This window comes from Tursiops truncatus, chromosome 2, assembly GCF_011762595.2.
Source record: "Tursiops truncatus isolate mTurTru1 chromosome 2, mTurTru1.mat.Y, whole genome shotgun sequence".
Lineage (NCBI taxonomy): Eukaryota > Metazoa > Chordata > Mammalia > Artiodactyla > Delphinidae > Tursiops > Tursiops truncatus.
Window position 1 is genome coordinate 55423389 of NC_047035.1, and position 72089 is coordinate 55495477.

At 35.7% G+C, this 72089-nt stretch overlaps 2 pseudogenes; one reads left to right on the top strand and one right to left on the bottom strand.

Moving 5' to 3' along the window:
- Nucleotides 1-18130: 18130 nt before the first annotated feature.
- LOC101317790 (14-3-3 protein zeta/delta-like) lies at nt 18131-19513 on the top strand (annotated as a pseudogene).
- Nucleotides 19514-21678: 2165 nt separating this feature from the next.
- LOC101318073 (transcription elongation factor 1 homolog) lies at nt 21679-35724 on the bottom strand (annotated as a pseudogene).
- Between the last annotated feature and the right edge of the window lie 36365 nt (nt 35725-72089).

Genomic DNA, 72089 nt, shown 5'->3' on the forward strand with positions numbered 1-72089 from the left:
CACACATTCAAGTTTAATTATTAAGAATCCCAGAAGCAAGATATACAACTGTATTCTTTGTCTAATGTGCTTAAGAGTGACTTTACAATCTATTAGCTCAACTACGAGAGCTGTCAAGTTGCTGGAATGAAACAGGTAGCCTTGTTTCTTCCTGAATTATAGAGACAGCAAGTGGGAGTGGAAGACCACAGGGGACAGATCTTTGAAACTGTCTCTGATGTCACATTAACAACCACTTTCCTTTTCCTTCTGAAGTGAAAATAAAGCTAAAGGGTAAAAAAGGGGGAAATAATAGAAACATTTTTATAGTTGCTCTATATAGCACAAGTCAATAATTTCAGGAAGATATTTGAAGAATTTCTTTGTCTTGTGGTTATTTATCTTTTCCAAGTCAAAAGAGTTTAGCAACATGACAACATAATGAACAGTTCAAAAACACTCATAGGTGACCATTTTGCAATCAAAACATACTTTATAAATCCCTATTATTATTCCCCCTTGCTCTTTTTTTTTTTTTTAATTTTCTGTCTTATTCCGTTTAAAGGATTTCCTTACTCAACAACACGTCCTTTCAGTAGCTCATGTCTATAAAATCAACTGCCAATGCTAATTGCAGAGGCATTGTACATAGACATTGAGGGGAGACCTCAGGGATAACATCTCTATCTTAAGTTTTGTAGAACCTAAGACTGCTTTTATCTTTTAATTCTCTCTGCAGCAGCTGCATTTATCTTTCAGGAACAGATTTGAAATGTGAGGAAAATGCTAACAAATTTGCCAGTATGTAACCTTTCCTTTCCAATATCATTAAGGATTAGGATGAGTGACTCATTTCTTTATATTATCCATGTGCAATTGTGGTCATTACTGACCCCTTAATTATAGCTATTAGATGCCATAAAATTTCAAAACACTTTGCAACCTTCCTATTATTTGCAAACCAAGTCTTTTATTTCAGGGGTGCCAATATTACTGCTCCAATGTTCAAGCATATTTCCTTAATAGTTAAATTTTGTATCCTTCTACTCATGGAGGAAGATAATATTAATGAGGAATATCTCAAATGATCTCCCCACTGCCATGATCCCCACAAAATATTCATTTTTAATGAATAATAAATGTAAAGAAATGGACATTTTAAAAATAAATGCCTAGAAGTCAAAGTCTGCTTTAGTTACAGACAAAATCATTGATATGCCTGATTGAAAATTACCATTTTTTAATTCATTTGGATAAGGGTTATGTTGTCAAACTCAAATTCATGTGCCCAATGCACAGTGAGGCCAAACAAACTGAAACATTGGAGTGTGGAGCAGACAAAGGTTTATTGCAAGGGTCAAGCAAGTAGTATGGGTGGCTCATGCTCAAAAGACCCTGATAAATTTCAGGGAAGGGTTTTTAAAGGCTAGGTGAGGGAGAGAGTCACAGGGTGTGTGATCATCTGGTGCACAATGCTCTGGTTGGTTGATGGCGAGGTAACAGGGTGGTGTCACAAGGGTTAACATCAATGCTTAGGCTCCAGCCAGTCTGAAGGCTATGTGTTCATGGTCATCATGCGGTTAATTGCTACCATTTGGTGGGAGTTTTAGTATCTGCAAAACAACTCAGGAATGTGTATCAGACACTGTTATATATGTCCTTCAGGGAGGAACTAAAGATTCTGTGATTCTGCTATATGGCTGATCTATTGTTTAAATTGTTACCAGTTCTCCTGGCTCAACTGCTATTTTTTGTTACTACATTTCTTCTGTCATTAATTCTTGAGCCAGCTTTTTTGACTCAGGTGAGGCCTCGGAGACTAAAGTCTTTCTACAGTCATGAGGCAGGCAGAGGACATGGGGAGGTAGGGTCTGTCATGGGAAGACCCCATAGGGTCCTGCTCAGTTACAGTAATAATAATAATAATAATGGCAGCTAACATTCAATTTGTACTTACTATGTGACAGCCATTGTGCTGCCTTACTTGGAATATTTCATTCATTCACACAATAATTGTAATATCTACATTTTATAGATGAGGTTAAACACAGGTGGAAACTGACATAACTAGGATTCGAACCATTGTCTTCTAGAACCTGCTGCTCCCTCCTCCATACTCACATTAATCACTATAATATAATTTGTTCTTTGTTTACCTTTCTATCCAGTGCCTCTGAAGAAGAATGTAAACTAATTTATTTGGGATGCTTAGAGCTATATTTTGCATGATAATGATTTTCTTTCTATCCTTCAAATTGCCACTTTATTTTCTATCCATAAGGTCTATGCATTTTTATGTAATTGTTTTTTTTTTCTGAGAACATGGTTGCTTATCTCTGTATTCCCTGTTCATAGCACAGTTAGCTCCTGGCAAACAGAAGACACTTAGTAAATATTTACTGAATGAGTAGATCTGCATATAATTTTTATTTAAAAAATTGATCAATCTATGCATGTAATTTTGCTAAAACTTATTATCCAATAACGGTTTCAGAACACCAATAAGGAACATCATCCTAAGTCAATAAGTCTACTTTTGATGCACTAAGTAACTCTGACTAATTTTTTAAGAAATAGCACTACTAGGTCAAAGGGTTTAAACATTTTCAAGTTTTGGTAGATATTGGCAAAATTCCAAAAAGCTACACCAATTTACATTCTCATCAAAGAAGTAGAGGTAGAAAAAAAGCATGATTAGATAAAACATGACTTGATTTACTGCTACAATAGATTACTACAATATTCTGAGCAAGCCACCTGAACTATGTGTAAGAGTTTCTTGATAAGATCCTGGATGGAGATTTCATTGCCTCTTGTAATTACAATTCAAAAGTAGTCACAAGATGTATAAAAAGCACTCAAAATTCAAAAATAAGAAAAGAAACCACCCAATTCAAAAGTAGACAAAATATTTGAATAGACTTTTTACCACAGAAGATATGAGGATGGTAAACAAGCACATGAAAAGATGCTCAACATAATATGTCATTAGGGAAACAAAAATTAAAATTACAGTGAGATACCAGTACACATGTTAGAATAGTTAAAACAAGACAAAACAAAACAACAAAAAGTTGACATTAGCCATTCCTGGTGAAGATGTGAAACAGTTGGAATGATTGTTCATTGTTGATGCAAAATGGTACAACTACTTTGGAAAACAATTGAGCAGTTTATTATAAAGTTAAATGTATTTGTGCCATATGATTCAGCAGTCTCACTACAAGGTATTTACCCAAGAGACACAAAAGTTTATGTGTACATCAAAACCTATAGTGCATGTTTATAGCAGCTTTATTTATAAGTGCCCAAAACAGAGACAATCAGTATCCTTCACCATGTGAGTGGATGAACCAACTATGGTATATCCATACAATGAATCATTAATCAAATGGAATAAACTATTGATACAAACCAATAACATAGATAAATGTCAAATGAATCATGCTAAGTGAAAGAAGTCAGACACAAAAGGCTATTGTATAATTCATTCTCTTTCTTCTCTCTCTCCCTGTATAAAGATATGAGATAAAGTTATTTTTAAGTCAGGATAAGAAAATTTTTGAATATAAAATTCTCTCTGCCCATTTGGGCCACTATCTCTCTTTAGTGTGCATTGAGCATCTCCATTATACATTAACTAGACCTCCTTAGAAGACACAGGAATGCCTGCTCAACTGAAAAGAGCAGTTCTCCTGGTGCCAGCGAGGTAACTCCTTAAGAGATAACATTCCTTTCTAAATCCTGTAAGGGGTCACGATGACCCACTACTCGCCTTGTATGTGCAGACCTGGACTATGTAAACTGTCAATCTGTTACTTTGATGTGTGACCCTTTGTTTTGAAAACGCGTATAACTGTGCTTTGACCTCTAACCAGTGGAACAATCCTCAGGGCTTTCTGAAAGACTGTCTGCCAGGTTATAACCCTCAGGTTGGCTCGAATAAAATTCCCTACTTCTTTCTTAGACTGACTATTAATTAATTTTTCATCGGCAGTATAAACATTCTGGAAAAGGCAAAACTATAAGCACAGAAAAGAAATCAGTAGGTAGCAGGTTCTAGGGATTGGGAGTGTGTGAGATGTTGACCACAAAGGGGCAACATGGGAAAATTTTCTTTGACTGATAGAATTGTTCTGTTTCTCGATTGTGGTGGTTGTTCTAAGACTTTATGCATTCATTAAAACTCATAGACTTCTATACCAAAAAGGAGCAAATTTATTGTACGTAAATTAAAAGACATAAAAATTCAAATGAATAAAAAACAGAGGAATTACAGAAGCTCACTTTGACACCGGCAAGGCATTGAGAAGGCACTGTGTAGCCTGGTGTGTGCAGGTGTCTGTGTGTGTGAGTGTGTGTATTTTTTGTTGTTGTTATTATTATTATCACTACCATTGCCTTGTAGTACCCAGATTTAGTTAGGTAACAAGAGATGATTAGGCTTGTTTTCTTCTCTATCGTTTCCAATTTGGACCCAGAGAGAAAATTATTGCTAGATTTGCATTTTGTTGCTGTGAGAGTTTGTCTTGATTTACCTCTCTCATTTTATAAAGAGATGCTCATTTAGATTGATCAAGGGGGCTGATATAAAATCATCCAACTTACTTTGGAATCAGAATCTGAAACAGATCTAACTTATTTGTTTATATTCCTATTTAATCAATTTCCCCGTTTTAGCAAGGTTATATACTAATATAACTCCTCATGTATTAATGTTGCTCATAGCTTCAGTCGTTGGAAATCTTGGGTATTTTGTATTGCTGTCATATACTTTTGGAGGTTAAAATTGTCCTTCAGTTAAGTAAAGACAAGATTACCTAACTGCAGCATTAATAAAATTGCAACTAGAAATTCATTTAAGTTCCTCTGAAGAAAATACACTTTTAAATTAAGGTCATATAATTACCATTTTACTCGCCTTAAATTAAACTAGATCAATCCATGTACAAAAAACATTAGAAGTAAAACCATGAATCACTCTTTACTTTAGATGTTTCTTACTTAGATTTTGATTTTTGATTTGACTTTATATTTTGAAGTGTTATAATATTACACATTTAGATTGTGGAGTTTTGTCAAAGTTGGCTGAAAGGTATACCAAAATCAGATTTTTTAGAAGGTGAATGTCTGCTCATCATATAAAAGGATTAGAATCCTGTTTTTGTGTTCAAATTGAGAAAACATTCTTGAGATATAGACTCAGTTCAGGTGTTATCACAGCTGGACAATCTACTTCCCTGGGCATTTATTAAAAGTAAAATACTGTGGAGAGGGCAAACCTCCATAAAGGAGTAGAAAAATGGGAAGAAGCTTAGTCAGTGTCATTAATGTTTATGATAATACTAAGGTGACAGTGAAGGAAGAGAGGTGAGAATAGCATCACCCAAAGTGATATTTTTTCCCCTTAGAAAATGTTTTCCCTGTAGAAACTTTTTAGTAATTATTATTCCATTGCAATTTTGCTTTTTGCCTTTATTTCCAATTAAAAAGATAAAATGTAATCATATAGCTTTTTAAAAAAATGAGCAATCTGAACAAGTTTTAAGCTATGGCATTGAGTCAGTTACTAAATCTAAAGTATTATTGAAAAATAAAGGGATTTATCCCTCAAATTATACTTATTGCAATTATAGTTATTCCAAGAGCAGAGGTTATTTTACCTAATATTAGTGAGTTTTAACTTTATTAGACAAAGTAGCTTTAGCTATGCTGAGGGGAAAAAAAAAAATCAAACTCTTACCCAGTGGCTTTAAATAACAAAGGTGTACCTCCTGCTAAGGCTATAGCAAGTTGCAGTTTGAGCTGCTGTCCTGCACAGCTCCTTTCCAGGTAGGGGCTAAGAGGCCCAGACCCTTCCATCTTGCAACTTTGTTATCTTGAAGTCTATTCCAACAGCATGGAAGGAGAACACAGAGCACAGAAAAGGCGCACCTGATCTTTACTTCCTCAGGCTACAAGTGATGCAACCCAGCTGCTCACATTCTGTCAGAATTGTCCATATTATGGTCTCTAGATGCAGGGTGGCTGGGAAGTGAAGCTTAGCTGTGCTTGTGAGAATATGAAATAATTGGATGAATAAATAGCATTTTCTCTGCCACATATTAAAAAAAAATGTTCATGGCATTTTCTAGTTTCTATTAACATAAACAGATCCATTTACTTTGAAAAATGAAGTAAATAAAGTGGCTTGATTTTTTTGGATGCCCAACCACCATTTTCTAAGAATAGTTTCAGAGTTAAAATTTGGTCAAAGAATTTCAGACACCTTTGTTTTAGATCCAGTACCTTTTTACCACGGATAATTTAGGAGCTGAGTCATGCACTTGATTCGGAAGGAAGAAATGAGTTCTGATTAACAGTATCTCTGAGGTAGTTAATTATTAACATATATATCATATATATCTATATATTTATATTATATCTGAAAAGAAAATAAATCCTGAAAAACAATGTGCTTATATGAAAGAGATGTGAATGTTGGATTTCTGTGAAGCCATAGGATATCTTTATTTGTATTAAATCTATTTATTATTTTGTTTATTTATCCTCTAATTCATTCATGAACTCAGTAGAAAGTTATTGAGTCTCTAAACATAGGCCAGACACCCTGCAGAGCATAAGGATAAAGATGAAAATAAACATGTTCCCTCCCTTTAAAGAGGTTCTAATCTAGTTGGGGAGAGTTATTTCTCACTACTTAAAAACAAAAACAAAACATAAACTATAGAGTCAAGCAAGCACTTTGAAATAGAAAGAATTTGTTCTGCAGGGGAGGAAAATTTGCCACCCTAAAATATATCTCTTTAGCATATTAATCATTTTTAGCTGGTTACATTCTGAGAAGTGGCACTCTGAAAGGCTCTGAACACCAAGTAGGAGTTGCCCCTTTGTAAGAAACATTTACATTTGTAAGGGAAATTCCCATTTGTAACGGTGTCTCCCTCTCTGTCCTGGAAGAGGAAGATGACCAAGTCTGTTAAAAGTCTTATCAATGGAGAAGGCAAGACTTAAATCTGCATCACAGTCACCCAGTTGCCAATACTGGTAACCTCCCAAAGCTGACTCTCCCCACCCTAGCATCCTCTTTAGGTGAGGAAAGTATTTAAGGTAAGGACTTTGGCCATTTTTGTGATTTACTCAGTTTTCCTGGATTTCTTAGGTATATATGTTATTAAACTTTGTTTGGTTTTCTCCTGTTAATCTGTCCTATGTCAAGTTAATTCTTAGACCAGCCAGAAGAACCTAGAAGAGTAGAGGAAAACTTTTTCCTCCCTGACAGTTCAAAGTGCCACTGGGGACAGAGATGAGGGTGCTACTAACTCTGCTTGGGAAAGAAATCAGATTATATTCTTACTGAGGGATGGGCCTATGTTTAAGATTGTTGTATATTTTCTATAAAAGTTTTGGAAAGCTGTCACTGAATTTGTTTAGAACTGAGTAGGATGATAAGTGTCCTCACAGTATATTTGAATGAATAGTTCACCAACTTCAAAGACCATTTTGGGAATAAACAGATTTTTCTTTCTGGCTTTGGATATATGCTCCTAAATTGTAATTAGGCATACATGACTAGGTAAATACAGATTTATATAATCTAATTGGGGTATTATTTATTTTCAAAAAATATTTTATTTAAAAAATCTTTGAGATTAAACATGGATATATTTCCATTAAGAATAGAGCAATATGGCAGCACTTATGTAAAATCTCATATTTTTCAAAGTCAGTATTCCTTCAGAGGATATGAATCATGAACATGAACATGCTGTTCTTTTGAATTTAATAGCATCACATAAGTTTTCTACAAAAAGTTTGACATTAAAAATCATGTTAGTAACGGTACTTATGATGCCGAAAACTCAGCCTCTGTGCACTGGTGCTGAATTGAATATTGAAGACAGAGTTTTGGGTGAAGTAGAAAAGAATAGCTTTATTGTTTTGCCAGGCAAAGGGGGACACAGCAGGCTCCTGCCTCAAAAATTGTGTGTTCCAATGAGGGAGGAGTTTTATGGCAATGGTTCAAGGGTGGGGTTGCTGATAAGATTAGGGTGTGTGTAGGACCTGCACTCCTTTAATCCGGCCTCAGGTGGTCTTCTCTGGAATGAAGAATGCTGACATCATCCATTTGTTGGGGGTTTTAGTTCTGCAAAGAGCTCAGAGATATTGTTATGTGTATCCCTTGAGGTGGAACCAGGATGCTCTCCCAAGCCTGCACTATTGTTTTTTTGGCTACTCCTCCCTTGTCTCTGCATCCCCTCCCTTCCTTGTAGCAACTGTTCAAATCTGCCCTTTGGGACTTAGGGAAGGTCATAGAGGCTGGAGTCTTTTCCCTAAAGATGAGGAATGGGGGACACAGAAAGGCTTCCATGCCCAGGAGCCCCAAAGGGTCCTACTCGGTTTCACTTACAAAGGATAAAAAGTTACGTTAAATTATATTGTCATTAGTTGAAAAACACTATTTCTGCATTTTTGCCCTTGCAGTTGTCTTCTCGTATACTCTCTTTCTGCCTCCCTAAATTGTATATGTGTTATTTCTCAGAATTAAAAGTTTTCTTAATATCATTATATTTTATAGATATTATCAAAATTCTTGCAGTCAGGATAGGCATATTTAGGTCAGGTTATGGGGCAAATGGCATAAGACATATTGAGAAAACAGTGGTTCTGGGAAATGACAGACCTAAAGGGTATGACATGTTGTTGGCTTAAACAATAGAGTGACGAATACCTAGTAATATGTGTTCTGAGGGCATATGAAAGTGAGGTGACAGAATATGTTATAGTTTGAATTGGACAGGGCAGGTAAGATACAGAGGTCCAGGAGTAATAGAAGTTAGCATTATAGCATTAAGCTGAATGAGAATAAAAGACATTACATGGTGAGAATAGTTATATTTTGTTCATTTACTTGTGTGTGTGTGTGTGTGTGTGTGTGTGTGTGTGTGTATACGTGCACGTATGTGAATGTGTTGAGTGGGTGTGAATTTATTTCCTGACTTTATCAAAAAAGGATTCAAATCAATTATAAAACACACATGCTAAGACCTCTGCTTCTGGTCAAGATGGATTAACAGGGACAGAGTAGGATGCCTGAAACAAATGCAAGACAGGATAAAATGATGTAACCAAAAGCTGGTTCTTTGAGAAGACTAATAATATTGATAAACATCTAACTAGATTAACCAAGAAAAAAGAGAGAAAACACAAATTAGGAATAAAGAGAGATGACATCACTACAGATTCAGTAGATATATTTAGGGAATATTATAAATAACTCTATGCCAATGTATTTGACTACTGAGAGAAAATAGATTCCTTGAATAACATAAACTATTAAAGGCTCACTCAAGAAAAACTAGATAATCTTAAAAGCCTTATATCTATTAAAGAATTGAATTTGCATTTCTTAACACAAAGAAAACACCAGGAAATTTTACCAGACATTGGGAGAAATAATATTAATTCTACATAAACTCCCCTAGAAAACTGAAGAGGACTGAATACTACCCAATTCATTTGATGACACCAACATTTAAAAAAAACAAAAAAGAATAAAACAACTACACAATATCCTTTAAGAATATAGATGAAAAATGAATCCTTAATAAAATGTTAGCAAACCAAATCCAATAATACATAAGTTGAATATATCATAAACAAGTGGATTTTATCTGAGAAGGAAAGGTTGTTTGCACATTTGATAACTAACCAACGTTCAGAAAAAAAATACACGATCATCCCAATAGACACACAGAAATGCAATTGACAAAATCCAAACTCCATTGCTAATAAAACTGCCAGCAAACTGGGAATTGAAAGAAACTTACTTAAACTTGATAAAAACATCTACAAAACTCCTGTTGCTATAGTCATTTTCACAATATTGATTCTTCTAATCCAAGAACATGGTATATCTCTCCATCTGTTTGTGTCATTTTTTATTTCTTTCATCAGTGTCTTATGGTTTTCTGAGTGCAGGTCTTTTACCTCCTTATTCCTAGGTATTTTATTCTTTTTTTGCAATGGTAAATGGCATTGTTACCTTACTTTCTCTTTCTGATCTTCCCTTGTTAGTGTATAGGAATGCAAGAGACTTCTGTGCATTTAATTTTGTATCCTGCAACTTTACCAAATTCATAGATTAGCTCTAGTAGTTTTCTGTGGCATCTTTAGGATTTTCTATGTATAGTGTCATGTCATCTGCTAACACTGACAGTTTTACTTCTTCTTTTCCAATTTGGATTCCTTTTATTTCTTTTTCTTCTCTGATTGCTGTGGTTAGGACTTCCAAGACTATGTTGAATAAGAGGGACAAGAGTGGACATCCTTTCTTGTTCCTGATCTTACTGGAAATGCTTTCAGTTTTACACCATTGAGAATGATGTTTGCTGTGGGTTTGTCATATATGACCTTTATTATGTTGAAGTAGGTTCTCTCTGTGCCTACTTTCTGGAGAATTTTTATCATAAATTGGTGTTGAATTTTGTCAAAAGCTTTTTCTGCATCTATTGTGATGATCATATGGTTTTTATCCTTCAATTTGTTAATATGATGTATCACATTGATTGATTTGCATATAGTGAAGAATCCTTGCATCCCTGGGATGTCCCACTTGATCGTGGTGTATGATCATTTTAATGTGTTGTTGGATTCTGTTTGCTAGTATTTTATTGAGGATTTTTGCATCTATGTTTATCAGTGATATTGGCCTGTAATTTTCTTTTTCTGTGATATCTTTGTCTGGTTTTGATATCAGGGTGATGGTGGCCTTGTAGAATGAACTTGGGAGTGTTCCTTCTGCAATTTTTTGGAAGAGTTTGAGGAGGATGGGTGTTAGTATTTCTCTAACTGTTTGATAGAATTTGCCGGTGAAGCCATCCAATCCTGGACTTTTGCTTGTTGGAAGATTTTTAATTGCAGTTTCAACTTTATTACTTGTGATTGGTCTGTTCATATTTTCTGTTTCTTCCTGGTTCAGTCTGGGAGGCTTGTACCTTTCTAAGAATTTCTCCATTTCTTCTAGGTTGTCCATTTTATTGGCATATAGTTGCCTGTAGTAGTCTCTTATGGTCCTCTGTATTTCTGCGGTGTCAGTTGTAATTTCTCCTTTTTCATTTCTAATTTTATTGATTTGAATCCTCTCCTTTTTTTTTCTTGGTGAGTCTGGCTAAAGGTTTATTAATTTTATTTATCTTCTCAAAGAACCAGCTTTTAGTTTTATTGATTATTGCTATTGTTTTTTTCATTTCTATTTCATTTATTTCTGCTCTGATTTTTATGATTTCTTTCCTTCTAGTAACTTTGGGTTTTGTTTGTTCTTCTTTCTCTAGTTGCTTTAGGTGTAAAGTTAGGTTGTTTATTTGAGATTTTTCTTGTTTCTTGAGGTAGGATTGAATTGGTATAAACTTCCCTCATAGGACTGCTTTTGCTGCATCCCATAGGTTTTGGGTCATTGTGTTTTTGTTGTCATATATTTCTTTGTATTTTTTGTTTTCCTCTTTGATTTCTTCAGTGATCTCTTGCTTATTTAGTAGCATATTGTTTAGCCTCCCTGTGTATGTGTTTTTTATACAGTTTCTTTTCCTATTATTTATTTCTAATCTCATAGTGTTGTGGTCAGAAGAGATGCTTGATACTATTTCAGTTTTTTAAAATTTACCAAGGCTTGACTGGTGACCCAAGATGTGATCTATCCTGGAGAATGTTCCATGTGCACTTGAGAAGAAAGTGTATTCTGCTGTTTTCAGGTGGAATGTCCTATAAATATCAATTAAGTCTGTCTGGTCTAGTGTCATTTAAAACTTGTGTTTCCTTATTTTTCCTTTATTTTCTGTCTGGATGACCTGTCCATTGGTGTAAGTGGGGTGTTAACGTTCCCCACTCTTATTGTGTTACTGTCGATTTCTCCTTTTATGGCTGTTAGCATTTGCCTTATGGATTGAGGTGCTCCTATTTTGGGTGCATAAATATTTACAATTGTTATGTTTTCTTATTGGATTGATCCCTTGATCCTTATGTAATGTCCTTCCTTGTCTCTTGTAACAGTCTTGCCATCCCTATCAAATACCAATGGCGTTTTTCACAGAATTAGGACAAAAAAATTTTACAATTTATATGGAAACACAAAAGACCCTGAATAGCCAAAGAAATCTTGAGAAAGAAAAACAGAGCTGGAGGAATCAGGCTCCCAGACTTCAGACTATACTACAAAGCTACAGTAATCAAGACAATATGGTCCTGGCACAAAACCAGAAATATAGATTAATGGAACAGGATAGAAAGACAATAGATTATCCCACATACCTATGGTTACCTAATCTATGACAAAGGAGGCAAAAATATACAGGGAGAAAAGACAGCCTCTTCAGTAAGTGTTGCTGGGAAAAATGGACAGTTACATGTAAAACAATGATATTAGAACACTTCCTATCACCATATACTAAAATAAACTCAAAATGGAATAAAGACAAGCCTAGACACTATAAAAATCTTAGAGGAAAACATAGGCAGAACAATCTTTGACATAAATCACAGTAAGATCTTTTTTTGACCCACCTCCTAGAGTAATGAAAATAAAAACAAAAATAAATGGTACCTAATTAAACTTAAAAGCTTTTTCATAGCAAAGGAAAACATAAACAAGATGAAAAGACAACCCCCAGAATGGGAGAAAATATTTGCAAATGAAGGAACTGACAAGAGATTAATCTCTAAAAATATACAAACAGCTCATGCAGCTCAATATCCAAAAAACAAACAGCCCAATCAAAAAATGGTCAGAAGACCTAAATAGACATTTCTCCAAAGAAGATATACAGATTGCCAACAAACACATGAAAGGATGTTCAACATCACTAATCTAATATTAGAGCAAGGCAACTCAAAACTACAATGAGGTATCACCTCACACCAGTCAGAATAGCCATCATCAAAAAATCTACAAACAATAAATGCTGAAGAGGGTGTGGAGAAAAGGGAACCTCTGGCACTGTTGGTGGGAATGTAAATTGATACAGCCACTTTGTTGAAAAGTATGGAGATTCCTTAAAAAATTGAAAATAGAATTACCTTATGACCCAGCAATCCCTGTACTGGGCATATACCCTGAGAAAACCGTAATTCAAAAGACATATGCACCCCAATGTTCATTGCAGCACTATTTACAATAGCCAGAACATGGAAGCAACCTAAATGTCCACCAACAGAGGAATGGATAAAGATGTGGTTCATATATACAATGGAATATTACTCAGCCATTAAAAGGAATGAAATTGGGTCATTTGTAGAGATGTGGATGGACCTAGAGTCTGTCATACAGAATGAATTAAGTCAGAAAGAGAAAAACAAATATTGTATATTAATGCATATATGTGGAATCTAGAAAAATTGGTACAGATGAACCTATTTGCAGGGCAGGAATAGATACACTGATGTAGAGGACGGACAAGTGGACATGGCAGGGGGTGTGTGTGTGAAGGGGGATGTGGGATGAACTGAGAGATTAGCATTGACATATATACACTATATGTTTAAAACAGATAGCTAGTGGGTACCTGCTGTATAGGGCAGGGAGCTCAGCTCAGTGCTCTGTGGTGACCTAGATGGGTGGGATAGGGTGTTGGTCGGGAGTTCCAAGATGGAGGGGATATATGTATACATATAGCTGATTCATCTTTTTGTACAGCAGAAACTAACAGAACATTGTAAAGCAACTATACCCCAATTAAAAAAAAAAAAATCCCACTGCTAACATAATACATCATGATGAAAGAAGGAATGCTTTTCCCCTATGATCAGGAGAGAATGCATTCCCCTATGACAAAAATCAAGGATGTCTTTCACTATGTCTATTCAGCTTTATATTAAAGCTAGTAAATAAGTTTATCAGGCATGTAGAAACAAGATCAATACATAAGAATAATTGTATTTTGAAATTACTAGCAATAAATATTCACACATTGAAATGAAAAACTATGCCACTTATAGGATCAAAGTTATTAAATACTTAGAGGTAAATCTGACAATATGTAAGATACATACATTAAAATTATAAAATGTTACAGAAAGAAATTAAAGAAAGCCTAAACAAATGGAGAGATATACCATACTCATGATCTGAAAGATCAATACTGTGATCAACAAATTCACAATCAAAATCCTAGCAGGATATTTGTTTTGGTAAAAATTACTAAGTTGACTTTAAAATTCATATAGAAATGCTACGGAATGGTTATCACAAAATTGGGTTTGCCTCTTTGTGGGGGTCGAGCCAAAAGACACAACCAAGTGAAAGATCAAGAGAAGGAAGGAATTATTACTTGCAGCAAGTAAGGAGAGCACCAGGGATCTTTCCCAAAGCAACATCTCTCTGAACAGCAAAGTTGGGAAAGTTTTAAGCTAAGGGTACATGTATATTCACGAAGGGACTCATATTCAGTGTCTAAGCTTTAGTTGATTGAAGTCAGGAGGGTCAGAAAAGGTCAACATCCTCCTCCCTTAATTTCCAGTTGATCTGGTGGTTGAGCACTTCATGCTAATCTTTAACATTGAAATAGAACTGGGAGTCTTTACAACTGATATATTATCTTTACTATTGTTACTGTTGTTGCCTGATAACAGTCCTTTGTTCCTACATTCTTTTGTTCCCTTAATGTTATTAATTGCTGGGACCTGTTCAAGGACAAGCATTGTGACCAGGCTTAGATCACAAAATGTCTTAGACCAAAAATATCTTCTCTTATGTCAAGAAAGCTATGCTTGGTTCTCTTTCTCTGGGGACCCTCTACCCTATCTGTGTACAGAATTACATGTAGCCCCCAAATTTAAAGATGCTTAACAAAGAAAAAAAAAATGAATGGCTAATACTACCTGATATCGAGGTTTATTATAAAGCTACAATAATCAAGACAGAGTGGTATTGGCATCAAGCTAAACAAATAAAGCAACGGAATAGGAAGAGTCCAGAAATAGACTCATACATATGAAAAACATATTTGACAAAAACACAAAGGCAATTAACTGGAGAAAGGGTCATTGCTTTCAAGAAATAGACTGGTATAATTGGATACCTATATGTCAAAAACAAAACAAAGCAAAGAACATGAACTCTGATCTTTAGCTTGCATTGTATAAAATATTAACACAAAATTATAGACCTAAATATAAAATGTAAAACCATAAGACTTCTAAGAAAATAAGTCAATTTGGCTAGAGGATTTGGATTTTTTTTTTTTTCATTCTGCAACTCCATGTGTTCTTCTGAAGTGCCTGCATGTAGTGAAAACACACTCCTTTTCGCTAGAGAAGGTAATAACAAAGAACCTAAAAACACTGGAGACAAACTTGTTCTAAATTATAGTCTTGATTAGGACACTCTATATTTACATTCAAATGTAATCTCTAAGGAGGAGCATTCATTTTGATAGTGCCTAAGATAGAACCTTGCAAAAAATTGGCAATTAATGGGTACATTTCTTGGATAAGGTGAAAAATTCTATAAACGGTGTCAAAGAAAAATTGTACTGGACAGAGTTAAGCAGGAAAGAAAGACATTATTCGAGGCTATTGCAACAAGGTAGAGAGATTAAACCGAATTCTGGGGAACAAAAGGCCAGAGGATTTTTAAGCCCTGGGGCAAGCTGATGGAAAAGTACTGGAGGACTTCAGAGGAGGTTGGTCAATGTGTTAGGCCATCTGTGTTTGCTAATTGGAATTTATGGAAGATAGGCTTCTATCCTCCCACAAAGACTGGGAGATAGTGTCCCTATCTTTCTTGATGATTACATTTCAAAGGAATGGCTCCCAGGTCCCTGAGAAAGACATTCTTGAATTGTAAAATGGACAAAAGGCTAGGAGAAAATTTATATCTCAAAGGGACAGAGAAATAATTTATGATTGAAAGCTTTCTAAAGTACTTGATCTAAGAAAAGGGAGGTCAGAAGTTTATAGTCTTAAAAAAAAAAACCTGTTTACAATTTAGTCAAACTGAGGGGAACTTTAAAGGCCTCAGGCCATCTTGGTCAACAGATTACTGGGAATATCACTCAGAAGTCTAGCCTACTTAACCTTTGCTGTTTTTGACAATTGTAGATTTAACTACTCAAAAGAGGATGAAACTGATTAACATAAATCCATCATCGTGATGGAAAGCAATAACTTAGAGGACGGGTATATGGTATCTTTTTATATTAAAATACATGCAATTTTACTTATTTTAAGGACCTGAAATACTGCAGCATAATACAATGTAATAGTTCTACTTGAGGCTCATTACTGTGATTTATGATGATTTGGGTTTTGTAATAATGATTCTTTTTTTCTGACAGCTAAATGGATTCTAATTTTTTATCCTTTTAATATATCTGACTTTATTCAACACAGTTGGCTTTACTATGAATATATTCAAAAATTATAAAATATTTTATTTTGTGGATATTTTAATGTATAAAATTAGAAATTATGTGTTAATCTCAAAAATTTATGCCACATTTTGCTAAATTATCATGTTGAAATAATATATAATGAAAAGAGTAACTTAAAGTTTTGTTCATTCTTCTCACATAGGGTAGAAGAATAAAAAGTACATACTGCATGTTACTTTCTTTTTTTAATTAATTTTTATTGGAGTATAGTTGCTTTACAATGTTGTGTTAGTTTCTACTGTACAGCAAAATGAATCAGCTATGCATAAACATGTATCCCCTCTTTTTTGGGTTTCCTTCCCATTTAGGTCACCACAGTGCATTAAGTAGAGTTCCCTGTGCTATACATTATGTTCTCATTAGTTGTCTAATAGTACTAATAGTGTATATGTGTTAATCCCAATCTCCCAGTTCCTCCCACCCCCCTCCCCTTTCCCCCTTGGTATCCATACATTTGTTCTCTCCATCTGTGTCTCTATTTCTGCTTTGCAAATAAGATCATCTATACCACTTTTCTAGATTCCACATATATGCGTTAATATTCAATATTTGTTTTTCTCTTTCTGACTTATTTCACTCTATATGACACTCTCTAGGTACATCCATGTCTCTAAAAATGACCCAGTTTCGTTCCTTTCAGTGGCTGAGTAAAGTGCATGTTACTTTCAAGAAAAACATTCATTTTTTGAAATATTTGCATTAATTAGGTATTGACTGAAAAAAAATGCACAACCTAAAAGTTGAGAATTATGTTTTATTTGGCAGACATACTGAGGACTTAAGCTGGGGAGATAGGCTCTCAGATAGCCCTGAGGGACTATTCTGAAGAGGTAAGGGAGGAGCAAGAATATACAGAAGTTTTTGCCAAAAAACAAACAAACAAAAAAAAACCAGGTAGTTAGAACATGAAAAGATTACTATTAATTAAAGAAACACCAGAAGTCTTGTGTTCATGAATTTAGTGCTTTTCTATGTATGGGAAGATGCAAGAGAGTCTGAGCTCATTGAAATCCTTCCTTTGATAGGCACCTTAATTATCTAGGTCCAGTATTCTGCTTTCTCCAACCTGAATCCCCTCAGGGTGTGGGCCCTGCTGCAGTGGCCAGTGGCTCGATGGCTGCAAAGTCTATTGTTTTTGATATCACAGGTAACATTCTTTGTCCACAGAGGTGAATTTAAGAATTAAGTGATATCATCAATTATAGGAAATGCTGATTATGTACAACTTTTGTTGTATTATATACAACTTTGTTGTAACTATGGAGGTTACAGTACTTGTAGTAAAAGTGACTTAGAAGGAAACAGAGTGACCCAAGGCAGTCAAACCCAGACGATCACCTGAATAAGTGAGAATTATTCCCAAACCCTGTAAAAGACTGGAGAAAAATTTACTAAAGAGGTTGGTGATGGGATAAACATTTATCATTTCCTGAGCTGAAATTTCTGCAAGAGTTCATAGGATCAGTTTGGAATCCTCCACAAGGAAAAAGAAGCTACTATAATGAATTTAAGGATCAAGGCGTAACACAATTATTACTTCTTTCATATTCACTTTGCCACAAATTGAAGACAGAAACACAGAGCCTGTGAGCAGCGAGGCCCAGGAACAGTTTCAGCCTCCCCACTGCCATTGCTCAGAGCCAGCAGGACTCCTCTCCATCCACCACCATCCACTTCTGGCACAAGCTTCCAGTCACGGATGAAAACATGCTGGTGCAGAGGCCAAACTGAGCAAGCAAGCTGAGTGATATGTTGACATGGCAGCCTGCATGAAGTCTGTAACTGAGCAAGAAGCCAAATTACTCTTCTCTCAGTAGCTTATGAAAATGTTCTGGAGCCCATAGATCATCTTGGAGGGTTATCTCAAGTACTGAGAAAATGATGGAAGGTTCCAATGGCTTGAGAATACAGAGAGAAAATTGAAAGTGATCTCCGAGATATCTGAAAATGATTTACTGTCTCTTTTGGAAAAAATTCTTCATCCCCAGTGTTTCACAAACCCAGAGCAAAGTCTTCTACTTGAAAATGAAAGGAGACTACTACTGTTACTTGGTCAGTTTACTGCTGGTGATGACAAGAAAGGATTATGGGTCAGTCACAGCAAGCCTACCAAGAAGCCTTCCAAGTCAGAAACAGAAAATGCAACCAAAAACATCCTATCGTATTGGGTCTGGGCTGTAAGTTCTCTGTGTTCTATTGTGCGATTCTAAACTTCCTGGAAAAAGCCTGCTCTCTTGCAAAGAGACCTCTTTTCCCCTCCAGTTTTATTTAAATATAATTCACATATAACACTATATGTGTTAAGGTGTACAACATAAAGCTTTAAAAAATGTATATGTTGTAAAATGATTATCATAGTAAGTTGAGCTAACATCCATCACCTCACATAATTATAATTTTTTTTTCCTTGTGATAAGAACTTTAAGATTTACTGTCTTAGCAACTTTTAACTGTTAACTATAGTCCTGTTATATATATATATATAACTATATATATATATATATATAACTATATATATATATATAACTATATATATATATATATATAGTATATATATATACTATATACTGTTAACTATAGTCATCGTGTTGTACATTATACCCCAGAACTTATTTATCTTACAACTGGAAGTTTATACCATTTGACCGTCTTCACACAATTATGCCCCCGCCCCCAGCGGGGGCATATTTAATATAAAATAAAACTTGTTTTATTTTATAACTGACTCTGTTTCTATGAGTTTATTTTAGGTTTCACATATAAGTGAGGTCATATGATATTTTTCTTTCTCAGTCTGACTTATTTCAGTTAGCATAATGCTCTCAAGGTCCATCCATGTTTTTGCAAATGGTAGAATATCCTTCTTTTTAATGGCTAAATAGTATTCCATTGTATGTGTATAGCACATTTTCTTTACATATTCATCTGTCAATAGACTTAAGATTGTTAAGTCAGCTTTTGATGAAGCCATTGCTGAACTTGATATGTTAAGTAAAGAATCACACAAAGACAGCGTGCTAACAATGCAGTGACTGAGAGGCAGCTTGACATTGTGAACGTTGGATGCCCAAGTGCACAAGGCTGAAGCAGGAGAAGGAGGGGAAAATTAACCAGCCTCCCAACTTTTGTCTATCTCATTCTGAAATTTACACATTTGTTATCCATACTTTCCCACAAATAGATTTTTTTATGACAAGTATATGTTAATTTTATTTGAATTTCTATTTTTTCCCATAAGATTTTTATGATTAATGATAGGGGAATAGAATCAGTTAACATTTAGAAATTTACCTGCTTTTTCCCTTTTCTTTCTTTTTCTTTTTTTAAAATTTTACATTCAGACTTGCTTTGTTTTTTCATTTATTCAGCTCTTGTTTTAACAAGATATTTTATCTTGCTGAAATAAATTTTGTTGTTTCTTCATATAGGTTTTGAACTTTTGTTACCTTTTCCTAGCTATTTTATCATTTGGCTATTGCCAATTAGATTTTTTTTTAATTGAGATATAATTGACATATGACACTAGTTTCAAGGTGTAAAACATAGTGATTTGATATGTATATATATTGTAAGATAATTACCACAGTGTCTAGTTGACATTCATCACCACATATAATTTTTTTTTCCTGTGATGAATAAGTTTTAAGGTCTACTCTCTCAGTAACTTTGAAATATACAATACAGGCATATCTCAGAGATATTGTGGGTTCAGTTCCAGACCACAGCAGTAAAGTGAACATTACAATAAAGTGGGCCACATAAATTTTTTGGTTTCCCAGGGCATATAAAAGTTATGTTTATATGATACTGTAGTCTATTAAGTGTGCAATAACATTAGGTCTAAAAAAATAATGTACATACCTTAATTAAAACATACTTTATTGCTGAAAATGCTAACCATTATCTGACAATGCAGGATTGCAACAAACCTGCATTTTTGTAAAAAATGTAATATCTGTGAAGTGCAATAAATTCAAGTGCAATAGAACAAGGTATGCTTATACCATATTATTAACTATAGTTGCCATGCTATATATTATATCCCATGACTTATTTATTTTATAACTGGAAGTTTGTACCTTTTGGTGCCCTTCATCCATTTCACCTGTCCCCCACCCCCTGTTTCCCCTTTGGAAACCACCAACCTGTTCTCTGTATTTATGCATTCATTTTTGTTGTTGCTTTTTGTTTTTTAGATTCTACATATAAGTGAGATTGTATGGTATATCTTTCTCTGACTTATTTCACTTAGCATAATGCCCTCAGGTTCCATCCAGGTTGTTGCAAATGGCAAGATTTCCTTCTTTTTTATAGCTAAATAATATTCCATTGTATATATACATACCATATTTTCTTTGTCCATTCATCCATTGATGGACACTTAGTTTGTTTCCATGTCTTGACTATTGTAAATAATGCTGCAGTGAACGTGGGGGAGCAGATAACTTTTCAAGTTAGTGTTTTGTTTCCTTTGGATAAATATCCAGAAGTGGAATTTCTAGATCATATGGTAGTTCTATTTCTAATTTTTTGAGGGAACGCCATACTGTTTTCCCTAATAGCTGCACCAATTTACATTCCCACTAACAGAGCACAGGGATTCCCTTTTCTTTATATCCTCATGAACACTTGTTATTTCTTACCTTTTTGATAATAACCATTTTTTTGTGTGTATGTGTATGTTGGCTGCTTTATTTAAGGGCCGGTGACTGACAGCTATCCCCAACCCAGCCCCTCCCTCCTCTACAAAAGTGGCCAAACCTGAAAACAGGCCGCTCTGCCAGGGGGCCTGTGGGGCTGTGGCTTGAATCCCAGGCCACAGGCCTTGGAAGGCAGGGAAGGAGGATGGGCAGTCAGTCCAGTTCAAATGGACAAATGCTGGTGAGGTGGGGGAAGATGCTAGAGAGTCCTGAGGCAGCCTCTGCTGGGCTTGCCCTCACCTAGGATGTCAGGACACTGGTCCCTGGAGGAGCCAAGACCCCAAAGCCAGGGGGCCAGGTGCCAGAGGAGGGAGCAAGTCAAAGGCTTTTGGAGCCAAGGGAGGCAGTTCAGGACCCTGGAGCCCAGCAACCCTTCAACACTACCGCATGCTCACGAGGACACTGCCAGAGTCACACCTGCAGCCACACCCACACTCACACCCACACCCACATCCATGCCAATTCCACATACACACAGGGCTGCAAAGGCCCTGGACCCACACCCTGGACCCTGGAATGTCTCTGGATTGGTACCCAGCAGGTGAGGCTGCCAAGGGGGTGGGTCCTCTGTGTTGCTAGTGATTGGCTGCCTCGCAGGCCTCTATCCAATCGCTGTACACGTCCACTGGTGTGTACAGATAAGTGATGGGCGTCTGGAATTATTCTAGGCACATGGTACAAGAGATGACTCCAGTGTTGTGGGCCTGGTCCATTTTCATGTCACAAGACTTCTCGTGGTTGCAGAAGGGGCAGGTGAACTGGGCATCTAGGGAGACTGTCATCTTCTTCTTGGGGGGTGGCTTCTGTTTTGACTTTCTGCGCACCACGTCTGCAGGAGGGCAAACCTGCACTTGCCGACCCTCGTTGCAACAGCCTTGTTCACCCGGGAGACAGTGACTTCCAGCTGCCGGCAGAAGCCGATAACAACCATTTTGACAGGTGTGAGGTGATACCTCATTTTGGTTTTAATTTGCATTTCCCTAATGATTAGTGATGTCGATCACAATTTCATGTATCTGTTGGCCATCTGTATGTCTTCTTTCGAAAAATGTCTATTCAGATTCCCTGCCCATTTCTTAATCAGATTATTTGTCTTTTTTGCTATTGAGTTGTATGAATTCTTTATATATTTTGGATATTAACCCTTTATTGGATATGTGATTTGCAAATATTTTTTTTCCATTCCATTGTTTGCCTTTTCATTTTGTTGGTGTTTTCCTTTGCTATGCAGATGCCTTTTAGTTTGATGTAGTACCACTTGTTTATTCCTGCTTTTGGTATCAAATCAAAAAAATTGTCACCAAGACCTCTGTCAAGGAGCTTAAAGCCTGTTTTCTTATAGGAGTTTTATGATTCCAGATCTTATATTCAATTCTTTAATCCATTTTGAGTTGATTCTTATGTATGGCCTAAAATAGTGGTCCAGTTTCATTCTTTTGCATGTGGCTGTCCAGTTTTCCAAACACCATTTATTGAAGAGACTGTCCTTTCCGTATTACCTATTTTTGGTTCCCTTGCCATAAATTAATTGACTGTATATGTGTTGGTTTATTTCTGGGCTTTCTACTCTGTTCCATGGATTTATGTGTCTGTTTTTATGCCAGTACCATACTGTTTTGAGTAATATAGCTTTGTCATGTAGTTTGAAATTGCAGCACATAATGCCTTTAGCTTTGTTCTTTCTCAAGGTTGCTTTGGCTATTTGGGGTCTTTTGTGGTTCCATAAAAATTTTCAGATTGTTTCTTCTATTTTTGTGAAAAATGCCATTGGAATTTTCATAAAGATTGCATTGAATCTGTAAATTGCTTTGTGTAGTATGGGCATTTTAACAATATTAATTCCTATAGTCCATGAGCATTGAATAACTTTCCATTTTTTTGTGTTGTCCTCAATTTCTTTCATCAATGCCTTATAGTTTTTCAAGTATAAGTCTTTTACCTCCTTGGTTAAATTTACTTCTAGGAATTTTATTCTTTTTGATGCAATTGTAAATGGGATTGTTTTCTTAATTTCTCTTTCTGATAACTTGTTATTAGTGTAGAGAAATGCAACTGATCTTGTATATTGATTTTGCATCCTGCAACTTTACTGAATTTATTTATTAGTTCTCAAGAGTTTTTTGGTGGAGTCTTTTGGGTTTTCTATATATAGTATCATGTCATCTGCAAATAGTTACAGTTTTTTTTTTTTTTAAAGAAGATGTTGGGAGTAGGAGTTTATTAATTAATTTATTTTTGCTGTGTTGGGTTTTCGTTTCTGTGTGAGGGCTTTCTCTAGTTGTGGCAAGCGGGGGTCACTCTTCATCGCGGTGCATGGGCCTCTCACTATCGCAGCCTCTCTTGTTGTGGAGCACAGGCGCCAGACGCGCAGGCTCAGTAGTTGTGGCTCATGGGCCTGGTTGCTCCGCGGCATGTGGGATCCTCCCAGACCAGGGCTCGAACCCATGTCCCCTGCATTAGCAGGCAGATTCTCAACCACTGCGCCACCAGGGAAGCCCCAAATAGTTACAGTTTTACTTCTTCCTTTCTAATTTGGATGTCTTATACTTCTTTTTCTTGTTTGAATGTTGTGTCTAGGGCTTCCAATACTGTGTTGAATAAGAATAGTGAGAGTGGGCATCTTTGTCTTGTTCCTAATCTTAGAGGAAAAGCTTTGATGTTAGCTGTGGGCTTGTCATATATGGCTTTTATTATGTTGAAGTATGTTCCTTCTATAACCACTTTGTTGAGAGTTATTTTCATCTTGAGGTGATCAATATGGAGATGTGAAATTTTTATACATAGTACTTTTGCTATGTTGTGGCTTTGCAAGGACTTGTGTTAAAACTGCTTCTATGTCTAAGGAAAGAAAACTGCCTGCCTATTGGTTTGTCCTGGTGCAGGATAGGAGATAAAATCGGTTCCTATCAAAGATTTGGTTGTTGTGGGTATTTTAAGATTTGGAGAAATTATAGGACTATAGTAAAAATAGATTCCCAATGGATATTATTACCAAACATGTTTGTTTTGCCTGATGCACAGCAAGCCAAAAGGCTGAGACACTGAGGTTTGTAGCAAAGAGAGAGTTAATTGGTAAGGCATCCAAGTGAGGAGATGGGAGAGCAAGCCTCAAATCTGCCTCCCCTAAGGTAAGGGGGTTGTTGTATTTGTGTATAAAGAATAAAGCAGGGTGGTCTGAGTCACGGGGAGTGTGGGGAGCTTGGGGAAATGTGATTGGAAAAAAGTGCAATAATCATTGTTCTGCACAGGCGTAACTCAGCTACAGGCCTCTGCACATTCAAAAGGTCACTGAGTGGACACTCCTTCACGTCCAGCTGGAGGGTCAGTGGGCCTATTCAGTCTTAACCAGCTCAGCTGGAACTTGACACAGCTGACTCTCAGCTCAGCTTGTGCTAGACATAGGTGACTGCACATTCCTGGAAAATAACTCGGGCAAACATCTTATTGTTTGGGCTATGTGCAGCTTTGAGGACATATAAGTCTTAAAATGACCTTAATTGGTAAGGGCAGATGAAATGGATTTAACCCAAGATATCATTACATTTTGAACCATGTGTATCTGTGGAGTACAAAATCTCGTCATGCATACCTTTGACTACAGCTGCAGAAGTGTTCCTTTAGACAAAGTTGTGATCCAATTTTGTCTGGAGAAGGGCAGAAATTATTCATATTCCATTGTTTGTAAAGTTACCTGTTGTTTTCTTTCATTAGTTTGGTAACACTCATTTTATTTGCATTTAAATATTTTAAGCAACCTAAGCACAAATGTACAAGTAAAGATGTGTTAAAATGAATTTCTTGATATCCATTATTTCATGGATATCAAGCAGAAAAGTAGAACAAAAGCCCCCAAAAAGCAAAAAATGATTTTTGCTTTTGTGATTTCTTTGAAACTTATCTAACATGCATGTTCTGTAAAAACAGTGAACAGTGGAATGACTTGATATGGTGGCTAGATTTATTTAATATTTTATGAAATCTTTATGAACAATCCAAGTATAATTGTTCAGAACATGTGTATTAAGTTGATGTAAGTGGAATGAAAGTTTTATGAATGAAAAAAAACTAGAAACATGAACTCTCAATTTTTCTTTTATTCCTCAGTTTAATATTAAGGAAGTAAATTTTATGTTTTTTTTGTGTCAACATTTATCTTAGAAGATGCTTTCATCGTTTTTCTCATGCTTTCACGTTGTTCTTTTGAAACATGACTGATTTTAATATATACTTTCCACCACTCCTTGCATTTGTTGTATTTATCGATTTACAATGCTTTATAAATTTTAGTTATTTGTTCTAACAAAAATAACTTTAGTATTGCTCATATAGGATCCAAAAATTGTCTTATTCGTTGGTGAGGAAATGAACATGTGAATATCCTAGAATATCTTTTTTGTTTGTTTGTTTTTTTGCGATACGCGGGCCTCTCACTGCCGTGGCCTCTCCCGTTGCGGAGCACAGGCTCCGGACGCGCAGGCTCAGCGGCCATGTCTCACGGGCCCAGCCGCTCTGCGGCATGTGGGATCTTCCCGGACCGGGGCACGAACCTGTGTCCCCTGCATCGGTAGGCGGACTCTCAATCCCCGCGTCACCAGGGAAGCCCTAGGCATAAGTTTTTTAATTGCACTTTGCTTAATTGTGCTTCACAGATACTGCATTTTTGACAAATTGAAAGTTTGTGTCAATTCTGCATTGTCAGACAATAGCATTTTTTAGCAATAAAGTATTTTAAAATTAAGGTATGTACACTGCTTTTTAGACAAATTACTATTGCACACTTACTAGACTACAGTATAGTGTAAACATAGGTTTTATATGCACTGGGAAACCAAAAAATTCATGTGACTTGCTTTATTCCAATATTAGCTTTATTGTGGTGGTCTGGAACTGAATTTGCAATGTCTCTGAAGTATGCCTGTATTTACTGACTGATTAACAACCTTAGCTTTTTATTTTATGAGATGTTGGGAGAAAATCTCCGAGTTGTATTTGAAGAATTTGATCTACTTTAAGAGAAAATTCATACCTTACAGTACATTTTAGTTGGTAGGTAAGATATAAATAAATATCAGAGGGTTTTAATAAATTAAAGGACAGCTTTTACTATAGATTAATATTTGACCTTATAGTAGAAATAATTTTATAATGAAATACATATATATCTGTGAGAGGCTGAATATACAAATGGAATATGGCCAGGCCATAACTAAAACATAGAACTCTGATCCACATCCTTACTAGCAACCAGGCAGGGAAGCCAAACCACAACCTCTGTAGCAATCAGCCCCCAAAGGCAAAACTTGATCAATAACTGCCAACTTCCCTAATTTTTGCCCTGCTTCTAACTTCAGACCAACCAGAGGAAATGAAACATGCTTCCCTAGCCAATCACATAGGGTGCCCTTCTTCTAAGTTAGCCTGTCTCCAGATTCCTCATGCTGACAGCTTCCATTCAGGGTATACCTGAAGCCTTTTCTTTTTTCCACTTTAAAGCTTTACACTTCCGTTACTGCCTTTAAATCCCTATGAAATGCAAGTGATGGTAATGGACTCTAGTTCTGAATAAAAAGCCTTTGCTTGTTCACATACAGGTGGTCTTCACTTATTTACACAACTGGAAATGTAAATGTATGGAATACTGAGAATTATAAAATCCAAACTATATCATCTAAGATTTTAAAATAACAATTTCAGGGTATAAATTACTTCGAGTTAAATAATCTCATGATGGTAAAAATTTGCTGATTCTCAGCTAGAAATTGAGAAGCAGTCAATTCTAATTTACACACTAGCTTTCCAACAATTTCTTGATTTTGAAATATGGATTTTCACATCCACACTTATAAAATTAACTGAGATCATCTGAAAGTTATTTTAATACATAATTTATAGTGGTCCTTTGATTCATTAACCCAGAATAATACCTGGTGATTTAAAGTTTTATCCAGAAAAGAATTTTGACTTTCAGTTAGTTGGTAAGGAATATCCAATATTTAGATAAGAAATTCAATTTTCTTTTCATAGAAGCCAAGATGATTAGAGTCAGAGAGCCAGAGGCACTATGCTGTTTCATTTCAACGTATACCTAAACCAATTCTGTTTTTAAGTATATATTTTACTTCAAGAAATTTCATCTGCCTTGAGATCCATAAACTCACACTACTGCATTCATATTTATTGCTTTTAAAGTAATTATTGTGCTAACTAATACATTAAATTTGTTCTGTTAAATATAAGAAGACTTAACTTTATAAAAATCTCCCTGGAGTTTTCTCCTGGACTATTATTTAGTTATGTTCAAACACAAATTGTAATAGCCAATAACATAAGAATGTTTCTGGAGGGCTTTTAAAGAAGAAAGAAAAATGAAAAAACACCTGGTAATGTGTATTTCAGTCAGGAAATCCAAGGATTCACTAGTGGTTTTCAACCTTTCCTAGCCTTTGTAATAGTGATAAATACAAACACATATAGTGTTTATTATGTGCCAATTATTGTTCTAAGCACATTATAAGTATGAACTCACTAATCCTTATACCAATTCTAGGAGGTTAGTGTAATAGTTCCTTAACACTTCCTTTAGATTTATAATTTTTGTGACCTAAATCAATGGCACTTATATTTTAGATATGAATGTAATTTAAAATTAAAAAGAATGGGAAAGAGTCACAGAGTGTTTTCACCAAGTAAAGTTATAAGAACTACCCACCACCATCAACACAACTACTATCTACTGTCATCACTTTTTCATTGAAAACAAATATTTAACATCAAAACAGTGAGCCTAGGGTGCTTCCCTGGTGGTGCAGCCTGCGCTTCGCTTCCGGAGCCTGTGGTCTGCAACGGGAGAGGCCACAACAGTGAGAGGCCCGCGTACCGCAAAAAACACAAAACAAAACAAAAAACACAGTGAGCCTAAACTCAGAGTAAAGAGCACTCTTACTGAAAAAAAAAATGCTTTATAGAAAGCTCATTTTATTCCTCATTTTTGTCAGATGTTTACATGGATCAATAAAAGCTTTATTGACAACCAAAGACAATCTGTGGTTTTACTTGAAAAATATATTAGAAATTTTAAAGGGTCTGACTAGTTGAAGCCAAAAACAGTCAATCCTTTGTGAATGATACTAAAAACATTCAAATTTCCCAAGTTTTGTGTGAATAAATTATAAATTAATTGGCTGGTTGAATTCTTTTTACTTTATTTATTTATTTTTTTTGGTCTAATGACTGAGCAGTGTGAACAGTAATAGAAAAAAATAAAGCCACACAAAGAAATGAATGCTCATCCATGCTCATTTGTCTGTAAAATTGTGAAATAAATGTGTTTTGCATATTGAGCAGTCAGTTTATTTTCCTCATGCCTGCCATTAAGTTATATGGTTTCTTGATCTGTGAGTTAGCACTTGGTTTTCCAGGGTCCTCTACTTTGACTTTAATGTCACTACATCCTTGGGAATAGTAAGCATCACATTTGAAGCTCCAGGGATTTGGTGCCTGTCTGTAGAGCATACAAAGCATAACTCAATGGTTTTTTTTTCAAGGGTTTAGCTTTCAAGCTGTGTTAATTTGTTATTTGGTTGCCACACTGATTTTTTTTCTTTTATTAATTATATCTTCGGCTCTTTGGTTGGTCTATAATAAGGCTATATTGATTATTCTTGTGGATGAGTAATTGAAGTATAATAGTTCCAAATTCTATATCCAGAAATCAGGAAATAGCTAATAACTTGAATCAGTGTCAAACTGTACATTATTGGTTGAAGAGAGTTGGATGATAATTCAACTCTGCAAAGGGATAAATGATCACTTGAGAATAACATTAGTACTGGATTAATGTCTTATTGATTTCTGAGAAAGAATGGCAATGTGGTCATGTTTTCTGCTTTTAAAGAGGATATTTCTTTTGGAGAGGTTATTTTTATCACATTAACACCTTAATCAAAATAATCAGAAAGTGACATGATTATGTGGCTATCAACTAGCAAACTGTTACTCAAAAATAACTGAAACAATATTGTGAGTGTGACTATGGAAATACCAATTAGGACAAGTGGATTTGGTTGGTGATTCATATATAGAGTTCATAGAGGAAAACATCCTAGTAAAAATAGTTTTATACCACATAGCAATATGTTTGATCTCAGATATTTCATTTTATTTGAAAAATTAGTTTAAAATAATTTGTAAGAAAACATACTGTAATGGGCTGAATTGTGCCCCCCCAACAAAAAAAAGATATGTCCTAACCCTAATGCCCAGTACCTGTGACTGTGAATTAATTTGGAGAAAGGATCTTCACAGATACAATTAAGTTAAGGGTCCCAAGATGAGAGCATCCTGAATAACCCAGGTGGACCCTAAGTCCAATGAAACATGTCTTTCTTAGAGACACAGGGGATAAAGCCATGTGAAAATGGAGGCAGAGATTGGAATGATGTGTCCACAAACCAAGAAATGCCAAGGAATCCTGCAGCAACCAGAAGCTAGGAGAAAATCATGGACAGATTCTCCCCCAGAACTTCAAGAGTCAGCCAATCCTACCAGCACTGATTTTGGGCTTCTGGCCTCTAGAACTGTGAGAGGATATTTTTTGTTTTTTTAAGCCATCAAAATTGCTGTAATTGGTTGCAGCAGCTCTAATAAACCAATACATACACTTATGCAGAGACTAAAATGTCAGAAAATTGAAAAACTAAAATAGGAAAGTAGTTATATCATATTGATTCAACAAGAGCTAAGTAGAGAATTAACTCTGAGTCATCCCAACTTTTATCTCATATCTATATTAACAAGCTTAAATAAAATTAATCGAATTTGCAACAACTCATGATTTCATGTTACATTCCAAAATCATTAAAGATAGAGGAGTAATACAAATGAATACAGTGAAGTCCAAATTTATAAGCAGAAACTGATTAAAAATGAAAATTAATTTGGAATCCAACCATTTAAAATATCTAGGGAAAATACTTCCTGAAACAAATATTTAGGGGGAAAGTCATTTGGGAAACCTTTAAATGCTTAAGCAGAACATGAAAAATATTAACCAAATGTGATATTAATTGCTGTGAGGTTAAATAGCTAACAGCAGAACAGCAATCTTTATGCACAAAGTCTTTCTAGTTTTCAGTCAATTATTGTTTGTATAATTAGTAAGCAATTTCATCATCTATGTTATAGTTATTTAAAATCAAGTCAAAAATAATTCCATTATAGTTTGGGGAGATGTTCTTATGCCTTAAGTTAGGCTGACTCATAAAAAAATGCTCCAAAATTTATCTATTTAGACTTAACCAAATACGTTTTTAAAAGAACAACTAACTGACATAATTTAGATCATAATCCTCTTAAAAATATTTTAGAAAAGGGTTACGTTGTATTTAAAAAAACTCTATCCAAATTATATAGAATCTGGATGGTTACTGTCATTGCCAGGTATTATCAAAATAATTGTATTCATATAAATGCCCAAATTTTAAATCCTTCATAAGCTTCACAAAACATAGAGTTCTCACTAAACAAACAAAATATGGCATCAAGCCAAGGGAATGAAGAGAATTGAAATCTCACTTTGGATAAATGTGTAGTTAATTACTGTTGACTGATTAATTCAACCCTTTTATTTCTATTCTAAGCTTTTCTTATTTGATATTAGAATATATAACAAATGGAGTTTCAAGAATATATTTTGAAAGACACTGTGTCAAAGTAAAGGTTATCTCCCTATGAGATTTTTAATTAATTAAAGTTCAATAGAAGTTTAATATGAAAAAAAGTTACTGTAATATGTTTGGTAATGCTACAATTTGTTCTGATGTGCTACTGAGTAAAATAAGTTTGTAAGGCGATATGAAAATATGTTTTAATAACTGAAGTTTTCTTCATCACCTTGTATTAAGCATATTCTGTAAAAGTTTTTAAGTTTTATAAATTTTTATTGCAGATGAAAGTAGGTATTTAGAAAGGATATTGGAGAGATATATTTTAATGGTTTATCAGTTTTAGATTTGATTCGTTGTCCTACAACCTACAATACTGAATAAGCTAATCAATGTAATCACATACTAAATGAAGCAGATTAGGTACTCAATAAATGCTATTTATTATTTATTTTTAAAAATTTATTTTATTGAAGTATAGTTGATTTACAACGTATTAGTTTCTGCTATACAGCAAAGTGATTCAGTTTTATGTATGTGTGTATATATATATATATATATATTCTCTTCTACATTCGTTTTCATTACAGTTTATTACAGGATATTGAATATAGTTCCCCATGCTATACAGTAGGACCTTGTTGTTTATCCATTCTATATATAATAGCTTGCATCTGCTAATCCCAAAATCCCAATCCATCCCTTCCCCACTCCCCCTCCCCTTTGGCAACTGCAAGTCTGTCTTCTATGTTTGTGTATCTGTTTCTGTTTCATAGATAAGTTCACTTGTGTCATATTTTAGATTTCACATATAAGTGATATCATATGGTATTTGTCTTTCTCTTTTTGATTTACTTCACTTAGTGTGATAATCTCTAGGTCCATCCATGTTGCTGCAAATGACATTATTTCATTCTTTTTCAATGGCTTAGTAGTATTCCATTGTATATATGTAGCACATCTTCTTTACCCGTTAATCTGTCAATGGACATTTAGGTTTTTTCCATGTCTTGGCTATTGAGAATAGTGCTGCCATGAGCATAAGGGTGCATGTATCTTTTTGAATTATAGTTTTGTATGATTATATGCCCAGGAGTTGGATTGCAGGATCATATGGAACTCCATTTTTAATTTTTGTGAAGAACCTCCATACTGTTCTCCATAGTGGCTGACCAATTTACATTCCCACCAACAGTGTAGGAAGGTTCCCTTTTCTCCACACCCTCTGCAGCGTTTATTATTTATAGACCTTTTAATGATGGTCATTCTGACTGGTGTGAAGTGATACCTTATTGAAGTAGTTTTGATTTGAATAAATGCTATTTCATTTTTTCTTTATTCATCTTTCCTAGATGTTCTAAGTTTTTTGGAGTTGTACCCATTCTCTCCTTTTAATGTCTGAAAAAAATTGAAGATATTAGTGGATTTTAATAAACCTATTGATTATTAAAAATATATATCATATCTTTTTAACTTTATTTATTAAGTAGAAAATTGGCATGGATTAGAGTTCATGTGTTCCCTTAAGTAGTAGGATAAATAGCTGGGTATTTCTGATATTTTCCTGACTGATGTCAACATCAGGGTGGAGACATTTATAAAAATCTTTGCCTTAACATTCCTGACCTCTTGAACTCCATTAACCTTCACCTTCATGCAGTTTCAACAACTCAGTCCCATGAACACACACTGAATTTTGTTATCTTTTAGAATTGCTATTTTTCAAAATTTTTAGAAACATAGTGTTTTTTTGCCTACCACTTTCACTACTGTTGCCCCACTTAATGGAATCTTTGACCTCATGGAGACTCCTAAGTCCTTAATCACCTGACTACTTATTTATAATTATTTTTACTAATTTTGGGCCTTTCCTGCCTTCACTTTCTTCTCATATTAAAGCATATCATATGCTCAGTATGAGCCAACGCTGTTTTTATTACCATCAGTAGAAAAACAGTTAAGTCTTTTTAAGGCAAAAACATTAATAACTACAGGAAAGGCAAGGTTTAGCTGGTGCTCATGGAGCACTGGAAATGGATGGTTTATTCAATAAATGGTTCTAAAACAATTGGCTAACCAGGTGGGAAAACAAACTAAAATATTAATTTAAGTTATATTTTATTTTTTACATGGAAAAACAAATTTATAACTCTAAAAGGAATTACAGAAACATTTTAAAAAATAAAATCAGGGTAGAGAAGAATTTCTTAAAGGACAAAAAGGGAAATATTTCACAACCTTAAATTTTTTTATTTATATATATCTGTACCACAAGAAATATTATAAACTCAGTTCAAAGCAAGCTGTAGATTAAACATTTGTAATGCATACAAGTGATAAAAAGTTGATAACTAGAGTATGAAAGTAATTTCTACAAATCAATAAGAGAAAACAAAAAGAATGGAAAATGGGCTAAAGAACATTGTATCAGTCAGGGTTCAATAGGAGTCATATGGTACATTCAAAAGGGGCTTTGACGAGAGTTCAATACAAAGACTGTTTACAAAGGTAAGGGCATGATTTTGTAAACCAACTAGGAATAGACTAATTCTGTAGGGCCAGCAGAAGAAGAAAGAAAAATGAAGGGGGAAAGAGAGAAGTTATCAGAACACAAAAAGAATAAGAGGGTCACCTGACAGGAGCTGTAGCCCTTGGCAAAGGAACACAACCAACCCACGGCAGTCTGCAGGGGAAATGCCAATGGGACAAATATCCAATATCACTCCCTTCCTAATCTCTGAGATTTTTGCTAATGGCTCCGATGGGCAAAGCCACCTGGAAGCCAGAGGGCATGGAAGCCAGCACCTAACTTGCACAATTAAATCTCCAATTAAGGATGTCAAATCTAAGTTTCCAACAGCCTAAATTTTTGCCCAGATGGGTGATAAGAGGGATTCTGTTACAAATAGGTTTTAAATCAAAGGGACTGATTTGGGTGTATGTCGTTAATAGGGTGTCAGGTTGTTTGCCAATTAAAATATCCATGGCTGAGGATATTAGAGTTCCAGAATTTGCCTATAGGCAGGCCCTCCAATTGGACCAGTTACTATGGGCGCTTTGCTCCAGTACTTAGTTTGTTTGGTGATGGGCAAGCCAGCAAGATCTCTGAGTGTTAGAGATTATATTAATCAGACTGAATGAAATGGAGAGAGAGAGAGAAGAGAGAGAATTTACCATAAGCTAGTTAGGTTGAGAAATGAAAGGCTATAGAGTGGTGAAAAAGAAAGACATTTTTTCTCATTGACATAGGACACATTTAAGATGTAATAGAGAATGTGTATCCCATAGGTAAGCCTTATGAATTTGGTTCATGACACAAATATTGGCTATTCTGAAAAGCCTTACATTATACTCTATGTTTATAAGCCACATCCAGTCTTGCTGCAAATAATGGTGTCAAGCAACAGATAAATTAGTGAAACTCTTGGATGCACTGCTGATACCGTGTTGCCATAGTATCACCATGATATGTGATCTAAGTTATTTTTTCCTACTCATCTACCATGGGGTCTATCATATGCATTACACACAGTGTTTTGATGTCTGAGAATGTTTCTGAACTTATGGGACTTTGAATGACCTGAACCACTATCAACCCCTGTGATGAAGACTGAGTCTTGTGTGGAAGCACCCAGTTTCAGTAGGGAACAATAATAAAGTAGTACCTCATTGGCCAGGTAGTAGTAACTGCCATTGTTTAAAGAAAGCTGCATTATAGTGGAGGTAACCCTACGGCTTCTTAGTTACCTGATTGATATGCATGCCTGTGAACAGTGCACTTAAAACACTTGGAAGACACTTTAGCATCTTAGTGCAAAATCGTTCCATAAAATACTTTTTAAATTAAATCTTAACATGATACTCTATAGAGATTATTCCTGTGGCTGATTAATTATATAATCTGGGGGACAGAGGAGCACTTTCTTTGAATAGTGGTAAGCATGTAAAAATATTAGCTGTGCCTTAGACTTTTCTTTAATTGCTTAGAGTACTATCAGTTTGTGTGACACAGAGGGAAACAAAGCTAGAGATTTGCTTTAAAACAAACAACAAAAACAAATCTTATTCCTCCATGTAAAAAGCATAATATGAGCCAGAATTAGCATAAAACTTGCCAACTGCCCTAAGAAGAGAACTTCTCCAGACTATAGTAAAATCAGATTAGAGTAAGTCATTCCATCTGCAGGACTTGCTAAAGATATCAGTGGAGATTTCATCTGTTTTGAGAGAGAAAGGGTAGGCTTCTTTCACAGCGTTTCTTATGAGAACCTTATGAGTGTTCTTCAACCTCTGTTTAAAGTTGGAGGTACAATAAAAGAAGAAAAATGAATAATTATGCTACTTAGTGATATGCTAGTTAGTGTTGACACTAGTTAGTGACGATACTAGGGGGTAATATTATCTATTAGTAACCCCAATCTCCTCCATGCTATTACAGATATAGAGTGTTTCAATTATTGGACTTGTTACAGAATCTTAAGATTGGAAAGGGCCTTAAATGATCATCTAATCACACCAACAAGTTGGTGTTTGAATAATTTCTCTAAAATTCCTGATGGGCACAGCCCAACCTTTGCTAGAATACCTACTATGAAAGGGCATTTATCTATTACCTTCCAAAATTGCCCACTCTCATCTATGAATAGGTTTGATTTTAGATGCTCTCTCTTGTGCATATGTCTCCTTATGACTTCTATTTAGTGTTCTTGGTTTGATCTGTATGAACCATAATAAAAAATGTCAACTCTATCTTCCACAGGAAAGCCTGTCTATATTTAAGGTATCATGATTTTTGAGATTTCTTTTCATCTTGGGCTGAATCTTCTGTACCACATAAGAAGTGAAGCTTATGGGTAGGGCGTGCCTTTAAAAGGTTGTTTATCAGGTAGTATTTGTCTTTAATAACACCTTTCTAGAGCATTTACACTGGTACATCTTCTTCATCCCAATAAGCGCCATGTTCCACTTGAGGTACAGCCTTATTGCCACTTCTCATCAACATCTCCATCCATCCCAGCATTCACTGAGCAGTGAGATGTTAACATCCTTTTGATACTAGTTCTCCTATCATCAATTATTATTATTTATTTTATAGCTGTGCTCGTGTTTCTATTTTATATTGAAAGGTCTTAAGAGTGGGGAAAAGCTGTATTTTTATCTGTATCATCCTCAATAATCATCTTCATCTTTGCAATAGCTAACATTTATTACCTGCTTACTGTGACAGACCATTTTCTAAGTCTTTACATGTATTAACATTTCAAAATAACCTCATGAAGTAGGTACTAGTGTTACCCACATTTTACATATGAGAAAACTGAGGAATAAGAAGGTCAAGCAATTTTCTCAAGATTACATGCATCATAAGTGTTGGAACCATTATTCGAACCTGTGTGGTCTGGCTTCAGTGTTCAGCATCATAACCACTCTGTTACACTGTCTTCTACAATCTAAAACCTTCATTGGCTCTCAACAGACTTTCCTTGGATGAGTTCATCTATGCCCCGGTGTTTAACTATCACTTAGATACCGGATCTATTATCTTTTGTGCTTCAGATCTTTATTTTGAACTGTAAAGTGTGCGATTCTACATGGAAGCACTATGTCCAATTTGATCTATCCTAAAATGTGTTCATTATTTTGCATTCAAAACCCTGCCTTCTCTTGTGTCCCCTCCTTTCATTAAATGGAATCATCATATATCAGTTTGCCCAAGCTAGAGATCTAGGCTTCCTCATAGATTCTTCCTATTCTCATGCTCTACCACTTCCAATTAATCTCAGAGTCCTGTAAATTCTAGTTCTTCAATATCTGTCTGATCAGCCCTCTCCTCTCAATTTTTACTGTGATTACTTTTGTTCACAATTTTTCACTTGGAGTATTGTAACTTTAGCCTCAGAAAAGTCCTTTACTCAAATGTTGCTCCCTTCTAGTGGATTTACCACAGCACAGCCAGGGAATTTCATAACATAAAACTGATACTGTCATGTATCTGTTTAAGATGCTTAAATGCCTCCACCTCCCCCTTTCAGAATAAAAGACAGATTCTAGCAAGTCAAAGAAACCCTTCATAATCTGGCTTTGTTCACCTTTCCAGTCTTACACGTTGTCATATATTCTTAAGCAACCTGCTATACACTGTTTTCTCTGCCTAGGATGACCTGACCCTCATGGCCTGTCCTGGACAAGTTCCTGTCTATTTTCTGAAGATTAGTTCAAATGTCACCCTCCCTTGGAATTGTTCCCTACAGACATCTCCACTCCAATATCTGATTAATTTCCCTCGTCGCTCTGTTAGGTACATCTATGCTTTTTCTATGTGATTTCAGCAGCATAGTAATGGTTGATTTTTACATTTTCATTCCGTTTACCTCATAGCCTGTGAGTTCCTTGAGGGCAAGTATTACATTTGCTGTTGTTGTGGTCCTAGTATTTAGTGCCTGGGAAATAGCAGACCTACAACAAAACTTAGCTGGATGAAGGTCAATAATGCCTCCCAGTCTATTAACAGAAATGAGAGGGCCTACGTCCAGGATGGGAAAAGGTTCATCCGTGTGCTAGTTCTCACTGTTTGAGGAGCTGCCTGGAGCATAGTGCTGACATGGATTCTAAGGCGACGTTTAGGCTCAGTGGAAGTGTATTAGAATTTATTACTGGTATTTATTATGGGGGATAGGGAGAAGTGGCATTTGCCTATCTTGATACCAATCTAACAATATTTTTCATTAGGATTTGCCTTCAGATAGGAAATAACTCAAAGCCTATGAAGACATTAATACTCCCTGGAGTTAATTTTTAAAAATAATGACATCTTTGGGACTTGTTCCAAGGGCTGGAAACTTGCCTTTGTCCTTCAAATTATACCAATTCTTCCAAAACTAGGAAGCAGCATAGTATGGTATTTAATTCCCAGGGTTGGGACTTAACTTGAAGCTTGAAGCTCTATTTTAAGCTCATTAGCTTGAAGCTCTATTTTACTACTTATTACTTGCTTGACCTTGAGCAAGTAGCTTAAAGCTTTCTGGCCTCAGTTTCCTCATCTAGAAAATGGGAGTAATAGTGCTAATATCTACTGTTATTATAATTCTACCAAACTCTACCAGAATAGTTCTAAACAAGTGTGTTCTATGTAGAGACTTAAACCAAATACAGAGCATTACAGTTTAAATCTAATTACATGTGCCATTGGTAAGTATACTCAAGTTATATAGTGTAGGACTTCACCAGTGCCTTTATGTAATGCAGAGTGTAATTGAGTCACAGTAGAGCTAAGTAATTCTAAGCAAGTCAGTTTATACTCTGAAATAGGCAAATAATGGTAAGTATCACTATTGAGTTCCTTCTGAATGCTGGGCATTATTTAGGTCCTTTATACATCTGCCGAAATATGTGTAAAAGTCTTAGAAGAGTGTTTGACACATTAATAAATGTGCTACTAATAGTATTATTTATAATCTTCACAAAAACTAAACAGAGAAGGTGAATTTATTTGATGTTGAGATATATGTTAAACTATTCACTATAGTTAGCAAAGGTAGAGTCAATCCTTGTATTTACTGAGCAATTCATATGTGACAGATACTGATTCTAACTTTAATAATCTCTAGATAATATCTTACCCCATGTAACCATTATGGGACCATGTGATAGTTCCAAACATTGGTGAATGACCACAGTAATAGTGCTCGGGTTAAGTTGAATATAATGACATGTTACTAAGAAGAGTTAATAATGCAAATGCTTTTCCAAGGAGGAACTTGGGGATACAAACTTATTGTGGAAATCTCATCCTGTGGCCACTATCCTAATACTGGGTTATATAATATTATACTATTACTAATTTCTCACAAAGATCAGGATTTTAAGGGAGTGTGAAATTATTAGAAGGAATGTATTTCTTACCAAAGTAGATAAGATGATAATTTCTTGATTTTACCTGGAGAGGGGAAAAAGACAGCTTTAGGAAATCTGAACCTATCCTTTAAAGCCAAATTTCTACATAACTGAAAGTTACCCTTGAAAGGGTTTGGCCTTAAGAAAAGCTGAACATTTGATCATGCAGACACCAAGCCCGTGATGCCTCACAACGCAAGTGTTTGAACCAGGCTTCTCAAAACAATAATGAAGTGTGTTTAACAGCTCTTTCATTTCATTTTGGAGTTGTTAAAAGAATATTAAAGTCAAATCATGGAAATGAGATTCATCTGTATAAGTACATTTAAGTCGGGATTACATAGAGATGAGTTTTCTAAAAGTATCTCCACTTCTAAGCGTTTGAAGGTGGTTCTTAGTCACTTACCCCAAGTTAAACTTCATTGCATTGGGATCAGGCTTTTGTCCTTTATTTTTAATAACAAAAATCACACCCAGCAGTGTGACAGCTAAGGCAGCCCTGGAAATTAAGCATTTTGCTGAGGAGAAGGAAAACCTTGTAAGTACCTTGGTTAAGGTTTTTTTTAAGCTTATTTTTTTTGTAGCTTTTCGTGGTTTTAGGACTACTGGGCCATGCAGCTGAATGTGCTGCAGTGGCTAATTTAAAGTTCTAAGGGAGTTTAAAGCAGCATGCATTTTTCACCACAGATAGGTTAAAAGGTTTTTAAAGTATTCTACTTACTCATAGGCAGCTGGAATCCAGTAGGATTGCATATCTGCTATGACTTCAGCAAATATCATTCTCAATTTGGCCCTTAAAGGACAGCACTAGAAATTCTTTACACTTTTCCTACCTAGAAATAGACGGCAAATTTTGCGGCAACTTTAGCTGTGAACTCTTCATTTCAGGGCTCTGCATCTTTATTTTAATATGTATTGCTGTTCTTTATTTGTGTGCCCAAGAAATACTAAATTCATGGTGGCTGTGAATGATTCAGATCATTGTAGCTCCCTCTAAACTGGGACTACTTATGTAAGAACTCGTGACCACAAATTACATTAGTGTAGTTTTCACTACTTTCAGTTCTCCATTTAGGCCGCAGTAGATTGATTTCTACAAAAAAAAAAAAAAAAAGTACTTTTGGTGGTCTCGCTGCCATATATGAAAATGCATCCTATAAGTATATTGTCTAGGCAGTGCACTGTATTGATATCAATACTGCCTCCTTATTCAAAATGAGAATGGTTTAACAAATGTAGGCATGTGTAAGAGGGAAAAAAAGATGTCACAACAGAGGGGTCCTTCATATAGCAGAGACGTTGCTATCCCCTGATGTCTTATATAAATCCTGCAGCCTCAGACCTCCTGTAGATATATAATGACATGTTATCAAAACCACACCATTGAGTTAAAATGGTCGATGTCAAACTAATTCTGCCTCACCAGGTATTTCTTCCCATTTATAATACCCTTTTTAAAATAAAAAAGGGTCCAGATGTGTATATAATAGGGTCAGATGTGTATATAATAGGGATGATATACAATTGTACTTCAAGCTGACTGCAAGCAACCTGTCAAAAAAACAAAGCTAAATTCTGAGTAATAAAATCCATCACATGATTGATATCTTGCATTAAGTGTAAGTTGAAGAAAGCAATTTTGTTTATGGGGAAAGTCTTGGCTTGGCACGTTTTTCATGTCACATAAAGATGGAAATCTTACCTTATGGTTGTAGATTACAGTTATATTTCAGCTTCTGTCATTGTAAAAGGACACACATCTCTTTTAAAATAAGAACCATTTTCTTCTGATAAAAATGAGCTCATTTTAATATAGTTCTTTCTTCCAGTACATATCATGTTCTCCTTTGCTTTCATTCCCATGTTAACTCTTTTATGATATTGATTTTACTGTGGTTTAGTAAACGAATGCATCGTCTAAGAATTTTCAGAGTTTCCAATTGCTCTGTGTTTGTGGGCACTTCATGGCAGAAACAATGAGTTACAGATAAAGAATTTACCTAATATTTAAGAATACTGCGAATTGAAGAAAACTGGGTCAATGTGTTCTCATTTTTCTGTGTAGAAGAGAAATGAGTGGTAATATTAAAAACCTTGTATAATTTTGGAAATTTATCAATTCTGATTTCTTTGTATTTAATACTTTAAAATAAAGCTTTCTAAAAATGCACAGTATTTTATAGTTTACAAAATGCTAACACATATATCATTGATCTTCATCTGTCCTTTGAAATAAGAATTAATATTGTTATGATTTTTATCTTCTTGTTTTATATACCAGAAAACTAAGGCTCTATGAGGTTAAATAATCTGCGCAAAGCTGACCCTCTAGAATTTAGCAAACTCTAGTATTTTGATGTAGTAGAATTCTAAATGATTTAAGCTCACTTGACTTCTGACTAAAATATGGGTACACCAACTCTAGCATTGGTGTTAACCTACTTTGGCTAAATTAGAGCTAATCAAAAAAGTTTTAAATCAAAAGTTTTGTTTTTGTCTTTTTTTTTTAGAGGTATAAGAGAATGGGAATCGCTATTGAAAGGGATGAGGAAGAGAATTCTTACTTCTGAAGTAGTAAATGTTTTCAATATATAGTTAATTAATGCTTAATAAATATTGAGGAAAATAGAAGTATCAATGCTACATCACACCTGTGTAAAATTTGTGAAAGCTGAGCTGTGTATTCTCTCTTTGGACTATCTTTGTATATCATGCAAAAGTTACTTTGTTAGGAGACGGAGATTAGCTAAATCTGGATTCACACCAGTATTATTCAGGTCTGCATTTCTCTTTCTGATAGTATCACAGCTGCATGTTCTTTTCTGCCTTTCTGATTCCCTATGGGGTAGGCTGGTTCTAACATAGTTCCCAATGATCAAATCCAGACTTCTGGTATTCACATTCTTGTGTAATGCCCTCCACTTCTGTGTGGGCTGCTCCTAGGGACTTGCTTCTAATAAATAGAATATGACAAAGTGACAGATGTCATTTCTGAGATAAGGCTGTAAAAGATTGACTTCTGTCTCTCCCTTTCTCTTGGTACTCCTCCCAGTTTGGCTGACTTCGATGAAGCCAGCTGCCATGTGAGCTGCCCAGTGGAGAGAGCCATGTGGCAAAGGACTGAGATCCTCAGTCTACTAACCCACAGAGAACTAAATCCTACTCACAACCACCAAGTAAGCCTGGAAGCAGATTCCACACCAGTCGAACTTTGAGATTACTGCTGCTTTGGTAGACTCTTGGCTTGCAGCCTAGTGAGAGACCCTAAATTGGAGGACCCAGCTAATCTGGGTCCAGATTCTTGACCCACAGAATATATGTGTATTGTTTTAAGCAGCTACACTTTGTTGTAATTTATTACCCTCCTAGATATTCTATGTCACATCATCTTATATTATTTCCGTGAAAACTCATCATTATTTGAAATTATCTTTATTTATTTGTTATTCATTCTCTCTCTTCCTCCAATTAAACTATAAATCTTATAAGACTTGGGACTTTGTCTATCTTGTTCATCTTTAGTTCCCCGCAGTGTCTAGAAGAGCACCTGGTACATAGTTACTGGTACTCTGTAATTACAGGTTGAATGAATGAATAAATTTTACTTAGAGTTTTATTTCTAGGCCCTCATTTTTGCCTCCCTCTAAAATAGTGAAATAGCTTAACCAGGCCCTTAGCCAACTCTGAGTTATTTTACTTTCCTACTTACCCAAATAAGATTTCACACATTCTGTACTTTCTTTAAATCTCTCACTCTACCCTTTCCACAGCACTCTCAGTTAGTGATTTTGTATCTTCAGAGAGGAAATAGAAGCCATCAGACATTGCCTACTTCATTTTCCTATCCCTCTCCCCTGCTACTAATTTACTGTCACCTATTCTCTCCTCCTTCTCCCCTGTTAACATGGGGGAATTATGTTTCTTTCCATGATGTGGATTAGATACTCTCTTGTCTTTTCAGAAACTAAGTTATTAAGTACTCCCTTTCTCTCCTTTATCTTTAATATATTCCTCTCATCTGAACCCTTCTTATTAGCAATTAAATATTCTACATGTGAGTATATTTTCAATTTTAAATGTAATATTTAAATATGTGTTATACAAATTTTTATACATTGTATTATATGTTAATTTTATTAAATATGAGTCTATAGAAAAATTAATAACTATTTTCCTCTCTACTGAGGAAAATAATCATTCCCCTCCTCATATGAGCATACTGTTATTTTTTAAATCTAAAACCACCTTCTCTTTGCCCATTTCTACATCCAACTGTTACTCTATTTCTGTCCTCCTTCCAGAGTAGAACATTTGGAAAGAGTATTGTATACACCTGTTTCTAATTTTTTTTCTCTTCTTTTCTCTTATCAAGTTTCTTGTATCAAGATCACCAGTAGACGTTATTAAATCCAGTAGTCACTTCTCAGTTGTGATATTTCTTAAAATTTTAGCAACATTTTCCATGGCTGATAATTCTTTTCCTTGAGCCACTTTCATCTTTTGGCTTCCAAGATGCTGTCCGGTTTTCCCACCAATTCTCTGGCTTTTCCTTCTCATTGCTCTTTACTGAGTCCTTCTCATCTTCTTGACTACTAACATGGGATTGCTCAAGGCTTACTACTTGGACTTCTGCTCTTCTCTATTTAATCTCGCTTCTTTGGAATTCTCATCAAGGTTCAGAACTTTAAATATAAGCTGCCAACTCCCAAATGAATAGCTTCAGCACAGATCACTTCCCTGACTTCCAGCATCACATAGCCACCTGACTACTTGTTCTCTCAACTTAAATATGTAACATGCATCATAAACTGAACATGTCCCAAACTGAGCTCTCACAGTGTTCTCTAATGCAGTAAATGGCAAATTCACTGTTCTGATTTCTCAGGACAAAAATCTTAGAATCATCTTTAATGTCTCTTTTCCTCCTCACACTTGGTATCTTAGGCTCTTATCTAGGACACAAATTCTTATGCCTCCAGTGTCATTCTACCCTGATCAAAATCATAAAGTCTCTTAATTTGTCTCCCAACATCTACCTTCAATCTATGAAGTCAGAGTAAACGTGGTGAAACCCAAGGTGGATCATGCTCAAAATCTTCCAAAAGTTTCCCATTCTAATCTGAATAAAAGTCCAAATCCTCATAGTAATCCACAGGACCCTACATTATTTGTTCTACTTTCAAATTACCTCTATTTCATCATCTCTAACTTCTACTTCAACCATAATAGCTCTTTAGCTCTTCAGCTCATCCTTAAACATGTCAGCATGTTTGGAACTGAGACTTTTCCACCTGGTATTGCTTCAGCCTGCAATGGTCTTTCCCCAGATATGTTTACCTTACTACTTTGATCTTTTCATTACAGAAGATATGCTTTATTTATTTTGTTTTTGTCTGTCTCCCCCAATAAAATATAAGGCCCATGTATTGGCTAGAGTAACACTAGCTGTTGCAACAAATAAACCCCCCAATTTCAGTAGGTGAACATAATACAGTTTATTTTGGGCGCATATAGGTGTTCAAATATTTTTAAAGTGAGTGATTTGAGAGGGTGCTTTGCCCCACTTAGTCATTCAGTGACCCAGGCTTGCAAAAACCCTGTCATTTCTAACGTCATCATCTAAGGCCATTCTCAGGTCACTCCTGTTTCTTAAAGGCCATAGCACAGAAATGACCAACTTTATTTGCATTCCAATTTCAATGATGATACCAAGTAAGATAGCCATATCTGGAGGAAAGCATGCAGGGAATGTAGCCCTTGATTGGGCAGCTACGCTCCTATGGTAACAAAGAGCCTGAATATTTGGTAAATGCCTAGCTGTCTATGCCACATTCCATAAGAGCAGTGATTTTTGATTATTTTATTTACTGCTATATGCCCAACACCTAGAAGAGTTAAATGAATAACTGAAATATAAGCAAATAGATAAAACAAATAAACAAACTATTTATGGATCTATAACCCCTGTCCTTTCCCTTCTCAGGATTATCAAAATGGCAGTCCAGACGTCCTGCTTCACTCTAACTTTCTAGTCACTCATCCTACTCCAATCTGAGTCCCAGCAAACCTGAACTTCCTCCTTGTAGATAGATTCACTAGAAAATGTGGCAAGATGATATTTTTGAGATATATATATATATATATTTATTTTTTTACATAGCAGAAAAGCATAACTTGGAAATATGTCTTTTGTATTTTAATCTAAACTATAGAGTAGACACAGTGTGACATGGAAATGGTTTCATTTCACTATGGAAGGAGGTGACAAATTGTCCCTTTGTTGCAGTGGGAGTGTAGTCTGGGGTGGGGGGCATCTCATCTTGGGTTTTCCAAGAACTGAGGCTGTGATAAGGATTTAACATGTAACTTGTTTATTTGGAGAGGTAATCATCAGGAACAGAAAGAGGAATTGGTGTGAGTGCGATAGAGAAGCTGACAAAGCCAAAGTAAGTGTATTATTGAAGTTCTTATTGTGAGCAATAGAGATTTTATTTTGCTGGAACCTCCTGAGAAATCCAGAGACTGCCTTCTAAGACTATCTTTCCAAGGATGGGAGACAGAAGCATTTTATTCATTAGCTCCCATCCCAAACTGGTTAAGATTTACTTCTGAGAGTGTTAACTTTCTTGTTCTTCTGAGCTATATATAACATTCAGGCTATCACAACACTAGAAAACGTCCTGGGGGAGAAAGCGTAAAATGTGGCAGTGTGTCTTAGTAGTGGGATGCCAAAGGCATGAAGGGACTTAAAGCCATTATGGAACTTTCTACTCCTGTTATGACTGAAGTGAGATGAGGCCTTAGGGATATGCACTGGACACCAGAGCGTCTCATATAGAGAGATTCTGAGGTGATATGACAGACATTTAAAATTAGTAAAGGACCTTACTAATTTTTGCCCTTCCCAGATTTTTGGACTAGAAGAAACTGGAGTTTGAAGTTGGATGGTCATACTGTACAAATATTGTTCAAGTTAGGCATGGAAGGGACTGTGTATATCAGCAAGTGCATGCCATCCCAAGCAACAAAAATCAGGCAGGACAAGCTATACAATAGCTGGAGGACATTGAAGGTCTGAGGGCTATACAATTACTAGACCCTTGACATTAGACTGCCCCAAGCATGGATAAAGGAGAGGAGGGCACAGGGTGAGAACTGTGAATTTGACTGAGTACTTGACTAAAGTAATGTTTGTAAAAGGGAATTCACTTCATACTTCCAAAGTTTATTCACCACCTCTGAAACAAAAATCAGGAGAAATAGGAGCTTATGAATAAGCTAAATTCTATTACGGAGAAATAAAGGTGTATTTACATTTTGATCACCTGAGTTATACTTTCAGAACTAAAATCTAGAACTCACTAGAATTCTTTTATCTCCATCAGCATTAAACTAACTTGGCCACTGTTGCTTGCAACCAAGGAAGCCTAACTAATGCAAAAATTGCTTCCATAGAATGAATTAGCTGTCTATACAATTCTCCTGGAAATGGGACTTGGTATTCTGATACTATGAGATTCCACTTCACATTCTGGGAAGGGGAACTAATAGCCCATGAGACAAAAAGGAACTATGATAGTGAAGCTCTGGGATCCAAGAAGCTGTCACCATAGAATAATTTTAAGAAGAGTGTGAATTCCAGAACCACTGTGTATGGTGACTGCTTCTGACAGCACTGGCTAACTTAAAGCAGATGAGAAGCTCAGATCACTAAATTGTCACCTTGTATCATGGAATGAAACCTATGAGCTTTCTGACTCTGCTGAAAGACATTTTTTCTTTTTATAGCAGAAATGCTGAAGTCACTAAAGGATTATTGATTCTGAAGATTCAGTTGAATTCATAACCTCATCAGGTCTCTTGTATGAAAGTTAGGGAACTAATCAATAACTGATCAAGATTTGACTATGTGAAAAAAATATCTTCTTAAAGGATCCAGATATGGAGCTTGCCAATTTGGAAGTCATCTGAAACTCCCTAATGGCCTACTATTCACTAGGAAAAAACCCTCCTCCGCTAACTGGAGGAAGTAACAATTCCCTTTATGCCCATGCCGTTACTTATGAGTAGCCCGAATCCAAATTCTTCATTGCCAGGACACTGAAATGCAGAGTCAGAGGAGGGAATGAAAGGTACACAGAGACAATCTTGAAAAATTTGCCAATTTGATGAATCAAAAATCTGAAAAAATTGAGGGAGTTAGTTTAGAGGGTAGATCAACTAAGGCAGGTGTAGCCAAATTGTAATTATGCCTTATTTATTGAGATGGCTATCCTTTTCTGAGATTATAAATTTAATGGATTAGCCAGAGTTACAGCCGTGATTCTAATGATTTCTGGGCTGAACAGTAAAAACCTGAACTCAAAATTGGCCCATGCTAAAAGACATGAATTGGCCAGGAATCCCTGTGCATCCTTCAGAACAGAGGTTGCAATCTGGGAGACTGCAGCCTGGATCTGGCCTGTTGACATGCTTTGTTTGGTCCTCATAGTTTTGGCCCACACAGTGTTTTTAAAACAGTTAATTTAAATGCCAAGAAACCTACATAAAAACTTTGATTTCTACCCTCCTTTTAAAAGATCTGGCAACATTGAGCTCATATTCCTATGTGGCAACGATTTGCTGCCGTCTACTTAAGATGGGGCAGGTATACATTTTTCTATAGGTTCATCACTTTCTACAGCAACTCTCTTCCAGTTGACTGCACTAGTTTAAATTTGATTTTGTGATCCCTATTAATAAGGAAGGAATAAAAAGACTTTGAATAATAGAACTCTGATTAAATTTGCCCTATATCCTACCTACCCACCCAGAGAGGCCTGGAAAAATGGGTTGATGAAGAAGAATCTATTTAAAAAATATGTTTAATGACTCTCTAGGCCTGGAATACTGGTGAAAGTGTTACTGAACCAAACTTGGGTCCACTCACCCATGCACAATAAAGCCAATTTCCTGACACGGGTTGTGGTGAAGGAAAGTGCAGCATTTATTGTAAGGCACCAGGCAAGGAGTCTAGAGCAGCTAGTGCTCAAAAAGCCAGAACTCTCTGGTAGGTTTTAGCAAAGCATTTTTAAAGGCAAAGTAAAGGAGGGGAGTCCCAGGATATGTGAATAGCTCTTGCACAATTCTCTGATTTGTTGATGGTGAGGTAACAGGGCGGTTACCTTATCAATCCTTAGATGCTAGTACGTCTGGGGTCTACTGTGCTCATGGTCATCAAGTAGTTAATTTCTTCTGTTTGGTAGAGGTTTTAGCATCTGTAAAACAACTCAGGAAATATGCATCAGATACTACTATCTAGGTACTTTGGAATGGAACTAAAGCAGAGGATATGGGGGAAGGTTCTGTCCTGGGAATGCCACATCAGGTCCTGCTCCCTTAAAAAAGGGCCTGCAATTGAAAGGGGCTCAGATTTTAGCAAGAATGGGGAATCTCACAGTGGCAGAGCCCAGGGTGTAGCAGTAAAGTAACAGAAGAAAAAACAGAATATACCTAAGAATATGACCTAATTCAGAAAAAGGGTATTTGCAGATGTATTTAGTTAAGATGAGGTCATACGGGAGTAGGGTAGACCCCTACTCCAGTATCACTAGTGTCCTCATAAAAAGGGGGAATTTGGACACAAACACGTACACAAAGAGACGTCATGTGAAGATGAAGGCAAAAATTGGGGTGTTGCAGCAGAAGCCAAAAAACACCAATGATTGCCAGCAAACCACCAGAAGCTAGAAAGGAGACATGGAACAGATTCTCCTTCATAGCCCTCAGAGGGAACCAACCCTGCCAAAACCTTGATCCCTAACTTCTAGCCCCCAGAACCATGAGACAATACATTTCTGTTGTTTAAGCCACTCAGTTTGTGGTACTTTCATTTCAGTCTTAGAAAACTAGTACAGTTCTAATACTTGGTGAGAACAAGATCTTCAGCTTTTCCTTCCATTTGTTATCCAATATTCTTTGAATTATTTCCTTTTTTAAGGGGAGGAGGCTTAAGATAAAATCTGTTTTGTCTTCTTTTTATATTTTTTTCAAAGACAGTAACACACACACATATATATATCCCATAATGCTATAAATAGGTCACTGTGGACCTATTCAGTATCACTACCCCTTACTCATACTTATAATCCCAGCTAAATCAAAGAAAGGGGGGAAGAGAAATCATCACACACACACTAGCTTAGCACTCTGTGTTTTTCTTCTCTAGAAAGATTTTAATTTTATGAAAAACAATTATATAAATATATCAATGTATATCTCCCCACTTGACTGAGATCTGTTACAGCAAGCAAGAATTGTGTTTTATGTCTACTTACTAGTATCTGGAATACGGTAGGTACTCAAATATTTGGGAATGAATTAAATATTGTTTGTCTTATTCTTAAAGTCAATAATAGTCACTAAGTATAATTAACAATGAAAAATCTCTAATAATTAATTAAACTAAAAAGTTTAGTATTTGTGTTAGAGTTCTTAAAATATCTGCCATTATTGCTTTTGTGCTAGAATGTAATAGTTCGTTCAGAATTAATTTTAAAAAGGTTATTTCTCCTCTGGTCCTCTATTCCTTTCATGTGTGACTGTGGCTATGCAATAATATAGAATATATTTACATATTATCAAGTTGAGTTGTCTGGAATTAAATGGAAGCTCCTTTTTGTGATTTAAAAGTAGAAAATAGCATTAATTATAACTGAGATGAAAAAGCTATAAACCATTTGTTTCCTGATTGGAGATCACTCAAATTTAAATTGATTTATCCATCTGATAACTTACTGTAAAGGAAATTGTCAAGATTACCCTTGCCTTGTCAAAACCATGTCAATGGAGGGTTGAACATAATTGAAGGAATCATTTTCAAATATAATATTAAATGCTAGTAAAAAATGTTCAAATGCTGGTTTCACACCAAAGGAAAAAAAAAAAACCCAGCAACAAACTTATAAAACAGCTCTCTTTTATAATGATATTTCTACATATGTATTTATCCAAGTGTCCACCTGACACCGCCACTTCAATGTGTAATAGGCATTCCAAATTTACATGTCTAAATAGAACTCTTGATTTCCCCTGCCTTTCAAAGGTGTTCTTATCTTTTTTGTTTGTTTGTTTCATAATTTACCCAGTGTCTCAAGACAAAAATCTAGAAGTCAACCTTGTTACCATGCTTTCCTTGATCTTCACATCCAAACCAATAACAAATCCTATTGATTTTAGTTTCAAAATGTGTATTTAATATGAATACTACTCTTGATCTCTTTTGCCACAACCTAAGCCTATACTATTATTTTGTCAGGCCACATCAATAGCCCCCTAAGTGGTCTTCTGCTTGTACTCTTTCCCTCTTAAAATCCATTCTTCACACAAGAAATCATCTCACCATTAATGGCTTCCCATTGTATTTAGATTAAAATATAAACCAATTACTACAGTTTTTGTATCAGTTGGGTCCTTGCTGAAATAGTTAAGAATGCTAAGGTTTTGGGGGAGAAACATTTTTGAAAGAAAAAGGGACAGAGCAGGATTTGGTAGAGATAGCAATGAAAGGCAATGCAGATCTCAAATGTCTCTGCATGCCAAACAGCTTTCTGTGGAGCAACAATTATTCCCTAAATGAGTCCTGCAATGGGTGGACATGGCTATGGCCAGGCCTTGTACTAGATTCTTGCTCAGTCACTACTGAGACCACCCCAAGAAAATAATGCCATTAGCTTAAGAGGTGAAGTGGATCTGAGGGTGCTTGCTGACAGCTTGAAACTGTCAGTTAACCACATTCCTTTGCAACTGGGCAGGGAGTCATCTCTCTATCTCTCTCTCTCTTTTTTTTTAATTTTTATTGGAGTATAGCTGATCTACAGTGCTGTGTTAGTTTCAGGTTTACAGCAAGGGGTTAGTTTAGGTTTTAATTTTTGTTGGAGTATAGCTGATCTACAATGCTGTGTTAGTTTCAGGTTTCTACAGTTATACATATATATACATCCACTCTTTTTTAGATTCTTTTCCCAAATAAGCCATTTCAGAGTACTGAGTAAAATTCCCTGTGCTATGCAATAGGTTCTTATTAGTTATCTATTTTATATGTAGTAGTGTGTATATGTCAATCCCAATCTTATCCCAAATTTATCCCTCCCCGCCTTTACCCCCTGGTAACCATGTTTGTTTTCTACATCTGTGACTCTATTTGTGTTTTGTAGATAAGTTCATTTGTACCCTTTTTTTAGATTCCACATATCAGCTATATCATAAGATATTTGTCTCCTATAGATGAATTTAGCTAGTGAGTTTCTGTTCCTGCTTTGTCTTAAGGCCCTAGGTGCTTTGGGTCCTCATTCAAATCTTGAAACTCATCTTATGGCACCCTACTTTGCAGTCACTGCCTTCTAATTTTCTTGTACACACGAAACCCTTTCCTGCCTCAGAATCTTTGAACATTCCATTTCCTCTGGAGTATTTCTGATATGTATTAAGTTACTTAATTCTAACAACAAGCCTATCAGGTGGGTATGATGATTATTACCATTTTACAGACTAGGAAACTGGCACAAAGAGGTTAAGTAACTTCCCCAGGGTTCCTCACCTAGGATATTATAGAGCAAGGCTTCTAACCCAAGAGTCTGTCTCCAGAAGCCTTGCTGTTAATGATTATACTTCACTGTCTTTACAAATATTACAAATATTCTTATGGCTCAGGTTTCAGCTCAATGATTACTTTCTCAAGGAAGCATCCACTGACAACCCTAACTTTAGTAATACCCACCCCGGTTCCTATCTGTAATTCCTACTATATTTTCCTAGACTTAACACAATATAAAATTATCTTTTTGTTGTTGTCTTTCATATTTAGTTTGTCTCACCATATGAGTATGTACACTCCTTGAGGTCTGGAACCATGTCTGTCTTCAATTCATTGTATTCTCCCTAGTACCCATAAAAGAGCCCTGACCATCAGAGAAGCTCTTTAATTTTTTTTTTTTATGAATGAATTACCAAAGCTTTCATTCTCTAGAAAAAGGAATATTAGGCTGTATTCATCTTGGAAATGAATTTAGCCATTATATTGAATAAGTAGATATTGAAATCTATTATATTTCCTTTTTCCTCTTCCCTAAGAAGGGTTTCATGTTAATTTATCTCTGAAAAACATCATATTAAAAGGGAAACCTAGAAAATATTTGGGCTGTTGAAGGTAATATACGTATCTCTCTGTTTCTTTTTCTAATTATCTATCATCTATCATCTCTCTCTCTCTCTCTCTTCTCTCTCACTTACCTATTTACAGACACATGCACACACACACACACACACACACACACACACACACACACACAGCCTACAAAGGAGCTGCTTCACTAAAATAGAAAAATCTTGGTCAGTGAGCATTAACATAACTTGAGGTGCTTTACTGGAGATTCGTAACTTCTTATCCATTTCTCAATAAGCCAGTTTGCATTGTAGGAGTCTCTGATTGAGAGTGGTGCCAGGTCCATGAGAAAGGACCATGTACCGTGGTCCAGAGGTATACACACCATTGATATTCCCTCAAGCTTATCCCAAAGGGGCCTGTGGCTTTTAGCCACATTGGAAAAAAGAAAAAACAGACATTTCAGGGATTATTAGATTAGATTAAATTAGATCTGAACTAACACTAATCTTTATTGGAAATAAATTCTGTGTGGTTCACCAGCCAGAATGGTGACCTATAGATCAGATGGTGACCTATAGATCAGACCAAATCCAGCCCACATTGGGTTTAATGCTGTCACAGAACCATCCTCAGAATGTATAATAATAATTGATATACTAAGTAATTGGAAGAACTCCAAAATTAGTTACATGATTCATGGAGTGAAGGCCATTAAGTTAGGAAATGTCAAATAAGCCCTAGGATTTCCCTTCTGTTTTTCTCTCACCCCTCAAACCCCAAGATAGTGAATTAATACTGAATCCTTGGGGAAACTGAGAGTTTAAATGCACCAACAAAGACTTGAAAAATGCAGGTTTAACTTTTTTGTTGGGTGAAAAACTAGGTAGGTCTTAGAGAATGATTGTGGATTATTACAGATGGAGATACCAGATACAGCTGTAGTTCCAAATTTGAATTCTTTATTGGAGGAAATAAAAATATTCCCTGCACCTAATATACAGTTATTACAAATCTTTTCCCCCAACCTTATCAGTAAAATAATCAGAAACATGGTAGAGACAGCAGATTATCTTTACTGATTTCCCATAAAGCTATGCCAATTCTCCTGCTCCCTATCATATCTTTTTCCTTTAAACTTTCTAGAGTATTCATACCCATGTTAGTGTCTTAAATAAAATGTGTGTGTTCTTTCCTTACTATAGTTATCTTCAGTAGAACATTGATATTCATCTGAACATCTTTAAATGACGCATGTCTTCTAAAATTTTATATTTCTTAAATAATTAGGAATAGTTATATCTAGTTGAGGTGTTACTAATTAAAATATTAATTGTAATTTAAAAACACATAATTCAGATTATTAGGAGTCTTGACAATTTTTTACCATCCCATTAATTGAAGGGCTCAAAAAATTTAGAGAAGATAAATTTTATGGTACAAACTGTAATTATAATATCCTTAGTATTTCTCCCTGTGCAGTTCATGCCCTTTAACCCTAGGACCCTAAGGTAGATCAGTTCTTAGGCTGTATGTATACTCTGTTGTCTCTGGAGATGTAACTCGTCAATTCTGGTTTCTCCACCTTTTTCTAGATATCATGGTACAGTTTTCTTTAATTTTTAACTAAATGGGATACTGCACAATGGGGTTGCAAGCGAGGAAGATATTCCATGTTTCTGTTTTCAAAAAACAAAAATTAAAAAAATATTATACCGAAGAGAATTTTGGGAAAATGTAGTAGCAGTGGCAGCGTATGTTTTGGATCTTCCCAAATCCTGTTGCATAAAAACAGAGCAACCAGAAAGCAAAACCAAAAATCCATGGATAATATTTTCAACCAAACTACATATCTCTTCAGTTCCCAAAATGAGTTGGAAGAAAGTACCAATAGCTACCAGACATGCCTGTTATCAACATGTGTGCAAGGAAAAGCAGAGGGAGTTACCCATTTGATGGGAGAAAGTTGTTTTGTTTTGTCTCTTGTCTTTTTGTGTCTCATTTCATCTTTTCCTAGGCTGGGCTTTCATATGTGTGTGCAATTAGGGAGCAGAGAGCTGAGAGCTGTAATGGAGTAGGAGGTAGTTCAACATCTGCTTGGCCAGTGGCGTGCTTTCAAGTCTGATGGTGGCTGAGGCCCACCCCTTGGGTTTAGGTGGATAGAGCCCAGGGCACCAATACTAGATTAAATTGGGGGCTTTAATTCCTACAACACAAGCCCTGTTGGCCCAGGAGCATCCAAGCCTTAGGGAGCTGCAGGGAAAAATGAAAACAGAAGTGTCCTGGGTCTGGTCTGAGGCTGGCTGCCCCCAGGCATGCATCTGTGTGGTGTGCAGTTCTGGGAGTCTGGTACCTCTGCCCAGAGCAGGAAAACTCCAACATAGTCAACTTGAAAGTGAAGTGGGAAAACATTAGGACAGCAGCTGCAACTGGGGGTGGGTGTTAACACTCTTTAAAGTGAGTGTAAGGGATTTGTGTTCAGATCCATAGGGTATGGAGCAGTATAGCCCCAGGAACTTTTTAAACTGATGTTCTAGGGCTCTTTTTCAAGGTAGGTCTCTACCATGAGGGGAAAATACTGACATCGGGATGTAAATTGACAGAGACAGGAGTAAAAAAGGAAATATAATTAGAGGACAGGGCAAAGGCATCAGAGAATCTCAGAAAACAAGGTGCCATGTTTTTAACACTATACAAAAGCAAGAGAAGAGAGGGCTTTTTTGTTTTTTTTTTTTTTTTTTTTCAGTACGCGGGCCTCTCACTGTTGTGGCCTCTCCCATTGTGGAGCACAGGATCCGGACGCGTAGGCTCAGCGGCCATGGCTCACGGGCCTAGACGCTCCGCGGCATGTGGAATCTTCCCGGACCGGAGCATGAACCCGTGTCCCCTGCCTCGGCGGGCGGACTATCAACCACTGCACCACCAGGGAAGCCTGAGAGGGCTTTTTGACATTAGAAAATACCTGAATAAAAGTCTACTAAGAGTGAAGAAAAATGAAATTTACACAAAAATGAAATACATAAAAATGATCAAATCTCAGATACAGTTGCCATAGGAAAAATGAGTATAAGGAGAAAAGAATATTCCTACAGAGATTAAAGTCTGTCAGTAAGGTTTGTTCAAAATGCAGATCAAAACTGTAATATATTATCTTAAAATAAGCCAAAAGACATTAAGAAAATGATTAAAAACTTTAAAGAACAACATAAATCTGAATTAGAAAGCCTCAGAAAGGGAAAAAGAATTCAAGTAAAATTAGAAACAAAAGAAAAAACATTTTAGAAATGAAGACTAAACTAGAAGAAATATAAAAAGAAACAAATATTGAAGACAGGCATGGTAGGTGAATAGTGTCCTTGCTTCTCTCCCCTCATTGCCCCCCTCCCCCAAAGGTATCTTAATCCCTGGAACCTATAAATGTTACCTTATATGGAAACAGGGTCTTTGCAAATGTGATTAAGTTAAGGGTCTTGAGAAATCAGGAGATTATCCAGGATTATCAGGGTAAATCCTAAATTCAACCACATGTCTCCTAAGAGGGATAGAAGGGAAGATTTGATGATACATAAAAAAGAAGGCAATGTGGTGAAGATGAAGGTAGAGATTAGAGTGATGTGGACACAAGCCAAGGAATGCTGGCAGCCATTAGAAGTTGAAAGGGTCAAGGAAAGGATTCTCCCACAGAGCTTCTAGAGGGATGGTGGGTGGCCCTGCTAATACCTTGATTTTGATCCAGTGATACAGATTTTGGACTTCTGGTCTTCAAAATTGTGAGAGAATAAGTTTCTGCTGTTTTAAGGTACTAAGTTTGTGGTAATATGTTACAGCAGCCATATGAAACTAATATAACATACAACTAACACCACATGTGGAAAATAGGAGTCTAAAAAAGAAACTCAAAGCAAGGAGAATATAGCAAATACTAAAAACTATAATTCAAGAGAACCTTACTGAAATAAAAAAAAATGAAAGTACATATTGAAAGTATCAAAAGAACACACCATATATCTGATAGTATTAAACTAAAATGACTAACACAAAGATAGATTTCAGTAAATTTACTGGACTTTTAAGAAAAGGAAAAGAAATCATTTGGGCATCCACCCACAAAAGGTACATGTAACTTAGAAGAAAAATAAACTGGAATCATCATCAGTCTTTCTGATAAAAATTTTTTGTGCCAAAGAAAATATAGTAATATATTTGAGATATTTAGGGAAAGCATATGTGAGCCAAGGATTTTTAGCCAGAAAAGCTGCCCTTCAGATAAAAAGGAAACACACACATTGTTATCATTATTCAAGAAATCATGGAGTATTATTTCCATAAGTTATTTCTAAGGAATCTACTACAAAATTAATTTCAGAGTATCAAAATTAATTGAGATATTGATATAAGACTGGAGATAATCATGTATGGTTTTTGGTAAAACTAAGATTAAATGAGAATATGAAGAGAAGGATATTATAATATGCAATATATAGTGGATATATGATTCAACAATATAAACATAATATAATCATAAAAATGGAGAAAGCATGGAAGTGATATATGCAAGAAAAGTAACTGCCTCTATTATTTTATATTCAGTGTTTGTCCTGTTAATATTCTTATTTCTGAAACATTTGTATTTTTAATATGGGATAAAAAAATAATTATGAGATAACCTAATTTCATCATCTGTGTTCTTGAGAACCATAATCCTCAGTATGGAAGAAAGGAGATAGAGTAATGTAGATGAATTTAGGCAAGAACCCTGTAGTACTGTTTTTGAATTGGAAATATTATTAGCTCATAAGATATTTTATCTATCAATATCTATCTGTATTTATCTATATCCCATTCTGTCCACTGAAAAGGAAACAATGACCAAATCAGCAGGAATGAGCATGCTTTGTACAGATTGCCAAACTGAAATATTACTTCTCATTAAAAGGAGCCAGGGCTTCTTGGATAGATGGCTGATTTTAGAGTAACAATTGTAACAGATGAACCTGGAACATGTTGACATATAACTATCAAACATACTATGGTCATATCAAAAAGACTTAGGAGCTGTTTTAAAGAATCTTTCACTAGGTGTAGATTTCGCAATTTGAGGTTAAAAAAAGATAAGCCTAAGACTGGATTTAAACTCATAAACTTTTTCATCCATGAGTTTATAATATTTTTAAAAAACCCTAATTTTTTTACATTTTGAAAACTAGAGAGAACCAATTCTTTATCTTGAAAACAGGTTAAATAAAAGTAAGAACTGAGCATTTACATAAGAACCATTCCACTATATAACCACATAGAAGTGTCTTATTATAAAATTATTGCAGATAATACATGAAAAAAATGATAGAATTAGAATATCACCTTTTTACAACCTCACTGAATTGATGGATGCAGTCCTGAGCATCAACCTATGCTAGCATCAGAAAGGAAGCCACCTGATATAATATGCATCCTGATGACAGAAACCCCTTTTCCTTGTCAAAGGGATAGAATCTGAGTTTGGTCAAGCATCTTAATTCAGATGCCAATTTGCAGGAAATTCAGAGAATAGGTCGAACTGCACTGGGGGTATACAATTAGCAAAACAAATACTGTGGAAAATCTACCTGTCAAATGGCCCAGGTTCTTCAACATACAAACTAACAAAATAATGAAATAGAGGAGAGACAATTGTTGCCTTAGGCTTTCCTTTCACATCATCATCCCATCTCTTTACTGTCATATTTGATTAAATGTTTAACTGGATATAAAATCCTAGGTTGACAATAATTTTCCTTCAGTATTTTGAAGATATTGATCCATTGTCTTTTATCTTGCCATGTGACTATTGAAAAGTCAGAAGCCATTCTGATTCCTGTTCATTTGCTTTTGAGTCTTTTAACTTCCCTCTCTGAAAGTCTTTTGGATATTTACTTTGTTTTCAATATTCTTAAATTTCACAGTGATGAATTTCAGTGTGACTTACTTATTCCTTATGTTGGAAATTCTGTGGAATTTTTAACTTGAAAAATCATATCCTTCAGTTCCATAAAACATTTAAATATAATATTTGATGTTTTCTTCTGAGAAAATCCTATTACTTTAATGTGGAAGTTCCTGGATCGATCAAGACATTAGCAAGTTAAGTCCAGTGATATATAAAACAAATGTATCATGACTAGATGGGATTTATTCTAGGAAGGCATGTTGGTGTAAATTTGATTAATTTGCCACATTAACAATGCAAGAAGAAAGCCATGGGATGGTCTAAATAGATACAGGAAAGGCATTTAATAATTTCAATATCCATGCATGATAAACATCTTTCAGCAAGCTAGAAAAACAAGGCAATTCCACAAACCAATATATCCCCAAACTTGCTGATGACCTCAGACTCCTAGTTCCTCTGCATCCACAGATTCAACCAACCAAAGACTGTGTAGTACAGTAGTATTTAATATTGAAAAATGTTTGCATATAAGTTGACTGGTGCAGTTCAAACCCACACTTTTCTGAGTCAAATGTATAAAACATTGAATACTTTAGAGTTTTGGAAAAAGACAAGTTATGTAGACCCACTCCATTCCTAATTCTTGTTCCTTTCTCATATTCTAGACACAGATTAGCTTTCTCCTAAGATTTATCCAATTTGGGAGAAATTTCTCCAATTCTCTTAGGAAGCCTAAGAGTCTGTTTCCTCACATGGGTTCAAACTTCCAAAAGTTTCTGTTTCTTGTCAATTATTTTCTTTTTTCCTGTGTTGGTTTTATTTATCCTTATAGTTTTTTTCCCTCCCTGTACTTAAAAATAATCTTTTTTCTGTTGTTGTAATGGGGTTTCAGGTGAGGCTCCAATGTGCCATGATTAGTGGAAAATCCAATAAGCAGTCTTTTAACTTTGTTTATGGTATCTTTTGTAGTAGATAAGTTTAAAATTTTTGAGGTTTAAAATGTTAGTCTTTTCATACAGATCATTGAAGTTTTTGTGTTTGCTTAGAAAGTTCATTTCCAACTCAATATAATTAAAATATTTGGAGTCTAATGCTTTACTACTTCAATGTTTAACCCTTTAATCAATTTGGTGTGTGTGTGTGTGTGTGTGTAGGGATAAATAGAATGGGTCAGGGGTCTGATATGATTTTTGCATGGATAGCAGATTGCCCAGTGTAATTTCTTAAATGATCTATTCTTTCCTCACTAGTGTCAATGCCACTTTTATTTAGACTAAAGTTCTATACATGTGATTTTATATGACACCAATATTGTGCTCCCTTTATATCTTCATCAATTCCAGTGCCAGTTCATACTGTTTCATTTACGATTTTTTTAAACATTTTTATTGGAGTATAATTACTTTACAATGGTGTGTTAGTTTCTGCTTTATAACAAAGTGAATCAGCTATACATATACGTATATCCCCATATTTCCTCCCTCTTGTGTCTCCCTCCCGTCCTCCCTATCCCACCCCTCTAGGTGGTCACAAAGCACTGAGCTGATCTCCCTGTGCTATGTGCCTGCTTCCCACTAGCTATCTATTTTACATTTGGTAGTGTATATATGTCCATGCCACTCTCTCACTTAGTCCCAGTTTACCCTTTCCCCTCCCCGTGTTCTCAAGTCCATTCTCTACCTCTGCGTCTTTATTCCTGTCCTGCCCCTAGGTTCTTCAGAAACATTATTTTTTTTAGATTCCATATATATTTGTTAGCATATGGTGTTTGTTTTTCTCTTTCTGACTTACTTCACTCAGCATGACAGACTCTAGGTCCATTCACCTCATTACAAATAACTCAATTTCGTTTCTTTTTATGGCTGAGTAATATTCCATTGTATATACATGCCACATCTTCTTTATCCATTCATCTGTCGATGTGCACTTAGGTTGCTTCCATGTCCTGGCTATTGTAGATGGAGCTGCAATGAACACTGTGGTACATGAATTTTTTTGAATTATGGTTTTCTCAAGGTATATGCCCAGTAGTGGGATTGCTGGGTTGTATGGTACTTCTATTTTTAGTTTTTTAAGGAACCTTCATGCTGTTCTCCATAGTGGCTGTACCAATTTACATTCCCACCAACAGTGGAAGAAGGTTCCCTTTTCTCCACCCCCTCTCCAGCATTTATTGTTTGTAGATTTTTTGATGATGGCCATTCTGACTAGTGTGAGGTGATATCTCATTGTAGTTTTGATTTGCATTTGTCTAATGATTAGTGATGTTGAGCATCCTTTCATGTGTTTGTTGGCGATCTGTATATCTTCTTTGGAGAAATATCTATTTAGGTCTTCTGCCCTTTCTTGGATTGGGTTGTTTCTGTTTTTGATATTGAGCTGCATGTGTTGCTTGTAAATTTTGGAGATTAATCCTTTGTCAATTTCTTCATTTGCAAATATTTTCTCCCATTCTGAGGGTTGTCTTTTCGTCTTGTTTCTGTTTTCCTTTGCTGTACAAAAGCTTTTAAGTTTAATTAGGTCCTATTTGTTTATTTTTGTTTTTATCTTCATTCCTCTAGGAGGTAGGTGAAAAAGGATCTTGCTGTGATTAATATCATAGAGTGTTCTGCCTATGTTTTCCTCTAAGAGTTTTATAGAGGTCTGATCTTACATTAAGGTCGTTAATCCATTTTAAGTTTATTTTTGTGTATGGTGTTGGGGAGTGTTCTAATTTCATTCTTTTACATTTAGCTGTCTGGTTTTCACAGCACCATTTATTGAAGAGGCTATCTTTTCTCCATTGTATATTGTTTCCTCCTTTATCAAAAATAAGGTGACCATATGTGTGTGGGTTTATCTCTGGGCTTTGTATCCTGTTTCATTGATCTATATTTCCGTTTTTGTGCCAGTACCATACTGTCTTGATTACTGTAGCTTTGTAGTATAGTCTGAAGCCTGGGAGCCTGATTCCTCCAACTCCATTCTTCTTTCTTGAGATTGTTTTGGCTATTCGGGGTCTTTTGTGTTTCCATATGAATTGTGAAATTTTTTGTTCTAGTTCTGTGAAAAATGCCATTGGTAGTTTGATAGGGATTGCACTGAATTTGTAGATTGCTTTGGGTAGTATAGTCATTTTCACAGTATTGATTCTTCCAATCCAAGAACATGGTGTATCTCTCCATCTGTTTGTATCATCTTTAATTTCTTTCATCAGTGTCTTATACTTTTCTGCATACAGGTCTTTTGTCTCTTTGGTAGGTTTATTCCCAGGTATTTTATTCTTTTTGTTGCAGTGGTAAATGGGAGTGTTTCCTTAATTTCTCTTTCAGGTTTTTCATCATTAGTGTATACGAATGCCAGAGATTTCTGTGCATTAATTTTGTATCCTGCAACTTTACCAAATTCATTGATTAGCTCTAGTAGTTTTCTGGTAGCATCATTAGGATTCTCTATGTATAGTATCCTGTCATCTGCAAACAGTGACAGCTTTACTACTTCTTTTCCAATTTGGATTCCTTTTATTTCTTTTTCTTTTCTGATTGCTGTGGCTAAAACTTCCAAAACTATGTTGACTAATAGTGATGAGAGTGGACAGCCTTTTCTTGTTCCTGATCTTAGAGAAGATGGTTTCAGTTTTTCACCATTGAGAATGATGTTGGCTGTGGGTTTGTCATATAGAGCCTTTATTATGTTGAGGTAAGTTCCCTCTATGTCTACTTTCTGGAGGGTTTTTATCATAAATCGGTTTTGAATTTTGTCGAAAGCTGTTTCTGCATCTATTGAGATGATCATATGATTTTTCTCCTTCAATTTGTTAATATGGTTTATCACATTGATTGATTTGCGTATATTGAAGAATCCTTGCATTCCTGGGATAAACCCTACTTGATCTGGGTGTATGATCCTTTTAATGTGTTGGATTCTGTTTGCTAGTATTTTGTTGAGGATATTTGCATCTATGCTCACCAGTGATATTGGCCTGTAGTTTTCTTTCTTTGTGACATCTTTGTCTGGTTTTGGTATCACGGTGATGGTGGCCTCGTAGAATGAGTATGGGAGTATTCCTCCCTCTGCTATATTTTGGAAGAGTTTGAGAAGGATTGATGTTAGCTCTTCTCTAAATGTTTGATAAAATTCACCTCTGAAGCCATCTGGCCCGGGGCTTTTGTTTGTTGGAAGATTTTTAATCACAGTGTCAATTTCAGTGCTTGTGATTGGTCTGTTTGTATATTCTATTTCTTCCTGGTTCAGTCTCAGAAGGTTGTGCTTTTCTAAGACTTTTTCCATTTCTTCCAGGTTGTCCATTTTATTGGCATAGAGTTGCTTTTAGTAATCTCTCATGATCCTTTGAATTTCTGCAGTGTCAGTTGTTACTTCTCTTTTTCATTTCTAATTCTATTGATTTGAGTCTTCTCCCTTTTTTTCTTGATGAATCTGGCTAATGGTTTATCAATTTTGTTTTTCTTCTCAGAGAACAAGCTTTTAGTTTTATTGATCTTTGCTATTGTTTCCTTCATTCGTTTTTCATTTATTACTGCTCTGATCTTTATGATTTCTTTCCTTCTGCTAACTTCGGGGTTTTTTTGTTCTTCTTTCTCTACTTGCTTTAGGTGTAAGTTTTGGTTGTTTATTTGAGATGTTTGTTGTTTCTTGAGGTAGGATTGTATTGCTATAAACTTCCCTCTTAGAACTCCTTTTGCTGCATCCCATAGGTTTTGGGTCATCGTGTTTTCATCATCTTTTGTTTCTATGTATTTTTGGATTTCCTCTGTGATTTCTTCAGTGATCTCTTGATTATTTAGTGGCGTATAGTTTAGCTTCCATGTGTTTGTATTTTTTACAGTTTTTTTTCCTGTAATTTATATCTAGTCTCATAGCGTTGTGGTCAGAAAGGATACTTGATATGATTTCAATTTTCCTAAATTTACCAAGACTTGATTTGTCACCCAGGATATGATCTATACTGGAAAGTATTCCATGCAGTTTTGAGGTGAAAGTGTATTCTGTTGTTTTTGGATAGAATGTCTTATAAATATCAGTTAAATCCATCTTGTTTAATGTCTCATTTAAAGGGTGTGTTTACCTGTTTATTTTCATTTTGGATGATCTGCCCATTAGCGAAAGTGAGGTGTTAAAGTTCTGTACTATTATTGTGTTACTGTCGATTTCTCCTTTTATGACTGTTAGCATTTGCCTTATGTTTTGTGGTGCTCCTATGTTGGTTGCATAAATATTTACAATTGTTATATCTTCTTGGATTGATCCCTTGATCATTATCTAGTGTCCTTCTTGGTCTCTTGTAATAGTCTTTAAAGTCTGTTTTTTCTGATATGAAAATTACTACTACAGCTTTCTTTTGATTTCTATTTGCTTGGAATATCTTTTTCCATTCCCTCACTTGCAGTCTGTATATGTCACTAATTCTGAACTGGGTCTCTTGTAGACAGCATATATACGGGTCTTGTTTATGTATCCATTGAGCCAGTCTATGTCTTTTTGTTGGAGCATTTAATCCATGTAGTTATTGGTATGTATTTTCCTATTACCATTTTCTAAATTGTTTTGGGTTTGTTATTGTAGGTCTTTTCCTTCTCTTGTGTTTCCTGCCTAGAGAAGCTCCTTTAGCATGTGTTGTAAAGCTGGTTTGGTGGTGCTGAATTCTCTTAGTTTTTGCTTGTCTGTAAAGGTTTTGATTTCTGCATCGAATCTGAATGAGACCCTTGGTGGGTAAAGTAATCTTCGTTGTAGGTTTTCCCCTTTCATCACTTTGAATTTGTCCTGCCACTCCCTTCTGGCTTGCAGAGTTTCTGCTGAAAGATCAGCTGTTAACATTATGGGGATTCCCTTGAATGTTATTTGTTGCTTTTCCCTTGCTGCTTTTAATATTTTTTCTCTGTATTTAATTTTTGATAGCTTAATTAATGTGGGTCTTGGCATGTTTCCCTATGGATTTATCCTGTATGGGACTCTCTGTGCTTCCTGGACTTTATTGACTATTTCCTTTCCCATATTAGGGAAGTTTTCAACTATAATCACTTCAAATGTTTTCTCAGTTCCTTTTTCTCTTCTTCTTCTGAGACCTCTATAATTCAAATGTTGGTGAATTTATTGTGGACCCAGAGGTCTCTGAAACTGTCCTCAATTCTTTTCATTCTTTTTTCTTTATTCTGCTCTGCTGGAGTTATTTCCACTATTTTATCTTCCAGATCACTTATCCATTCTTCTGCCTCAGTTATTCTGCTATTGATCCCATCTAGAGTATTTTTAATTTCATTTATTGTGTTGTTCATTATTGCTTGTTTCATCTTTAGTTCTTCTAGGTCCTTGTTAAATGTTTCTTGCATTTTCTCCATTCTATTTCCAAGATTTTGGATCATCTTTACTATCATTACACTGAATTCTTTTTCAGGTACACTGCCTATTTCTTCTTCATTTGTTTGTTCTGTTGGGTTTTTACCTTGCTCCTTTATCTGCTGTGTACTTCTTTGTCTTCTCATTTTGCTTAACTTACTGTGTTTGGGGGTCTCCTTTCTGCAGGCTGCAGATTCTTGGTTCCCATTGTTTTTGGTGTCTTCCCACAGTGAAGGTTGGTTCAGTGTGTTGTGTAGGCTTCCTGTGGAGGGGACTGGTGCCTGTGTTCTGGTAAATGAGACTGAATCTTGTCTTTCTGGTGGCAGGACCGTGTCTGGTGGTGTGTTTTGGGGTGTCTGTGACCTTATTATGATTTTAGGCAGCCTCTCTGCTAATGGGTGGGGTTGTGTTCCTGTCTTGCTAGTTGTTTGGCATAGGGTGTCCTGCACTGTAGTTTCCTGGTCATTGAATGGAACTGGGTCTTAGCGTTGAGATGGAGATCTTTGGGAGAGCTTTCACCATTTGATACTATGTGGAGCCAGGAGGTCTCTGGTGGACCAATGTCCTGAACTTGGCTCTCCCACCTCAGAAGCACAGGCTTGACACAGAGTACCAAGACCCTGTCAGCCACACAGCCCAGAAGAAAAGGTAAAAAAAAAGAAAGAAAGAAATCAAATAAAATAAAGTTATTAAAGTGAAAAATTTTAAGATTATTAAAAATTAAAAAAAATTGAAAAGTAATTTAAAAAAAAGAAAGAAGGAAAGAAAGAAGAGAGTAACCAAACCAAAAAAAAAAATCCACCAAGATAACAAGCGCTTAAAAACTATACTAAGAAAAAAAAGAACAAAAAAATAACCAGACAGACAGAACCCTAGGACAAATGGTAAAACAAAGCTGTACAGAGAAAATCACACAAAGTCCATCACCTCAATTTTGTGATGATTTGTTGTCTATTCAGGTATTCCAGAGATGCAGGGTACATCAAGTTGATTGTGGAGTTTTAATCCACTGCTCCTGTGGCTGCTGGGAGAAATTTCCCTTTCTCTTTGTTCGCACAGCTCCTGGGGTTTAGCTTTGGATTTGGCCCCGCCTCTGCATGTAGGTCACCTGAGGGCATCTGTTCTTTGCTCAGACAGGATGGGGTTAAAGTAGCAACTAATTAGGGGCTCTGGCTCACTCAGGCGGGGGGAGGGTGGGGTACGGAATGCAGGGCGAGCCTGTGGTGGCAGAGGCCGGCTTGACGTTGCAACAGTCTGAGGGCGCCGTGTGTTCTCCCGATGAAGTTGTCCCTGGGTCTCAGGACCCTGGCAGTAGTGGGCTGCACAGCCTCCCAGGAGGGGAGGTGTGGACAGTGACCTGTGTTTGCACACAGGCTTCTTGGTGGCTGCAGAAGCAGCCTTAGCGTTTCATGCCTGTTTTGGGGTCCGTGCTGATAGCCGCGGCTCATGCCCTTCTCTGGAGTTTGTTTAGGCAGTGCTCTGAATCCCCTCTCCTCGCGCACCCTGAAACAGTGGTCTCTCGCCTCTTAGGTACTTCCAGACTGCTTTCCCAGACTCCCTCCCGGCTTGCTGTGGTGCACTAGTCCCCTTCAGGCTGTGTTCATGCAGCCAACCCCGGTCCTCTCCCTGGGATCTGAACTCTGAAGCTGGAGCCTCAGCTCCCAGCCCCCACCCGCCCCAGCAGGTGAGCAGACAAGCCTCTCAGGCTGATGAGTGCTGGTCAGCACTGACCCTCTGTGCGGGAATCTCTCCTCTTTGCCCTCTGCACCACTATTGCTGTGCTCTCCTCCGTGGCTCCAAAGCTTCCCGCCCCCCCAGCCCCCTCCCCCCACCCCCTGTCTCTGCCAGTGAAGGGGGTCCTAGTGTGTGGAAACTTTTCCTCCTTCACAGCTCCCTCCCAGAGGTGCAGGTCCTGTCCCTATTCTTTTGTCTCCCCTTTTTCTTTTTTCTTTTGCCCTACCCAGGTACGTGGGCAGTTTCTTGCCTTTACGGAAGTCTGAGGTCTTCTGCCAGCGTCCAGTAGGTGTTCTTTAGGAGTTGTTCCACATGTAGATGTATTTCTGATGTCTTTGTGGGGAGGAAGGTGATCTCCACGTCTTACACCTCCACCATCTTGAAGGTCTCTTTCATTTACAATTACTACATATTTTATTTTAATAGCTGATGAGGTAATGTTTTCTTGACTGTATTTGCTAATTTTTTTTCCATATGCACTTTACAATTAGATTTTAATGTTCCATAAGTATTCTGTTGAGATCTTATTTGAGAATACTTTGAATTTCTAGATGTATTGTAAGATAGTTAATTTTCATTCTCAGTCCGGTCAGTTTAAGACTATCAGCTCTCTGAAGGTTGTGATCATGTGTGTTTGGTTCATGACTTAATCCTCATTGCCTAACCTGGTGTAGGGACCCAATAATATATTTATATGTAATACACTATGTGTAATAAATAAATTTTAAAAATGCGTAACCTTTCTTTACAACTGATATACTATTCACTGCAATAAAAATGAGATATCGTTAGCTAGCACCAGGCCCACTGAGGCAAAAATATCTCCCATCATTAAAGCATTATCTCACTGAATTCAGAAAATCTCAGGTAAGCAAGAAAAAATAATTTGCTTTGTGTATGTTTATGAACATACATTTATGGTGATTTGTGCACAACATAATAAAAAAGCACGTTTGGTTTTATTTAAGAATTACTGCTAATTACATGGTTTGGACTAATGCCAGTAATAGTAATAAAAGTATTTAAAATGTTAGCTGTATGCTGCTTTGTGACTTTAACATTTAAGTAATTAGGCTTTAAAAAGAATCTGTTATAAATTTGACTTTGTTAACTTTGTTAAGGCAAATATCTGTCATATATTTCATATTATTACTTAGGTAGGGTTGTGTGTTTGTTTAAAAATTTTAGCCTTGGCTCTTAAAATGAATATTCCTTTATTTCACCCAAAACACTAGAGGATACTTTTTCTTTCTCCTCATTTCACTTTGTTGACAGATTGCTGTATGTACTCCAATCTTACTATAGATTTTTCTGTATTCTCTGTACATCTATCTCTCTAAGAGTTGGGAACACAGAACTACCTGGCTTTGGCATTGTGCCTCTGGCTGCTGACTATAAAAACAAAAGTACCTCATGTGGTACTTTTGACAGGGCCCTGATTTAACAAATGGAGGATTCCAAGTTTACAATTCATTCAGACTCTCATTATGTAAGACAGGGACCCTAAAGCTGCAAAGATAATAAAATAAAAAAATTAGAAACCTTTAGGGACAGATGAATTGCCTTCCTTATGTTATCTGAATTGCTGTCTGTTAATCTTTGGGAGACGTTTATTAACTTCATATATTTTCAAAGTGAAAAGGATGTTGGTACATTTCCCTTTTCTGATCTAGATGTTGCACATGAAGTAAATGCTTTGATAAAAAGCCATGAGGAAGAGTATGTTTTACTATAGTGTCAATTCTCTGATGTAAATATTATTTGAATTTATTGATATGTTAAGCTCCTAGCTCTTGGGTTCATATCAGATCAATGCAGGGAGGTATTGAGGGGCTGACCTATGTAAATTTCTTTCTGTTGTATTGTTTGACAGCATGCCAACTTAAATCTTTTCCACTATTTATTTTAAATTTTGAAAATATTTTTGTTCATGTATTTTAGGCTGCAAAAGAACTTAAACAGTACTTTGCTCTTTAGCAGCTATTTGCACACACATTAAGGACAATGAAATAAAAGTAAAGCAAAATCCTTTCCAACTGATTAAGAAACAATTTAATAGAGCTGTTTCAAATATATGTTACATTAGGTTTTTAAAAATATTATGAGTTTCTTTAAACTAACTTGAGATTATTATGTTTTTTAAATGATTTTTTTTCACTAGTCATAATTGTTAAAATTTACTAGGTTACTAAGTCTTCTTAGAAAATGTAAGCCCTTGTTTAGAGCTGCATAATATTTCATATTGTGATTGTATAGTGGTTTATTTAGTCATTCTCTTATGGACTGAATTGTATCCTCCCATAATTCTTATGTTAAAGCCCTAACGCCCAATATGACTGTGTTTTGAGATAGAGCCTTTAAGGAGGGATTTAAGGTTAAATGAGGTTATAAGGGTGGAGGTCCTAATTCAGTAGGACTGGCGAGCTTATAAGACAAGCAAGAGTTGCCAGAGCTCATTCTCTCTCCCTCTCCACAGAGGAAAGACCATGTGAGGACCCAAAAATGGAGGCACCATGAAGGGTAAGGAGAGAAGCCTCACCGAAAATCAACCCTGGTAGTGCCTTGATCTCAGACTTCCAGCCTCCAGAACCATGAGTATAAAATTTCTGTTGTTTTAGTCACCCAGTCTGTGATATTTTGTTATGACAGCACAAGCAGAATAATATATCCTGTTAGTGAACATTTACTATTACATTTTGTTTTGTTTGTTTTATATGTTTTACTGTTACTATTTTGCTATTATATATTACTATTATATTTTATTTTACTAATATATTTACTATTATATTTTATAATATAGTGACTAAATAGTAATTTTATATTTTTTACTGCAATGTTTTACTATTATATTGATGCAATGGGAATTCTTGTCATAAATATTTATGTATATCTAGTAAAATTTTTTCTAGTAAAATTCAATGTGTGGCAATGCTGAGCCAAAAGCTCTACATTTTGGGTCAAAGCTAGGGGAAATTTTTATCAAAAATTTTTGTCCAAATGTGTTTTATACAAGTTTATATGGCCATCAGTTGCATATGAGAGCTCCTTTCATCACAGGCTTGCCCAAACTGCATTTTAACAAAAAAAATGTTTCCTGAAGTAAAATGTAAAGAGCTTTTTTTCTCCTTTGAATGTATATTTCTTTGATTATTTTTGAATTTGATATTCTTTACATATTTATGCATTAATTTTTATTTCTTCTATACTGGATTGCCATTCATGTTCTTTGCCCATTTTTCTGGGTGAGTATCCTTTGGATACTAATGATAAAACTGATGAAGCTATGCTCAAAAAAGAGGTCTCCCATTTTCATTTCTTAGTACAGGATTGATGTACGGCATAAGGAAAAAAATAACTACCTATGTTGCATCTCCAATAGACATTTAAAATATTCATTTATTCACCTATCATGTGATGAATATTGAATGTCTTCTATGTGCCTGGCAATTCTCTATGCCCTAGTATTAGAGAACTGAGAAAAATACTGTCTTTACTTTCTGAAATTTATGTTCTCATGAAGAAGTGACAGGAAGAAAACAATGTGTTGGATGGTGTTAAGAGCATAGAACAGAGTAAAGGGCATAAGAAGGGCTGGGAGTGGGGAGAGTAGTTGCTATTTTACAAAGGTGTGTCAGGGATGGTCTCTAACAAAGTGGCTTTTAAGATCTGAAGAAAGTTCGAGAGTGAGCCAAGTAGCTGTCTGGAGGAAAAGCTTTCCCTGAAGTGGGAATTACAAATGCAGAGGTCTTGAAGCCAATGTGTCCTTGTATGATATCAATTTTTAAAAATTGTATATTGTTGTTAATGTTGGAGAGGGAAAATTTCCTGCTCTTGAGTTCTTGTGGCTGGACTGATAATAACATTGACATAAGGCAGATTAATAGGAGAAAAAGAAAAAAAAAATTTGTGCACATGGAAGTCTCATAGGAATGGGGCCTAAGAAGTCGCCAAAGCTGGCACCTTTTATACTTTTCCACAAAGACAATGAATTTGTGAGGAATTGACAGGACAAAGAAACTTAGGTTTGGGTGCTTAATTGGTACAGAATCTAAACAGAATTTGGACTTGGAGTACTAAATTAAAGAAGTAACAAAATTTGTTTATATAGTCTTCTCAGTCCAAATTCCCTAACTCTGGTGATAAGGGTGTCCTTCCACTCCAAATACAGAGAGTGCACCTTTCACATGAGAGATTCATTTCCTGCTTTCAGGGAGACAGAGAGGAGGATCAAAGTGTCCCTCTTGCATTAGCTGGCTCTTAAGTAAGTTTAATTCAAAATAATCAATATGCCACTGAGGGAGAAAAGACAGTCTTTTCGGCAAGTGGTGTCGGGAAAGCTGGACAGTGCATGTAGGTCAATGAAGTTAGAACACACATTCATACCAAACACAAAAATAAACTCAAAATGGTTTAAAGACTTAAGTATAAGACATGACACCATAAAACTCCTAGAAGAGAACATAGGCAAAACATTCTCTGACATAAATTGTACCAATGTTTTCTTACATCTCTTAAGGCAATAGAAATAAAACAAAAAATAAACAAATGAGACCTAATCAAGCTTATAAGCTTTTGCACAACAAAGGAAACTATAAATAAAATGAAAAGACAACCTACAGACTGGGAGAAAATATTTGCAAATGATGAGACTGACAGGGCTTAACTTCCAAAATATACAAACAGCTCATACAACTCAATAACAAAAAAACAAACAACCCAATCAAAAAATGGGCAAAAGACCTAAATAGACATTTCTTCAAAGAAGACATACATATGGCCAGCAGGCACATGTAAAGATGCTCAAAATCGCTAGTTATTAGAGAAATGCAAATCAAAACTACAGTGTGGTACCACCTCACACTAGTTCAAATGGCCATCATTTAAAAAGTCTACAGATAACAAATGCTGGAGAGGGTGTGGAGAAAAGGGAACCCTTCTACACTGTTTGTGGGAATGTAAATTGGTGCAGCCACTATGGAGAACATTATGGGAGTTCCTTAAAAAACTAAAAATAGAGTTACCATATGATCCAGTGATCTCACTCCTAGGCATATATCTGGAGAAAATGATAATTCAAAAAGATACATGCACCCCAATGTTCATAAGAGTGCTATTTACAATAGCCAAGACATGGAAGCAACCTAAGTGTCCACTGACAGATGAATGGATAAAGAAGATATGGTATATATATATATATATATATATATATATATATATATATATATATACAGTGGAATATTACTCAGTCATAAAAAAGAATGAAATAATGCCATTTGAAGCAACATGGATGGACCTAGAGATTATCATACTAAATGAAGTAAGTCAGAGAAAGACAAATACCATACAATATCACTTACATGTGGAATCTAAAATATGACACAAATAGATTTATTTACAATACAGAAACAGAGTATTTTCATAGGCATAGAAAATAAACTTATGGTTACCAAAGGGGAAAGTGGGTGTGAGAGGGATAAATTAGGAGTTTGGGATTAGCAGACACAAACTACTATATATAAAATAAACAACAAGGTCCTATTATGTAGCACAGGAAACTATATTCAGTATGCTGTGATAAACCATAATGGAAAAGAATATGAAAAAGAATATATAACTGAATCATTTTGCTGTACACCAGAAACTAACACAACATTGTAAATCAACTATACTTCAATTTAAAAAAATGCCATTGAGGCATATTTTAGGGTGGCCTGCCCTTGGCCCCAACACTCTTATTGTATTTTTAAGAGCCTTCATTCTCTATGAATTTAGTATTAAATAGATGATTCCTCATTTAAATACTAAAGATAGCTAGGATTACACTTACTAGTATGTATTCTCTCTGGTTAATTGTTCAACCATTATTTTTGAACTGGGCCATTGCTCAGGTACTTGGGCACATCACTGAACTAACAGGTACAACATTCAATACTTTTTGATTAGGGCTGTATGTTATGGCTGTGTTGAAATGATGGTGGAAACTATTGCTTGAGTTCGTATAATACTTGAGATATATATGGCAGCATTTCTAAGCATGGGTTCCATGGAATGCTATTTGAGAAATTTTAATATCTTTCCAAGAAAATATTCTTTGTCAAATAGATTTTGGAAATGCTACATATCCTTCCCTTTTCTGAAGAGCTTTCCACTAATGAATTGCAAATGCAAGGGCCTTGAAGACTCTGTGCTTGTATTAGCTTACTAACAGCTGTGTAAAATCCAAAAGAACCACATGTTTCTGATGAATATTTATTGACATGATATGGGAAAACATCTTGTGAAACACTAGCTTTA